Source organism: Melanostigma gelatinosum (genome assembly GCF_949748355.1).
Source record: "Melanostigma gelatinosum genome assembly, chromosome: 1".
Classification (NCBI taxonomy): domain Eukaryota; kingdom Metazoa; phylum Chordata; class Actinopteri; order Perciformes; family Zoarcidae; genus Melanostigma; species Melanostigma gelatinosum.
In genome coordinates this window covers 10,824,547-10,879,019 of record NC_136634.1, presented here as the reverse complement: position 1 = coordinate 10,879,019, position 54,473 = coordinate 10,824,547, and the positions used below count along the sequence as shown (strand labels likewise).

At 44.2% G+C, this 54,473-nt stretch overlaps 2 protein-coding genes across 3 annotated transcripts; one reads left to right on the top strand and one right to left on the bottom strand.

Moving 5' to 3' along the window:
• Window positions 1-10,225: 10,225 nt before the first annotated feature.
• Window positions 10,226-30,263, top strand: otud7a (OTU deubiquitinase 7A). Of its 2 annotated transcripts, XM_079289140.1 has the most exons (12): window positions 10,226-10,317; window positions 12,876-13,029; window positions 15,388-15,573; window positions 15,688-15,906; window positions 17,815-17,916; window positions 18,423-18,550; window positions 19,577-19,689; window positions 21,052-21,179; window positions 21,260-21,409; window positions 26,356-26,470; window positions 27,533-27,617; window positions 27,895-30,263. In XM_079289140.1, exons 2-12 carry the CDS (start codon window positions 12,945-12,947, stop codon window positions 29,452-29,454), a joined length of 2,871 nt encoding a protein of 956 aa, XP_079145266.1. In that variant the 5' UTR covers window positions 10,226-10,317; window positions 12,876-12,944; the 3' UTR covers window positions 29,455-30,263. The 2 variants fall into 2 exon arrangements, with proteins under 2 accessions (XP_079145266.1, XP_079145267.1); XM_079289141.1 differs by lacking the exon at window positions 10,226-10,317 and having other exon boundaries at window positions 12,942-13,029; window positions 19,598-19,689.
• An 11,808-nt stretch (window positions 30,264-42,071) lies between these two features.
• klf13 (Kruppel like factor 13) lies at window positions 42,072-54,081 on the bottom strand (the record flags this gene model as incomplete). Its single annotated transcript, XM_079269889.1, has 2 exons — window positions 42,072-42,952; window positions 53,604-54,081. 2 exons carry the CDS (start codon window positions 54,079-54,081, stop codon window positions 42,633-42,635), a joined length of 798 nt encoding a protein of 265 aa, XP_079126015.1. The 3' UTR covers window positions 42,072-42,632.
• Window positions 54,082-54,473: the final 392 nt, after the last annotated feature.

Below are 54,473 nucleotides of genomic sequence, written 5' to 3'. Positions count from 1 at the left end.
CCGGACAATAGCCTGATGTCACCTTTTGTATCTCGTGCCTAAATGAGGAAATCTAAACGCCAATATGTGAATTTCACTTTTTTGATTGCAATATGACAGAAAGGGTTATTGTAATCACAATGTACTGCCCCTGAAGACACCATAGAGGTGGCTTTTATGGCTATTATGACATAATACTATTATAATAATGTGCAATTATGGCTATTACTATGGCTATTACGGTGTAGCAGAGATATTGTCTGTTGAGGTTCCAGTCAACCCGGAGGTTTTGCAAAAGATGATGTTTCTGTCGAATATTTTCATGACAACCGAGTTTGTTGTTTTGAGTTGAGTTGGCACATAAACATTTTTACAGTTGCACATATTAAACTCTCATTACCGATGCGAAGACGTTGTGATCAAGACTGGGAGAGTCCTCGGCGTGTGTGTTTATGGACAAACAGAGCTTTTTTCCTTCATTCTTTTATCCAAATGTGACACATTTAGCAACAGGAGTTGGATGTTACATTTTGCCAAGAAGATATCCTCTGTGACAGACATAGGCCTAGCTTGTGTACGTGTACACGTGTGTGTGTGTGTCCGCACCACCTAATTGCATTTGTGTTGCTTAGCGTCTGGTTCTGAGTCTGGCAGCAGGCTGGCGGCTGGAGACGTCTGTCATTGTGACATTCTCCCCAAAAGGCCCAATGGGCACAGCCATCCCGTGTCCGGCCACGAATCAGCAAGGGAGCAGTTCCTAAATCAAACAGAACACTGTTGCACAGGATACCCTCGGTGACTCGATTTAGATTCACCCAGGCCCACAGCGTAGGTCATCTCCATTCATTCAGAAAAACAGGTCAGGCCTCTCTGCAAAACCCAGCTGCATATGTTGGAAATTCAGTGTATCTCCATTTTGTCTCGCAGTTTATTTCCGTTGAAGGAAGTGTAAAAAGGGAAATGCAGGTTAGATGCCACCCTGAGAACAGAGGAGCAATAGCGCTCTTGTTCAGCTTGCCTTTTACGTCATTCATTTTCTTAAGTGGAGAAAAGAAATGCTCTGCTGTTTGTCACTGTCACTGGCCTTTCTTTGATCTTTCCCTTTCTCATCTGTAGTCATATTTCGCCACTCTTCGTGGTCTCCTTTCTGGTGAGAGGATGAAGTAAAGATGTCTGAGATGACTCAAGAGGGTCAAGAAGTACAGTAGCCTATTTTTGTACACCATATTTATCTTACGAAGGTTTCCAGGGAACTTTATTTTGACGTCACCCGTTTTAAACAGTAATGCATTTGCACATATTGTACGGATGTATATTTATTTCACAGGAATATGTGGTGGCTTTATGCTCTGATTATTTACCCTGCAGTTTCTTTCCTCCCACTGCTCCATACCTCTCCCACACTCTCATAAGCCTATTGGCGACCCCAACCCACCTAGGGTACTGTGGGGTCTGCACCCAGAGTGACGTCACTTGATTTAAAGATTGGGTTATTGGAAATGTTTAGGAGAAAATTGACTGATTATTTGTTATAGGAATAAATCAGATATTTTTTAAACAAATCCTCATTCACATTTATGCAACCCACTTGTATCACATGATGCTTCTGGACATAGAATGCACAGGTACGTCATTCTCAGCTTGAGAACTCTGCAACTGATTTTTGAACCTTTAATGTAAGAGTTCAGTTTCGACTGATTTAGCGGCGCCCAAAGGTACGATGCTAGTTAGAGGCAGCAAACGTTCCTTGAGAAATAGCTATAGTGGTGGACTCCGCCACTAACAATGACATGTTTTTGGGGTTTGGTTTGCTGGTTAGTTTGTGTGTCAGCAGGACTACAGAAAAACTACTGGCCTGATTTTCATGAAACTTGGTGGAAGGGTGTAGCATGGGCCAAGGAACAACCCATTACATTTTAGAGCATATACACATTTTTATACAATTCTAATGTTGGAAATATATCCTGACATATATAGTGGTTGTGCTTGCATATTATGAAAGACTGGATTATTGGCCTTGGCGGAGGTCTGAGCTCTCAGAGTGCCCCTCTAGTTATAGCATGTAATTGAATGGCTATTGCTGGAAGATTTACGACCATGAATAGTGTCAGAAGTGCGAGATGATTTCATAGAAATTTGAAAACTCTAAAATCTGGTTTGGGGACTGAATAGGGTTGAGAAGCCCAGCACAGCTATAAGAAGTTAAACTTGAACGCTGCACCCGGTCATGTAATAATAAATGTAAGGTTTTAAATAATAGAAATCCTCGTAGGCCGTTTCAGATCAGTTAATAATTCAAACAGACTGTCTCTGTTGGTTCTTAAACCCTTTGAACTATAAAAGGGAAACATACATGTCAGTTACTGATACAGGTCCGACACATCTTTCCTTCACAATGTACCCATACCTGCTGAATGCTCTTTCTGTGGGTGTACTTCAGGCCAGTTTGGAGATCTAACATCAGATAAAGTTACTAAGTCCAAAATATTTGATAATTTATGTCTTTTGCCTCTTTTGGGGGCACAAAGTCCATCTTGGCCTTCGGTAATGGGAGTAAATAGTTTTGCAGCTTCCATTAACTGTTGACTGGCTCTGGTCAAGTATCCTTTTGACAGAAACAGTTTGGTTGTTGAAGCACTGCAGTTAAGTTCAGGGTCATATGAAGCTTCCTTCTCCATGCAGGTTTACAAGCGTGGATGCACACAAACAGTCAAAAACAAAGGCAGTGACACCTGTGTTGGACCTTAATTGACCTCAATACTGAAATTCAGAAACTGTGTAGCATCTTCCTGAACTTCACAGGGAGGACAGAGCGTACCACTATAGGAGGCCTTTTTAACAATACTAAAGGCATAATTATAATTATTAATCCACCTCTTAGTGACTGCACTCACCTACAATAAGTATCCTTAATACCTGCCTTATCTCTTTACTATGTAGACCTCCAGTGGGTCTTGGTACATTGATAAAGGACACCCCAGAAAGCAGTTGCTGACTGAAGGAAGCAACAAACCCATTCAGTATTTGTGGTAATTGGTAACTCGAACAAAAGTGATGAAAGATCATCATAGCGTTCGTGTGGTTCATCCAGAAAGATCCTTTTTGTTTTTTATTCAGGGACCTACTGGTTTATAGGTTTTCATGTCTTTTTCTTCAGATACTAAATTGAGAACAAGGTTATGATATTGCCCTCTCCACCTACATGAGTGTACCCACACATACAGTCAATCCAACACTCTACAGATATGGTGAGATGTGGAGTCTGAGATATAACGGGTGTCAAAACTATCTCTCTCTGCGTTTCCTTTCTTATTGGATGTGTGCAGATAATAATCATTGTAGGGCATCAAAGCCGCCCGGTGATTGAAGCAGAGTTTCAGCTGAATACAATTACTGTAGTTCCTTGATATTTATGTACATCTCAGATGCTTGTTTCAAAAAAAAAAAGCTACTGCAGGAGGTGATCTAGCGAACCTGACATTGTGCACTGCTTTGCAGTAAATGCTGTTTTACTGTTTTTTCCATGGTCCCAAAATGAAATAATCAGGTTGACAAGAGAACATGAAGTGTGTGTGTGTGTGTGGATTCAGAGGATACATCATTATAATCTACTGTATACATCTTTTCGACTTATAAATATACATGTACGGTAACATTCCAACCCCTCAGATAGAGCGTATCGATCCACTATCACACATATATCTCCAGGCCACATTTGAGCTGGCGAGGAGAAAGCAAAATATTCTGTGTGTTCAACACTGGAGAGGACGCCCTCCCTCAGCACAAACTCAAATAGGACATACCAGCTGGTTTCAGTTGGTCTGTTTATCTCACGTGGGATTAGAAGATACGCACTCAGATAGCGAGCAGTTCTTGTATGCAACCTCCTATGCTTCCGTGCTTGACACGGCCTTTTTCATCCGTGTCATTAATACACCTCACACGAGCTGCTGAGTGTACTTTATATCCACAGCGTGGTCATTTCTGTCTTCTTCAGATCAACAGAAACGCAGGAACCTTCCTCTTTGGTAAGGCTTTGGTCTACTCACAGCTGTCTGCTCGTGGCATTCTGTCGGAAAAAGGGCCCAGTCGGGAGAAGAGGTATTGGCTGCTGTGGTAGGGGGGCTGGAGGGCGGGCTGACATTTTAAGGGGCTACGATCTTGTTCTGCTCCCCTCAGCAACCAGCTCTTTGTTTGGTGGCACGCTGCACAGACAGCCGAGCTGCAGCTCTGTTAGAACTGAAGGTCTGGCTTCACTGTAAGGTCAGACAGAAGAAATAGTCAGTTGCTATGTTACATGGATGCATTGCTTGTAGTGTCAATAATGAGCGTTGCTTTCAGGATATACGATGTGCATCCTGTCGCTTTTTTGCGTCTGTAGATAATAGAAATCACAGGTGAAGTCGTAAAATCTTCATTTTGTTGGCAAATTCATAGCGCGTGCTTCTAAACTTCCTCAAGAATTCTGAAAGGTTTTTCTAGGAACACTCATGTCCCTCAGGTGCACAGTGCTGTGCTTACGCTGTCCAACAGCAGCATTAATTGAAATGTGCCTCAAATATTAATGCAATGATGCATTTCGTTCAAATTGACAGCAACTCTCCCCCTCCGTGCATATGCTGTGCTGGCAGTGTGCAGCACAGCAATGAGATGCAAAGTGACATTATTGCTTCCAGCAGCATCTTTCTTGCAGCATGTGAGGGGCCGCTGCACAGACGTCTGGCTTTTCTTTAAGTTTAGAGAAGGATTAAGAAGGAAAAGTTTTTTTTGGTGTTAGTGTCAGTGCTTGTGCATGGATGGCTTGATTACAGACTTTGGAGTGTCCCACTCTCTTTGTGCCTTACGTTGGTGTTTGTCTCTTCACAGTCTTGCATTTCTCGCTGTTGGTCTCTCCATCTTCTTGCCACTGGAAGCGGCGGCTCAGCATTGATTTCTTCGGGTGTCAGGTCACAGCAAATAAATGCCATCTGTAAAGGCAGGGGAAGTCCCACTCGTGAGTAGAGCATAATGGATGGATAAGGAGTGATTCGGCACACTCTCAGGTGGAGACAGACGTAGATGGAGCTCTCAGGAATCAAAATGGCTTAATTTGATGAGCTGGTGCAGGGTGAAGAGCTCTCGCTTGAACATGTCGTCCCAGGCACTGATTGAAACACGTCATGCATACACACAGGGCCCGCCTATAATATCGTCTAGATGGCGGCGTATAAGCGTGTACATGCGCACGTCTGCTGCCCTGAGCACTGGTGAGGCACATGCACAATCACCACAAGTACAAGCTTGCCATTGTGGCTGCAGGAGGAGGAGGGACAGAGATTGAGGCTGACTGACGGACTGATAGGAAGGCTGAATAGCAAGTGGAGCTTCCGGTCTGCATTGAAATTCACTGATTGAATCTCGTGCTGTCAAGCAAGGACTTTGAAATTGTTGAAGTGCTTAGTTTGTAGTTTGGTGAGACATTATAATATCCCATTACATGAATGTTCCATGCCACTTAAGTGTGCTGTGTTATGAAGCAAGCTCATGGATTGTGTTGGTTATTCGGTACTGATGCAAGGTGGAAATGATCTGTTTCCGTTGAATTGTGCTCATTTCCTCCAACATGCAATTACCCCAAGTCTAATGTAACGAGTGTATCGAATCTCTGTATTTCTTTCAGTTTCTGCCTTTATTTATTCGATGACATCAACAGAGCAACAACACTGTTTTGAATATGTCTGGTTTTAGTGTTTCCATCTCGTTGTATATTAACAGAGCAAATAGCAATTGTTTTAGGAAAAAACTGACATTTTTCTTCTCACCATAACTGAGAGGGTGGCTTGACATTTTGCTGTGCACAGGCTTGTGAATAAGTACTGGGTAAGAATGAACGCCATCTTTTATTAACTATCTTCTGTGTTTTGGCAGCCCTTTGTTGCAGCACTTGCTCTGTTGGCTCTGAGATTGGTAAACACACAGAGGGCAGAATGAGTAGTGAACATGCAATGGTTAGTGTTTTTGCATACACACACACACACACACACTCATGCGCTCTAGAGATGGGGATCATAGGGTGTTTATCTACCAGTGTTGAACACAGCAGTTTAAGCCAGTTGGTGCTTGGCCCTGCTAACTGCAGCTCGGCTCACACACTAGTGATGAAGCCACAATTGGCTCGACCGAGCCGTATGTCCAAGCCAGAACGTACGATTTTGTTCTCTGCCTGGAAGAATCCAAAATATTCCCTCCAGCAGAGAAGAGATCACACTTACTTGAGGTTTGAGTAACTTCATTTGTGTTTTACCAACAAGCCCACGTCTTTTGTCCAACCCTTGCTGGACAGGTCTCTTGCCACTATTTTGTTGATTAGGCTCATGTTTCAGGTCCCAACGGCTTTTTTGACTCTCGAATCTCTGGAGTAGTGCCACCTACTAAGCTGTGAAGGGAGCTAGTCCTCCACAAGAAGGATGCATTGAATCAGTGACTGAGATGTCTCATTTATATGTTGTCTGCTTTTCAACACCACTAATCAACTTAAATGCTTATATTTATAAAATATCTTGCATTTTGTTCAGTGCAACAGGACCGTGTGCCTCGATGCAATGCTATTTCCACAGGTACAGTGTTTATTAGGACATTTTCAATTTACTTAAAGAAGAATTTTGTGTTGGGATATCAGGCGCTTGGATGTGCTCATATCTAGACGTTTTTTACTTTCAACAATCATACAGAAGTAATTTCACCGTAGAAGAAGAGATACCACAGATGCCAATTCCTCCATTGACAGTAGCCTGAAACGACCAGAACAGCGTGTCAAATAGCGTAATATTGTGACAGCATACTGCATGCATGTAAGCTCTCTTTTGGAAGCTGTGCTTTTTGGGATCGTGGAAGGCATTCTGTCAAATAGAGGAAATCAGAAGTCTAAGTAAAAACAGACAAAGGCAGGTTATAGACCAAAATAAAGACTCTTGGAATTCATCGAACATAAATTAATATGATGTGTGTGTGTAAAGTTTTTTTGTTACTGTTTTTCCTTAACAGCATCAGTGTTTGTACTGTACTCTGACATAAACTCACATTTGCAAAATATAATAGCCATAAAATAGAAGCTGCCTTTTAAAGCGAGAATGTATGGTATACCCTGCTGTTAACATTGGTGTGCACGTATAGGATGTGCTGCTGGACCACATGGCAGTTACGGAGGAGTGTTTGTACAGTATGTTCACCTCCCACCTGCTTTGTATCTGCCTTGCATGTGGGCGATCATGGCTCACGATGGAGACAATTATCTCATCTATAACTCATCCGGTTACTGTAATGCAATTACGTATATATACATAAATACAAAAATAGCACATTTGCATTTAAAACGTTGTGGAAAAGAAAATCTGTATCAAATGGCAAATGAGCGTGTGACGATGGAATGCAACTGTGCATCATTTGTCATCGTCTGTGCGACATTCAGAAGTATTCTCGGAGTAAAGGCTCCAAGTTTCCATTGTTGGGTCTTGTAGAGCCACTTGCCGTGAGACTTTTCACACTTTCTAATCAGCCAACTGGTTTAAAGTAGTGAGTCTTCAAATAGCGTTCAACATAAAAAAGGAAGTAGTGGGTGGAGAGTTGTTATGCAGCATTAGCATGCATAGTGTAGGGTGGCTTTGCATTTAATTATTTTTGAGGCAGAGTCAAAAACAGCTGTGTCTGTCGGCTTTTTTTATTGTTTCACAAGAGATCGGTGAGAGAAGGTTAATTGGATTGAAACAGCCTGCAGCAGAATTCACAGAGGTAGGTTCATTGTCTTGTGGTGGTTGTACGACTTGATTGACAGTTGCTAGTGATTGATTTGGTAAAGTGGGAATAGTTGCATACCCAAAACACAGATACTACATTTTAAATGTCGAAGCATCAGCAATGTACGGCTCTCAGTGGGGTTCATCCAACAGCTCCCCCGGGGGGCCTCATTTATAACAGTCGGTCCAGCTTTCATGCTTGCATCCAAATTACAGCTGTTATTTATGAAAAATGTATTTGAGCTGGCATGTAGGTGATTCGTTTATGTCATGTCTGACGGGCCCTTGTAAATACGGAGGGACTGCGGGCAGAATGCTCGTGGGTCAGCGGACCATAGGAGGCAAAAGACGCAGTGTGTTTGAGTGCTGTTGTTAGATACTACACGACTTGACTCTGCTAAGTTACTATTACGCCTGCTGCTCAGCTGTGTGAGACCGAAAGCAGAAACATCCGAGAGAAAATGAGGCCGTAGCTGATGGTTGCAAGGCCACACGTTTTCCTCGCGGTCTAAAACTGTAAAAGTGTTGACGCCACAAGATCAAAGATGCAGCCTGCAGTGAACATCGTGTGTTCACTTCTGACACAAAGTTAGTAGCGTTCACACTCCGACCAGTTACCAGGTATGGAAACACACAGTGTGTACTCTCAATATTGTAATTGAGCAGCATTTTCTAGTACAAAATTACTTTTGGTAAACTCTAAAATTGGTTATTCTCCTTTTACTCACAGGTTTTTGTTACAAAGTATTTTCTCTCAGGTGTAATAGTCGTCATTGAGTAATAGTCTTGCATTAAAAACTTCACTTGAGTAAATTTACAGCGGTATTGCTGATAAAATGTACTTTTTATTATGTTGTTGGATAGTTACTAGTTTAATCTATAACAATGCTACATATTTTGAATGCAGATCACATGTTTGACGTGTAAAATCTGAATCTGAAAAGTAACTAGTAACTGCGGCTGTCAGATCAATGTAGTGGATTAAAAAGTACAAGTTTCCCCACTGAAATGTGGTGAAGTAAAAGTATAAAGTGATGGAAATGCGCATAGATAAGTACAAGTACTTCAGGATTGTTTTGCTTTCTTTTTGACTTTTAGGAAAATCAAAATTTCAACGCAAGTCATGTGACTTTTATTCGAGGACAACACTCGTCAAGTAACTTCTGCTCAGGTGGAATATTCTGGTGTTATTTCCTGCCATGCTAATTACATTTGAAATAGTCATCACTAACATGTCGGCCTAGCGCCGATGGTTGAAGTAGTGATAGTGTATAACTATGTAACTACTATTATATAACTCATGGATAACAGTCAGCCTCAAATTTGCACAAACATCTGCTCAACTTGCTGTCATTTTAAAGTGAGGAACTGCTCTGATTTCAAAGGTGACATCGTGCTGTGGTTAACGTTGCTGTGATAGATTGTACACATAAACAGAGGACACATACAGTATATGGACATTTTTACTGTTGGTGTGAATTATACATGGCACTGAAGGATATTTCAGTCCCACTTAGGAGGGCTTTGACGCTAACTCCTCGGCAGTGTTCTGTTGAAAGGGTGAAGAGAGGCGTCAGGTAGTGGCAGAATATCCTCTGTTGCTCTGTGTGGCTGCTCTCGCACTCTTCTCTCTCGGGTTTCCATGTGCGTTCGTCTCCACACACACTGATAATCTCATCTCTCTGCCGGCTGTATCACGCAGGATCATCCTGGATCACAGCGACTCGTACAGTGACCTCCTCCGCATTTACTGGCATCAGCGCGTTTGCGTTTCGTTACGTGAAAAGCAAAGATCGTGAGGCAAGCGCTGCACTTTCTTTACTGCGTCAGTGTTGGTGTCACATAAACATCTGCACCTTACTTTGAGAAGCTGAAAATGTGATTACGCCTTCAGAAGGTGCGGCCTTAGAAGAAACGGTGCTGCTTTTAAGTGCAGCTGCTGCCTAAACTTCAGGCTGTGTTCAGCTGTTTTAAGGAAATGTTCACGAAGAAGAAATTCGGCAGCTTTATAGGGCTCTTAGAACAGCTGACTGGTGTAGTTACACATATCGCAAGGCAGATTAAAACCCTGTTCTAAAAGCACTCAAGCAATGACATCAATGATGTAATTTCACATTTTAGTAAAAAGATTAGTCTTTCATTTTCAATCGATGATTAAATGTTGGCTGTTCCAGAGCAATGCTCTACTGATGAATAGTCAGTAGACCAAGTGGTTTCTAAATGACACATGATGAAAGTAATGGCTTGAGGGGTAATTTTTTAATTAGCATATCAACGCTGATGCAGTCGCAGGTGTGTGTGTCCGTCGGGTGTGTTACAGCAGCTTCAAATTGAGCTCAGTCGATCAGAACTAAGGGCCATAACTTTCTGTTTCAGGGTGATAACTTTCCATATGTGTGTGTGTGTGTGTGTGTGTGTGTGTGTGTGTTTCAGGGTTCTCTGCCTCCCCGGTGTCTTCCTCTCCTCTGCGGCCTCTGAAGCCATGGACTAGAGCTGCGTCTGGTCCTGTGACAGTCCCACAGGTCATCAGATGGCGTTTCAACAACCCTCAGCAAAAATACAGAAAGTATGTGTCATAACTAACAGAAAGCAGTTGAATCACAGTCATCCACATTGTAGCAGACAGCTGCTGAATAACACTGAATGGATAAGGCTGGAGGTATTCAATATTTCTCTAATTAACAACAAATGACAAGACCAAAACCAACAATGAGTTGATCCTGTTAGTGCTATCTGTGTATGCGAGGACTAATTTATAAATCCGGTGCACAGACCTCCATTTTTGACTAAATACACACAAATGAGCCACACTGCTGCACTTGGTAACATGTTCCTTCATTAAGATGGAACAGGCACTGTGGTCTATTCCCACATGTACATTGTCCTGGTCAGTCTTATTCTGAAGTAAATGCAGCAATACCAAAGTGCAAAAATACTCTACAATCTTAATCAGGAAAGTAACTATAGCTGTCAAATAAATGTAGTGCACACAAGATGTACTATAAAAAGTACAAGTACCTCTCTGTACATAAGTACAGTACCTGAGTATTGTTCTTTACATTTCACCACTGCACCTGGTGCCATAAATATTCACGACTAGTACACCAAATGTGTCTTACTCCACCATTGAAGATTTACTCGTATTTGAGTAACATTTTCAGAGAATACTTTGCCCAGTTGTCCTTTTATAAAAATAAAATATGACTAAATGTAAAGTTATAACAAATAGTCGTGGGCCTGAGCATCGCAGCAGAGTCTGAACGTTTTAATAGATGGTTCTGGTCTTTTCATGGCATTTGTCAAGAATAAGACAAATATGACAAGCACCAATCCTTTAAAGTAGATATTTTTCTAGTTCACTGTGCTGCTATAATGCCGTTTGTAGAAGCCGGATACATCATGTGTGTGACAAATATGCAAATTATGATTAAAGGGACGCTGGACATTCCCAGGCTGTACGTCAGATAGAAAAACATGCATTGGGGTGTTTCTGAGTCATAACTACCTCCCACAAGGAAAGCGATCTGAATCAGGCTGTTCTTCAGGGAAATGATGAGGTCATGAGCTATTCCTGTGACTCGCTTCACCTATTATTCTGTACTCAGTGATGACCTCTAGTGTCATTATGTGCACATATGTTTGTTTCTTTGTCTTTTGAATTTCCTGTAAGAAGTGTGACATTTCGTTGTCATAAACATTTATTTGATTTCTAAGAAGGAAGTGCCAATAACGAGAGAACTATCTTCTCCTCCAGCGATACATTCGAGGTCCCCTTTGATCTGATAACACAATGCGAAGCAATCCCAATCTCATGATCTCTGACAAACCTTTGGTTGTGACCGCTCCAGCACATGCAACACGATGGATGTGCAAGTGGCTGACAGTAAGTAGGTCAGATAAACTGCAGCTTCAGTGCGGCTTTGACTCGTTAATAATGCATATGATAAAGACTAACGTTGCTGCGTCTCGAACAAAGATATTTTCTCTCTGATGCCAATAATCAAGAAGCGCTCAGCTGTCTGTTGTTTCTTTTTTTTTGTCGCGAGCTTTTCATTTTCATGTGATGATAATACTGACCGAGAGTTTCTGAGATTGTTCTGTCACGGTCAGTTAAAGATGTGCTGCGATGTCCTATCCACTGATGCTCATCCGTCTCCGAAGCAGGAAACAACTGAAATGTTTTTTTTTTGCATCGGCTGCATTTCCGGATCAGAGCGTCTGTGCCGAAACTGAGCCGAAAACCTGATGGACGCTCGTCTGTCATGTGGCACACTGAGAGCTGGAGCAGTTGCTTACAGCTCAGCGATGTGGGCAGAGCATCAGAATGTCTGCAGCATGCTCTCACTCCTCTTTAGGTCAAAGCCACAGACCTGAGCAGCCTTCAAACCTCCGGTCTGCACACACAGAGGCCCCGGTGTCAGAGCTGCAAACCTGTGGGTGTTTGTTTCTTCACTGACAACGCTCTGAACTCCGTTCCTCGGTCACCCACACGGCCTCCGGAGGAATGGAAGCTATGCATGGGCTCATTCGTTCCATGGGCCGAGGGAGGGAACACTTGTGCATCTTAGAAGTGATATTTAAGATCTAACAAAGGAACGCTTGTTGATCATTAGAGCCGCGCTGTTAACCTGCTCTCTAGCTAGCATCATACTAAATAACATCACACTGAATCGCTCCACGAACAGTTGCTAAGCATCCGTCCTTGCTGTCCAGCTCACGTGGTTCAAGATACTGGATGATACCCAGAAACCCCTGGTTGGCACTCAGTGGCAGGAAGAGGGTTAGTTTGTGTTAGTTTTACGTCACGGGCGGTGGGCCAAAAGCTCTGGAGAGAGGCAGGTGTGTCCTGGATACAACCTCTGGTCGTATTGTTGATATTATATCCGTGCTGTTGGATTTTATGTTATGACTGTTAGCAAGAGCTGGGAGGAGTTCTGGGAGTGGAGTGTTGTTCGCAGTACTATGTACTTTCAGCTCAAAGCATTACACCTCAGTACAAGCAGGCCGAGACTGCTGGCCGGGATAAGGATTAGAGCGAGGGTCCGCCCAGTCTCTGGTTTGGAGTGATGGGTTTTTAAGAGTGTTGCAGAAATGGATTGACTGTAAAATGGTGTCTTTTTCCAGATGACAACGTGAAGGCTGGCGTCCACCAAGGCCACCGCTGCACATTGGGCAGCGCACACACATGATCACATGACTCTGGACATGGACGCGGTCCTGTCAGACTTTGTTCGCTCCACGGGGGCAGAACCGGGTCTGGCAAGAGACCTGCTGGAAGGTAAGAGACCCAAACCGTCCCGCACCTCCGAGATTGGAGGCTATCAAGCAAACTGTTATGTGTAAAAGACTCAATGTGTGGGAATTTGTGTTTTGATCAGCTGCTCCCCTGTTGTGCCGCAGTTGCACTCAAGCGGGCAGAGGAGAGGGAAGAACAGAAGAGGAGAGGAAATGAGGGGAAAGGAAAAGAAAGGAAACAAAGGAGGGGAGGAGAGGAGTTGGGCCAGCCTGCTGATTTAGAGGCCAGTGTGACGGTTTTACGAGTGCACTCCCCAGGGAGAGCTTTGTGCCCATTCATTGGAACTCATTGAGGAGCAGAGTGCTACTGGCACTTGTATAGCTTACATACAGGGCCACTTTGGTGGAAAGAACCAGGAGAGAAAAAGTGCACATGGCAACAGAAAGCTGGTTGATGGTCAGTTGAATTGGCCTTCTTGAGACAGTCAAGTGAGGTTTGTGTTTTTATTTCCGATTTTTGCAGCAATCTCAGGCGATTTCGCATTGCACTCAAGCATCTGTTCAAACTGCAGTAAAGAAATGCTGAACTCTTAATTTAGATCCAGTTTTGTCTGCTTTACAGGAATAAAAGCATGCGCCACACAAATCAGACTTCCATTAGGGGATGAAATCCTTGTAGAGTGCGTCCTGGAATTTTTTATTTTTTTTGTCTCTGCGTGTTTATTATGCAGCTGGTAGTCTGATAAAAGAATTAAAGTGTTCGGTATCTGTCTCTCCCTCCCCTTCAGTCATGTTTCTTTTTCTGATTCGGATTTGGCACAATGCCACAGGGACACTAACAAGACACCAAACAAGACACAGCACTCAGACAAGACAGACGTGGGCCTGGATGTCCTATTTCAGGACCTGCTGCTTTCCTCTGGTGTTAGCTTAGCTCTCCAGACCTGCATCAATCAGCTGTGACCCCTTTGGTCTGAGTCATATGACAGCACAACATGTGGTGCTTCCACCTAGAGGCTGGTTTATGTACTGAAGAATATGTTTGGACCTTTGTGGATACATTTATTGACAACCAGGACATTTTCTATGTTCTGGGGTTTTTCATTTTTAGAATAGGAAAAAGGGTAAACAAACTAAATTAGGAGATTTCGTTTCATTAAAATAATCAGATAGTTCGTAAAGCTTGCTCATAAAGATGGACTTCTTTTGCCCTCAAATCCACCTATGCACCTGGTTTAATTCACAGTCCTTAAATGAGAAAAAGGAGTTTAGTAAAGCTGCTGTGTTTCTAATAGATAGGGATGATGCATGTTCACACTGCAGATGAATTCATCAGCATTCCTTTTGCTGACGGCAGCCATTAAACATGAAGGAGCTGAAACAATGCCTTCCATGCCACAGTAATATAAGGCTAATGTAGAAGCATTTAATGCATCTGGTGGCTAACTTACTGGACCTTAAGTTGTATTCCTGGATCTGTGCAGCTCAATAAAGCAGAAGCCGTTTTGCATTGATCGTCGTGAGAGACGGGGTTTAGTGGTGCCAGGTTTCATGTTCAGACTGCCGAGAATCATCATGTCTAGAAGTGAGGAAGAAGACAACTTCCTCCAGGTCTCTTACGAAGGGAGTCCATTAATGGACGCTGTCTCACAAACATGCTCAGGTTACATGCAGGAACCCTCTGGATGTTTGCAGTTGCAGGCATTGATGTGAGTTGTATAGACTGCAGATAGTTCTTGTGGCGTCATGAGAAGGCACACTGTTTTATAATAAGACTGAGGCTCGACTTGTTTCTCTCAAACCTGGAAGGGATCTCTATTAGAGACAACACCCAGAGGACAGGAAGTGTGTGTGTGTGTGTGTGTGCGCGCTCATGGCGTGCATGTGTTACCAGTGTGTGGGTCCCTCCTGCACATCAGGATATTGCTGTCACTCTGTTAAATGATCCGTCTTCCTTCAGCGTCTTCTTCTTATGATGTAGCATGTTTTACTCAGACACATATTGCTCCATATGGGCTATATATACCATTATTGTTGGGGCTCATTATTTAATATTTGTAAAAAGACAGTAATCTGCAGATGCATAGCCCTTTTGCATTTCACCCCATTTCTTTCTTCCCTTTGTGCTTCGGAGTTATTCACCATGAGTTAACCCTTTTTACTGTAAACTGCAGCGAAAAGTGTCCCGTTGCACCAAAAAAAACAACTTTTTGATGCGTGGGAACATAATATTTGGTAAACCACTCTAATTGTTCAGAAATTCAAGATATCTTGGACTAAATATCTAAAAAATATATATCAATATGATACCCTTCAATAATCGTACACAATATTCATTCTTGCTATTTTGAATCAGTGTTGACGTGCAATCGACCTTTTGACCTTTGTTTGTGTCCCGCAGGTAAAAATTGGGACCTCAGTGCTGCTCTGAATGATTATGAGGAGCTCAGGCAGGTCCACACTGCCAACCTGCCGCAGGTCTTCAACGAGGGCCGCTACTACAAGCAGCCAGAGACACGTGACACGCCCACCCATGTCAGCAAGATCGACAGGCCATGTGCACAGAAGCAGGAGGACAATGCACAAGGTACGAGGGCTCCCTCAACACCATGTCGCCACCACCAATGACCCCCGCCAGTTTTGTCTTTTCTTCACTCGCTTCCCACTCGTCCATGCAATTCTCGCTTCGTCTCCCCTCTAGAGAAGCGTCTGTCCCGCGGGATCTCCCACGCCAGCTCTGCTATCGTCTCGCTGGCGCGGCTGCAGGTGGCCAGTGAGTGTACCAGCGAGCAGTTCCCTCTTGAGATGCCCATCTACACATTCCAGCTACCAGATCTCAGCGTGTACAGCGAGGATTTCAGGAGCTTCATAGAGAGAGACCTGATCGAGCAGTCCACCATGATGGCTCTGGAGCAGGCCGGTGAGTAATACAGCATATCATATTATACAATACATTCTGGTATAGTGATTCTCCTACGACTGATTTGAGATATGTAACAGAATCGTGTGCATGTTCTTGATTTAGATTACACTGAAATGCAGGTAGCAATGAGAAAATACCATTGAAAGTCAGTAATCGACAGTAGACAGAGACGTGGAGGGTGAGACTGAGAGTAGAGATACAGAGCAGCATCATCTGGAAGCAAGACGACAACAACTCATTCAAAGCATCCCGGATCCCAAAGGATTCATCTCCCTGCTTCAGTTTTGAACTAACGGAGAGAAAGTAGTTCGTGAAGTTTCAAATCTTCCTGCAGATTTTCTCACAGAGACTCTAAAGCCTTTCTCACCTATTTCTGTTATAATTCTGGGAAGAGTCGTCCAAAAAGAAGATCAGGACAGTTAAATATATTGACTTTCATATTTCTATATTTCATAAACAAGTGAATAAGAGATAATCTGTCTGGTACTGTGAATACATTTTCAACAGTCCAGCCAGAAAATCTATAAATGCTATAAAATATGTATCTCTGCAAATAAAAAGATGTGAAATAAATTACAACAACCAGCTTAGTGTTAGCCTCCCTTTATGGGTGGCTGAATATCAACCAGCACATGAATCATTCATGGGTATAACATCATGAACCAAACTGGGATGTAACAGTCGTCCCAAGTTTTAAGAAAATTAATTTCATATCTAACACGTGAAATGCAAAACATCTGCATTTTGAGCCCATCCACACTGAGGGGTGAATCATTCAGAGCGTCTTCTGTGTTTACTGTTGTTAAATAAATGATGCAGTCAGATCACCCCAGGCTCAGAGCGATGAAGCTGCCTGCAGTAAAGCAGTGTGCCGTGCCCGGGGCTGTGAAGCAGTCGTCTCTGCCTCAGGGATGCTGGCAGGGCGGTGATGGAGCCGAAAATGGAGATACTGTGAAAGTCAGGCTGAGGAGGAAGATACTCCTGAGTGGGTTTTTGAAAGACTGCTGGGTATTTGAGGGTGTGTGCAAAGCATATGGCCTTTGCTAATCATTGCCTTCAAAGCTCAGCTAATGAAGCTAATTATGCCTGTTGGCTAATTGTTCTCATTGGGCCATCACTGGTACCTGCTCCAGTAGTGTGAGACTGGAGGACATTAAGTTCACAGTTCATTTGAGTAACAAGGTGACAAACTGTTGTGACGGCCAATCGAAGGCTGCTGTAAATATCTGTGGCGCATTCCTGACAGAGATGATTTTTACAGAATCTGAAAGGACCATTACATCCATCCCATGTCTAAAATAATATCATCAGGATATAAACTACACTCAAAATGACACTAATTTCATGTTATTTCATTTTTATAAATAAATTAACCCTTAACAATGTAATAAATAATTAAAAAAGCTATAGAGCTTTTTATGGACCTGAGACTCTTTTATTTATTTATCCATTGTATTGCTCTTGCTATATCTATAATATACTTGCTATAAACCTAAGATGTTTTCTATTGTTGATAAATTAGCACGTTTCTGTTCATTCATTTGATCACCTATGGCCGCTGTTACGTCCCCAGTCGCCCGTGGAACAAACATCTCTCTTGGAATTGCCTCTCCCAAAGTTGTTTCTGTTTTTCTTATGTGCTGCGACTTCTTCTTTGTAGATTGTATTCTCCTCTCCGTAGAGATGCTGGGCTGGGTTAGGAATAAATGTTGCTTTGGCCCTGTAAAGCCCAATTAGATATTATATTGGAAACGTACAAATGCATTTTTTGTCTCTGCATTTCAATTTGAGTAAATTAAGAGAACGTTGACTTGAAAATGGATTGAAACTAAAAGGCATTTGCTCCCTTCTGTTTCTCAGTTTTGTGCAGAATTCATGGTCTTATACTGTTGTACGTGTGTGCAGGTCGTCTGAACTGGTGGTCCACCATGTGCACTAGCTGTAAGAAGCTGCTTCCTCTGGCCACCACAGGGGACGGGAACTGCCTCCTGCATGCTGCCTCTTTAGGTGAGCTACTCATGTACACTGGAGTATATCTAACACATGACATTACCATATCATCCATAACAACTATGCAAGACGCTGTCTATTAACAGCGTCAGTGCTGCTGAATCCAGAGGAGGGAGTGGGAAAGGAGGATTGGAAGAGCAAAGGTAGCAAGGCAGGGAGGGAGGGAGATAAGTGACCTATACATAGCGGGAAACTGTCAGCTGCAGGGTTCAGTGGATTCACAGTTTATTCAGGTCCCTGCTGAAGGAGGATGTTGACTTCCCAGTGTGAGGACTACTGGAGCAGGAGCTGTCAATGTTCGAGGCACCAGAGCTAATGCAATTTACACTGACAGTCGGACAACTAAGGCCCTTTGATGAGTGATGAAAGACATTTTTAGACAGGAAGTTAAAGAGCTGAGGTTTTCTCACAATGATTCTATAGTTTGGTGCAATGGCTGTGTTATCGTTTTATGTCCTCAATCTTAACAAGCAGTAACGGAGTCTTGAATCTGTGTCAATCAGGGATGTGGGGCTTCCATGACAGAGACCTGATGCTGAGGAAATCCCTGTATACCATGATGAAGAGCGGTGCGGAGAGAGACGCTCTGAAGAGGAGGTGGAGGTGGCAGCAAACCCAACAGAACAAGGAGGTTGGAAGAGTAAATGCATCACATCCACTTTCACGAATGATAGCATGAATACATCCATAAGAGCAAGCGAAGGGATGAGCCACATGTAACCCTTGCTGGGTCGCACATTTGGATTTTTTCTGCGAGGAAAATAGTCTTTTGATGATACCAAGTGTGCATTAGTAGCAGTGTTAATACTGTCAAATCCTCTGCACTTCCTCTCCCTTCTCTTGATGTTCATGGATTGAAGAAGTATTTTAGAAAAATGGTGTCACCAAAGATAGCTCAGGCAAAGAAGTAGTCCAGATGCTCATATTTTAAAAATGCCTTCGGGTGTTCTGGTGGCCCACTGATCTAAACAGTAAACGCAGCGTCCTGGTTTGTTGCATGTCATCCACCTTTCTCTAATTACGCATAATCCCTGTCTGGTTTTTTTTCATCTTTCATCCATTAACAGCAAAAATATGACAAAAGAGATGTACCGGTAGATGCATAAAGCTTCTGGAGATAACTTTGTAGATTAATTATGATAAATAATGATAAGGAGGGGTGTAACGGTACGCGTATTCGTATTGAACCATGAGGCTCACGGTTCGGTACACATGATGAACCGAATACGTTTGAATAAAAAAAACAACCTTAAAAACCTTTATTTAACCAGGTAGTCCCATTGAGATTAAAAATCTCTTTTGCAAGATGTAAGTAACAATACAAGATGTAAGCAAGATGTAAGTAACAATACTACATAACATTAAGGAGCAGTTTTTGTTTTTTATGCGTATGTGTTGCTAAGAAGACACCCCAGAAGATGAGTCACTCAGGTATAGTTCCATCATTGTTCAAAGTCAAAGAATAACTTCATGATGTTAGTTGTAATGAATAAATATATTTTAAAATCAAGTACATTTCTCTGGCATTTATAGTTTTCTACTGTACCGAAACGTACCGAACCGTGAATTTTGTGAACCGTTACACCCCTAATGATAAGGATTGTGTGGGTGATTTATTAGAAATTCTGTGTGTGTGTGTGTGTGTGTGTTGGTGCAGTCGGGGCTGGTGTACACTGAGGAGGAGTGGGAGAGAGAGTGGAACGAGCTGCTGAAGTTGGCCTCCAGTGAGCCTCGCACTCACCTCAGCAAAAACGGCAACGCCAGTGGAGGGTAAGCCGTTTGACTCACATTTATCCCCATTTTACTCCCAAAGACACAACGCTTATTACATCCCTTCAACCAGAATCCAGCAGTGTTCGCTCCGTCGTCATTGTGTAAGATGGAGAGTGGAACAACACGGAGCAGCCGTAGTGAGTGTTGCACAGCTCTCGTCCCACATCACACATCACACTCTCCTGCTGTGTTTTAATGGCTTGTACGTTGGAACACCGCAGGAGGCCCACAATTAAAACAAAAGTGACCTTCTCACTTCGATGGATTTGTCAGGGAAACTCATTGTTCCCACGAGTACTTTTAAATTGACTCCTTGATTTAATAACATTTGTTGACGCTGTAGTGTGAGACTGTGCCATCTACTGGCTGCCATCAGTATTAATCATTTGTCCCCCCCCCCCCCCCCCCCCCCCACCCGATGCATAAACAAGTGTATGAGTGGGTTTATCATAGGCTACAGAGGCAGATCTGAAACTAACTGTAGTTTCCTCCTCCTACGCACAGAAACCTTGTGGTTTGTCTCTCGTTTCCATTTTCACTGAAAGTATCACTCATTCTCTCTCTCATGTACACGATGGGCATAGCAGCTATTTTGATAGAGAAAAAAACAACGATGATGGAAATAAAAAAAAACTCACCAAGGTGTCGAAATGTAATTCACTTGCATAACATGTGATCTAAGCAGGTTGTGGTTGTCTGCGCTCAGCGCTGACTTCAAAGATAAATGCAAAAAAAACTCATGAGAAAACATGCAACGGCTGTTTCCATGTGACAGCAGCATCTGAAAACTATAACTGCGTTAATTAGCTGTCCTCGCCCGCATTGACAGTACAAATCACTGAAAATATCCCACAATTTACTCATTTACTCTGGTGGTTTTAACCTCTCACTGAGTTAGACTGATACAGTAATCAGGTCAGGGACGTTTGATGGTCCTAGTGTGAGATGAGCCCCTAAATAGGATGAGTGGGATTCACATATTAAGAGGCTCTTTATTAGAGTGAATTTGGCAGCGTGGCTATTTGTATGGCTGACAACTTAATTGTTGCACATCATCTGGTTCCCTGGTGGTCGCATGCCTGATAGCTCTGCCTCTGCTTTTTCTCTCGGCCTCACCCTCTCTCCCTCTTTATCTCTCCTGCTCTCTTTCATTCAATCTCATGTACGAATAGATGGATCTTTGTACAAGTCTGTTCAAGGTAGCCAGAGGGCAAAATGGATCAGGTTAGATCACGCAGGCACATGACATTTACTGTTTTTGGCAGATGTTTTTGCATCCGTCGATTCCAAGTCAGGAAATTGTCATCGTATCCCATGATCCCACTGTGTTACATGGTTGTTGTTGGTTTTATGTTGCAGGGTGGATAACTCTGAGGATCCGGTCTATGAGAGTCTGGAGGAGTTCCATGTGTTTGTGCTGGCCCACGTGTTACGCAGGCCAATTGTAGTGGTGGCTGACACCATGCTCAGAGACTCAGGAGGAGAAGGTAGGCTGACCGCATCTTGCGTTGATCTTCCACACTACAGTAGGACAAGCAATGTACTGACACTAGATGTGGTGTTCCAGCGTTTGCTCCCATCCCGTTTGGAGGGCTCTATCTGCCTCTGGAGGTTCCTCCGAGCCGCTGCCACTGCTCCCCTCTGGTCCTAGCCTACGATCAGGCTCACTTCTCCGCACTGGTGTCCATGGAGCAGAGAGACCAGCAGCGAGAGCAAGGTAAGCAACTGTGCATCATCGCAAAACCACTTACATGATGTTCACGGAAAAATCTGGAGGCATACGCAGATTGGAATGTGGGATGTGAACCTTTTCTTGACCTCCTGTTCTTCAAAAATCCCAAGTGTCACCTGCTGTAATGTGCATTAGTGAGGCAGTCTCTGGTTTAACATTAAGTGGGATTGCAAGAATGAGGGCGAGTGGTCCGCCTGTCCTGCTGGAGGTGAATAATGTATGAGCCAGCAGTCTAATTACCTGCGCTCCATTATTAAAGCAGGCCAGTCGACAGCAGGAACCAGGGAGTGGCCAACGTGGAGGGGAAGTGGACAGCAGGCCACTTCTTCTGACTTACTGAGCACTGATCCAATCATTCAATTGTATGTTGTTGTGTATCTACGTCTCTCTCTCAGAGGTCACTGTTTGAATTTAGAGAGTTACAGTAGGTCTGTTTACGGTTTGCCTCTTTCACGGGGCTCTGTGATACGGTGCTGCGTAGAGCATATTGCTTGTGTTATGTCGTGGCGAGGGGGTGTGGATTTTCCATTTCGTGTGTGTGGCTCTTGTTTTTGTCTTGTTTTGCTCCCACTCCGGACGTGTTGCTTATTCTCGAGGTCTGAGTGATCTTCACATGGAATTCCTTTCATTGACAAATAGAGTGGATCTCCTTGACAACCGGTCTTGGTCGTCACGGCACTCTTCTTTATCTGACTCAGTGGGTGGAACTCACTTGTCGCTTGCATGGGCTGCCGGCCAACTCCGTCCCTCTGCCTCTTTTTCTCACTCTCAAACACAGATACTCTTACGCAAACTGCTTCTCTCTTCCTCTCTCTGTCTTCCTCCTTCTCTTGTGCTTTTCTGAGCATGTACGTTTCCTATTCTCGGCATGTAAACACCAACCTAGCTATTACGTCTGGGTACGACCACTGCAGACTGAGCAGACAGACATGATTACTAACATGCAATCCCTGCCCTGAAGTCATTCCCTTTTAATGCCAGCAGCACGTCAGGGATGAAAGGCAGCCTACTCCACAGCACACCCACTTTTATTTATTTGGGCGTTTTAGTGTTGCAGAGGTGGGTTCTCTGGTTTGTCCACCAGATGGCGCATGTGTCCAAAGAAGCGGCTGTAGCTCAACCACTACACCACTGCATGACTCTACTTTTTCATTCTGGTACACTGTGTCCTGTGATAGGAATCAGAGTGCGTTTTGTCTGCATTCTCTCTCTCTCGCTCCAAGATGTTATGAAAACATTTGCATGCTTAGCTTGGTGCATTTGTATGTCACGTGATGAATCATATTTCACAGCAATGACACAAATCTGTGCTGCTCCTGGCATGTTTCCCTGCATTTGTCATGTATGTAAGAGGTGTAGTTGTATTGTTTTGTATGATATTTATAAGTAATGTGTGTTTTTGAATTTTAAGAAATGGTACAATGCTGGCAGACAGGCAAGAGGGCCAGACAGACAGACCTAATCTTCCACTGCCAATTAGGACAGAGCAGCACCAGCCGGCCCTTAAGCCCTCACCACATCACCACATATGGGCAGGGTCCCGTGTTGGGGCCTCAACAAGCCGATCCTCTCTGCTTACAGTCAGGCCAGTGTGCGGACGTCTCAGGTAGAGGGTTGGTCTCAGTTTCCCCCAGCACAGTGAAGAGCATCTGAGAAGCTGTTGGCCCGGTGTGTGTTCAGGTGCCAGAGGCTGGGTTAGAATACTGGCTCTTTCTTCAGCCGTCTGTACGGAAGGTTATAACGAAGGCCTCCCTCAGTAACCCGATTCTAACAATCACGCTACTGACCCTTTCATGGGCAGCTTGCATGAAAAACGATCAACGGATCAAAACTTTATTTTATTTCATTTTTCTCCCTCTGGGCACATCCCAACCGCACAGTCAAGTTTTGTTTTTCTGAGTGAGGCAGTCAGGTGAACCCAGAGCTTTCTATGTGTTTTCTATCAGCCCACTGCTGCTCACCTGCTGTGTGATAATGACTAGCTCCTCAGTAGACGTTGTTGGCAAAGTCTTTTATCAGCTTGTTTGTGCTCCTGTGGTTAAACGATGTGTGAGTCGAACTGGACCTCTAAAAAACGGTGGAGCTATTTCCAGCTCTGGTCCCAGTACCAAAACACTTCCAGGTTTTCTTTGGCATCCCATCGTCAACCCCCTAACACCCATCTGAATGAAGTAAATGGCCGTCTTTTACACAAAGACCACCTACATAACAGTAACAGTGTAACCATCCAAAGGCTGAGTGACCAAAGTCAAGGATTCAAATTTGTGCATTTTCCAGACAGCACAAGTTGTTCATGAATTGCAAACAGAGGAAACATTGGCTCACTGTTCTTGCTGTGAATAAAAGCTTGGAATGGGTGAGTTTGTCCTCTGAAGGGGGTAAACGAGGAGAGAGAATCCTCTGCTTTCCTGCTCTCATGACACAAGGCATGATATATGTTTAAATTTTGTGCAAACTAAAAAAAGCAATCAAATCACGTGAATGCATGCTTAGAAAGGTTATCTACCTCATTCCCAACAGCTGTTTCCTCACAGGTTACACCCAAGTCCCCCTCCGATTTCAAAGATGCAAGCTGAGCAAGGCGAGGCAGGCTGACAGCTATATTGCTGAGTACACAGCTCGCATAGCGCGGAGGGCGATGATGTCATCCATGCATAAGCTCTGGGAATCGGTCATTCAAGGACAACAAAACAAGGCTGCCAACAGGGATAGTAAATACATTACAGCACACTTTAGTCCCCTAGAGCTCCATTGGCAGTTGTTGAATCTCTGAAATCTGGACCGGACCCAAGTGGGAACAACAGCACACACAGCAGTTTGGAATGGCGTGAAAAGAGGACAGCTGCATCGTGGGAGCCAGGACGCCACCTCACGGACCTCCGCTGCCTGCTGCATGACCCTGAGTGGGAACTGAGTGGGAGCTGAGTGGGAGCTGGTTAACTGCGTTCTGTCTGTCCGTGTGTGTTTCTGATTATGACTGAATTCTTCTGGGCAAGAGTGTTCTAGGAAAGACCCTTCTTTAAGAACACTACTCTTTTTTTCCCCCCAGCAATGCCACGGCTCTCATTACTGTTTGTCTCTGTGGTTACAGGCATTAGTCATGCTCTTTTATTTTTTGGAAGATGGTGTAAAATGCTTCGCAATTTACAGGTATGACGCGAAGGCAACCTTGATATTTAAGGAAAGGTCTGTGGGCGAGTTTGTCAGCACTGCTATTCGTGATGTATTTACTCAGCTGTTGGAATTTGTTTGCGTAGCGACTAATGGTGTCACAAACCAATAAGTGATCATGTTTTGCAGTGTTAAATTTCCTAGCATGGGTGTGGCCGCACTAATTCTGTTTCAAAAACTTAAGGCATCATCACTATGCATGTATCAACACTATTTTGACACATGCATGATTTATAGTGTACTTTGCACCTATGCATCGGCACTCAGGAAGACACACAAGTGGGGAAGAGTGAGCGTTTGACCTGCAGTTTCATCAGGGACACGGGAGGGGCCGTTGCTGCGTCTGTGTCCGCATGAAGCCTGCAGAGCAGAGCAGCCCAATGGCAGTGGAAGAATTGATAAGGCGGGGAGGAGACTGTATCTTCCATCTGGGGCTGACAGTGAAGGCTGGAATGTCCTCTGCCTGAACAGCCTGCCTCTCTCTGCTGTCATGCGGACAACAGCCCCCACACTAGGCAGCCTGAGGAGAGCTGTCATGTGGGCTAGCGGGGTCTAGCTGGTCCTCCTCACACTCTTGTTTTGAAAGGCAGCCATGCACTCACACACAAACACATGCACGCCCGCACTGTGCACATAATATAAGCACGCTTCCCACGAGAGGAAGCTCGGGTGGGTGTCTGTTTTATGTGCTCTGTCCAGTGTTATAATGTTGAAAATATCTTCCTGCTTGTAAGTAGCTGATCATATCAGCGGGGTATGAATGAAATTATTTCAGCACTCGTTCAATTTTTCAGCAGTCCTGTGTCTGATTGCACTCTATTACTAAACTAAATCATCCTGTACAGCCCCGAACAGCTGCAGAGCTACTCGGTTCAATGTGAATCCAAGCAGCGGCCTCATGGTGCCAAACTCAGACTACCAAATCCTTTCATTTAACTTAGGGATGCTTTCAGTTTGTCACAACCTGGGTCCTACTTTGGTAGTTTTGCCCATCACTCCTTTTGGTAATGATAACACTGCACTGACCCAAGTACCTGCAAAGGTCTGTCTCTAAAAAGAAAACGCACAAGGCCGACACCAAGGTCAGCCAAATTGATGTGGTAGAGAAAACAAAGAAAAATGGTAAAATGATGACCCACGCTGTGTGTTGTAAATTAATCACAGTTTACAGACTGACTTCCTACTTCAACTTTGACCTAACATGCTTCCTATAGTTGTGCACGCACACTGTTTCTGTGAATCAAAGGATTATGACCAACATTTAAAGTATACTCTGTTTGGATTTACCGCCAAATAAAGTGTCTCAGATAATCTGACTGAACTGTTTATTTTTTGCCTTGCCCCATTGGACTTTGCTGTAGCAATGTCACTGTGTTTCCAGATCTGAGTGTCATCTCGAGATATTGCAGTGTTATCATTGCAGATCGTAAAGATTCCCATGAAAATAAGACCCAATGTGAGAATTAATAATTCATTCTTGACCTTCTCTGTCTGGATGAGTCAGCATGAGTGACACTCACTGGTCACGGTTACCTCTCTGCCTAAAAAATGTATGTCAGATAGAATGCACCCACAGTATACTTTACCCCATGCTGACAGACATCTGGGATAATTAACATGGCATTATTCTAGTGAGTCAGTATGGTGTCACGTTAGCGCTGACACCACGGTGGCCTTGTGAGAGAATGGGTGGCGTGCAACATAGACTCCGGTGGTAAAGCTAGACCAAACTAACCTTCTGATAATCTCATCTCTTCCAGCTGTTATCCCTCTGACTGACTCGGAGCACAAGCTGCTGGCACTCCATTTTGCCGTGGACCCTGGCAGGGACTGGGAGTGGGGGAGGGACGACAATGATAATACCAAGCTAGCCAAGTAAGTCCTGGAGAGCATATCGCAGGGTGTTGATGCTTATCAACAAAGAACACAGTGGCGCTGACTACGAAAGACCCACGGAGGGTGAAAAACTGCAGGCCAGGACAGTTCTGTTAGTCTACCCACAGGGCTGTATGTGGAGGATTTAACTCTCATTATGGCCTCCGAGCTCAGGTCACTTTAAAGAGTGACCAGAGAGAGAACAAATTGTGAGATACGTCAGTCATCCATCGGGTTTTCCAGGAATGGCCTCACTAAAGCAGCAGCACACGAACAAAGAGTTTATGTAAGGGTTTTCTGTTTCACATTCCTGCCAGGCAGGGGGTCAGCTTAGCATTTAAAGGAAGAGTTAACCCCAAAAATACATTTGCTGTGAGTGGCCTACTTTTAGAGATGGCGCCAAAGAGATTTCTGCCCTCTTTCGGGTATATTGGGACGAGATGTCGCTCGGCTTGTGGTGCTCAAAGCGCCAAAAAATACATTTGGAAAAACTACAGCAATGTCTCTTTCCAGACATCGTGACCCGGTTACTCAAGATAATACACGGACCCAGTTTCATGTTGGAACTATTTTCTGTCAACCGAACTACACCTGTCAACCGTAGTGGATTATGTTGAGGGACCGGGTCACGTTTCTACAGAGAGATATTGCTGTTTTCAAATGTATTGTTTTGGCACTTTGAGCACCACAAGCTGTAATATAGTCACATTGGAGAGAAGGCAAACATCTCTACAGCCAATATCTCCAAAACTAGGCATCTCTGACCAAAACAATATCGATTGATAAATAGCACTACAGGTAAATATGTATTTCTGATTTTGGGGTGAACTGTCCCTTTAACAAGCTTCAATGCAGATATACATGGAAAGAATGTTCAAGCTTCTAATAACACCTCTTTATATTACCCGTAATGCATTGCAAGCATTCAAAGTTTTCTTAAATTCAATAACAAACTCAGATCCGTTAATATGCTATATATGCCATTGGGTTCTAGTAAAAATAAAATGTCAACTGTGTTACATCACTGCTAGTTGTTAATTGTGGTCACATGTTCTCCCACAGTCTCATCTTGTCTCTGGAGGCCAAACTCAACCTGCTGCACAACTACATGAATGTAACATGGATCCGAATTCCATCTGAAACGAGGGTAACGTTTTCTCACACGTGTTTGCGGTTCATTTAGCCCGAGAGAGATTTCAGATTCCAGATGTTCTTGAAACCACATACTGTTCAATCAATCAGTTTTATCTGCTGTCAGAGTCCCAGGAATTACTCTGTTTTTTCTGATGATGTACTTTTTAAAATATTTTTGGGGGAATATGTCTGGAATAGATTGGGAGTCCCTGCGAAATTTCCCTGAGACCTCATTGCTATGTTCTGTGTTTTATTCATTGCTGTATGCTTTTGTGTGTATTCCTGTGCAGGCTCCCCTCGCTCAGCCAGAGTCTCCCACAGCCTCTGCAGGTGAGGATGTCCAGTCTCTTGCTGAGTCTATGGACTCTGACCGCGAGTCTGTCGGCAGCAACTCTAACGTCAACAACGGCAAGCCCAGCAAGGAGAAGGACAAAGACAAGCAGCGCAAGGACAAAGACAAGAGCCGGGCTGATTCTGTAGCCAACAAACTAGGTAGCTTCAGCAAAACCTTGGGAATCAAGCTGAAGAAGAACATGGGAGGTCTGGGTGGCCTTGTGCACGGAAAAATGAACAAATCTAACTCTGGCTCAGGTCGTAGTGGGGAGAATGGAGGGGAAAAGACAAAGAAAAAGGAGTCTAAGACAACCAAAGGGAGCAAGGAGGAGTCGGGCCAGTCAGCCAGCTCCACTTCCTCTGAGAAGACCACTAGTCCATCCCCTACAGACAGAGACGGACCCTCCAGCTCCTCCCCCCCCGGGAGACAGGACAGTGCAGCGAGAGACAAGACCCTGGAAAACTGGAAATACAGCACCGATGTCAAGCTCAGCCTCAACATCCTGCGGGCTGCCATGCAGGGGGAGCGCAAGTTCATTTTTGCAGGCCTCCTGCTCACCAGCCATCGACACCAGTTCCACGAGGAGATGATCAGCTACTACCTGACCAACGCCCAGGAGCGCTTCAGCCAGGAACAGGAGCAGAAGAGGAAGGAGGCCGAGAAGAAGCCGCCTGCCACTAACGAGGTGGCCGTGAAGAAGCCCGAGCATGAGAGTGTCTTCCAGAGGGAGAGATCGGACAGCTCGCCACCGGAGAGCTGCTCTCCCGTCCTGCCCCACCACACCCACACCTACAACCACAACTCCCAGCCCCCACTGGGTCTCAAGATGCCGGGCAGGAACAGTCCCACTCCTGCAGCCCCTCTCATCTCTGTCCCAGTCTCTCCTCTCACCCCGCCAACAGCCTCCCACCATGTCCCCCACCCAGCCCCAGCCCCCGCGCCTTACTCCTCCCCCAGTATTGGTGCTAAGAGACCTGGGCCCGTTCCTGTGTCTGCCCATTACAGCCATACACCGCCCATCCAGCGGCACAGCGTGATTCACTTACAAGATGTCAAAATGCAATCCTCCATCTTCCAAGATGACCCCTATAAGCCTGTGGTGGGCACCCTAAAGACATGCGCCACCTACCCCCAGCAGAACCGCACACTCTCATCCCAGAGTTACAGCCCCGCTCGCCTGTCCGGGGTCCGCACTGTTAACACCATAGAGACCCTGTCCTACAACATGCCTGGCGAACACAAGTCTCACACCTACACCAATGGATTCAACGCGGGGGACATTCAGGACTGCTTGGAGTTTGCTGATGAGGACAACTCGTCTCACACCTGGCTCAACCAAGAGAAAACCAAAGGGCGGAGCTCTGGAAGCCCTTTGTACTGCTTTCAGCAGCGCCGCTGCAAGAGGGAGAACTGCTCCTTCTATGGCAGGTCAGAGACGGACAACTACTGCTCCTACTGCTACAGAGAGGAGCTGAAACGCAAGGAGAGGGAGAGCAAAGTGCAGAGGCCCGCATAGCCATCACAGCCACATCACAGCCACATCACAGCCACTTCAGCCACTTCAGCCACTTGTCAGCAAGGCCGCAGGAGACGTGAGGGAACGACACCATCTGCACTCTGCATTTAGAATCACATGATGGCAAACATTTTCCTATTTTGTTGAAGAATGCTCTTGTATTCCTGTCACCCCTCCCTTGTTAGTGAAGAGTATTACTTTGTGATCGGGGAAGCAGAACTTGAAACAGTGAGCAGCTTTGGCCAGAAATTGTGTTTTTTTTAGGTTTATTTTGTCTCATTGAAGTTAGTCTTTTACTTGTTTTAGAGTAAAAGTCATCTCTCTGTGATATAACGTTGTGTATGTGAGGGAAAGTTCTTTATTTTTTAAAGTACAAAAAGATTTGCATCTCATCAGGCGGGAACATTTTAGCTCTTTTAATCAGTTTGAATGCAATACCTCCGCTTGGTTCTTCAAACATTTGTAGTTGTTTTGCAATCAAAAGAAATTCAATGGGAGATTAATATTAGACTTTAAAGCAATAAATTGGTGATTTTTGCTACACCCTCTCCCAATTTTTGTCTATGCACCAATAATATAGTTACTGTAGGTTAACTGTGTCTTGTAAATTGTAAAGGATTGTCACGGTGTGCTTTTGTAAACAAATTTGAACTACAGGAATTAAAATGTGTAAGAATTATAGATTGTAATCTTGGATTAGGATGAAAATGTAAAACTCTCACTTGTGAAGTGTACCTTTGTTCTTGCCACAGTACAAAGGTTTCCTGTGTCAGAATTGGACTCAAGATAATGTGTAAGATATCATTTCACATTTGTACCCGAAGTCGACCTCCTTAAGGCCACGAGCACTGCCAAACTGGCTTCCTTAAAAAAGATTACAATTCAAATTTTTCAAAATGTTTTCTGTGGCAAACACCGAACAGTGTGCATACTAGGATGAATTGCTTCTGAAATATGCAGTGTTTATGGTGTGTTTCTCTGAGTCGCCTGTTAACTACTCTATTCGGTTAATGTGTTAGATGAGAAGAATTGTGGGTAGTGAGAGCAGGCCGATGCGTATTTGTCTGAAGTGTGATTACGTGTCTCTTCCCCTCCACACAAACAACACAATGTGCAATCATGCTATTAGCACTATGTGGTGACCTGCAGTATAGATGTGTCACTGGTCCAGTGTGAGACTGTCTGTTCTTCTTCCATGTCTAGAGGCCGTTTAAAAGAAGCACCTGCTGCTAAGAGCACCTCAAGCCTTTGTGATCATCAGTGCTTTAACCAATCAGTGGGTTTGTAAAACCCCGGGCCTCCAAGTGCTTTCTGCTCATTCGACATGACTACTGTAACGACGCAGTGTTTGTGTTGCTGTTTGTTCTGGTGATGCTTGGTTAATGTACCATGCTGTCCTTACCTAAGTGTGTCCTGGCCAAGGATGTCCACTGCTCCCTGGGTTTGCTTCCGTCTCTCTCCTGTACACACTGCAGTGTTGCTCCTCTTTGTTTCTACGTGACAAGTTCATGGACTCTCACCATGTTAGGACTGTAAGATATGATTTTGTATTCCTTTAAGAGTTTTACACTACTTTAAATTATTGATTTGCACATTAGGTACAGATGTAAATATGAAAAAAAATAGTTTATTGTTACAAACATGGTGTGTCTGCGTCATTTTTGTATTTCCTCAAGGCGGTTATCATCAGGAAATCTAGAGATTATAGATTTAACTTTTAGGCTGATGATTTTCTAAATCAATATTCAATCACGTTACCATTGAGATCATGTTGTTTAGGTTTCTCTTGATCCACATACGTTACAATACCCATTCTTTGAGTATTTATTAGCTTTTATCCTCTCTTCCTTTTTCTAGTGAGGCTTAACAGCAGACGATAACTGGTTAAATGACTGTATTAGGGTACCAGGACTAATCAAAACTGAATATGGTTATGTTGTTTTAAACAACAATCACTGAGGATGATTATTTGATCCCTGAAAAGTACAATTGGCGTTAGCATAGCTTAGCAGCATCTTTAAAGGGGTACTCCACTTTTAACATTGCACTGCTATAATGTTGATGGACTTGTGAGAGACTTTGTCTAAATTGATGCAACAAAGACTGAAATATGCAGATTTTTCTGTTGCAAATGTGGGTCAAGCGCCAAACAGACTGGATCCTACAATAGTTTCCCAGTTTGATTCAACAGTTTCTATTGTAAAACCCTTCTGGCTGGTCTTTTAAACTCCATGCCCCAACTTTGTAACACAGACTTTAAAGTCTTTAAAGACTTTAAAGTCCCAAAGCTGAAGCTGAGTTCACATCACCAGGGTTAACTTCTCAGACTTGACAAAGCTTCTCCAGAGCCTCAGGAGACATTATACAACTGCAAAGTACTTCCAACGAACTGCTCTTCATGTGTAAAATCAGTGCCGTGGCCCTTTAAGAGACTATTTGTCTCTAAAATAGGACACTTTCTATGGTTATTTGAAAAAGGTAATTCATCTTTTTGAATGAGTCAAACAAAACAGAATGAGGGGAATATTTCCACCAAAATCCTTCTGAGGTTACAGCGTTGAGATTCTTGGGAGTGAACTGACAAGTAGGGCAGCACTCCAGACTTGGAGCTCTAACTCTGCTTTATTCCTCCAGAGATGCCTCGATATTGGCATTAGGGTCGATGCCACGCAGCGAAGGAGGCTTTCCAAAAGCAGCAGAAAGTCAGCAAGTGCATTCATGTGAGAGTGTCCTCCAACCCTGCCATGGGTAAATCTGGTGATGGCTTCCTGTATGCGAGCAAATATCAAGACAAATGGTATCAAACACTCAGTGACTCAAATGACTCGGAGGAAATTCAAAGAAATGGCAAATTATTTATTTACCTTTGTAGATATGTATGGATTCATTTAATTGCAGCTTAATTAAATCTTTAAATGCAGAGAAAAGCAGCTTGTGAGAATAACAGAGTGAGAAGGGATTCATTGTAACACTTTAAAAGCTGTGACCAAAGGCTTCCAGTCACATTATCATCATTGGATATACACAAGCAGTCATGGTTAAGTAAATATAGAGTGTCTTTAGGGTTGTTTTTAAACTTTCTAGCTGGCAGCATGGCTCTAGTGATGTCAGTCAGTTGCTCCACCACTATTGAATATATCCTCATAGAATTTTGTACATTCATGGTTCCCAGAGGATGTATCCAGTATACTTTGATGATCCTCTGAATTTCTCTGCAGCCACGAGGTTTATTTTATTTTATTTTATTGGTTTATTTGAACGGGACAGTGCACATTAATAAAAACATTTCTGCAAATGTGCCAGAGTTAGCCAAAAGGCTATTTTTCATCTATAGTCCCAACAATGTAGTTCACATTGGTGGTGTTGATTGAAATGTCTCCAACAACAATTGGATGGATTGCCATGAAATTTGATGCAGACAATACTTTCCCCCTAATTATTAATTTGTAAAAACGTTGGCGTTCCCCTAACTTTACCTCCTCCTAACTCTCTTTGTTTTATGAATGGATGATGGCAAGACGAACGACATTCCCATCAGCCTCAGCTGTACTTGTGTTCAGTGCAAGTGGCAGCATGCTTAAATGCTCACCTAAGCTGAGAAACAAGGTGCAATTGTTTAAATGTTAGCATTGAACTCAAAGCAACACTGTGCCAAAGTACAGCCTCAAGGAGCCTCGAGCATGGCTGTATACTGTAAGGTCTCGTTAAACTATTAGGCACCCACAGATTGTAATAAGTGAGGAGCGAAACGGTGACCTGTACAGTAAATATAAGTTCAGGCATCAAATCAGTCCCTGTCTCTGTCAGAACTCTCAAATGCAAATGTAGAAAGGAAGAAAATATTTTTCGATAAAAGAGTATGAGGTAAAGTTAGCCTTTGCTTTTTTCAAGAATCCACAGTCTGTATTGTAGCAGCTGGCTGAGTTGGTGGAGTGAGAGTGAGGAGACCGTTGGTTCGTGGGCAGTAGCCTGTAATGTGTGGGATGAATTGCATACTTCTGACTGAGAGATAGTCTCGTGACTGGGCTGAGACAACAATGTGGGTTATACTCAGGACCTCTCCAGCGGTTTCCCCCGCGCTTCAGGTCACATCTGTGGACTGCGGCTGCTAATAATATGGAATGACTTGTTAGGTTTTGAAGATGACTTACATCTCCACGTGATGTCTAATGTTCGTCACACAATGGCACATGAGGGGTCCTTTTCTTCCCAGCAATGTATCCCCGAGCTCTTGAATCCTGCGTCCTCCATAACAAGTGCTGAATGCGACAGAGTGCATTGTCTTCTTTCTTGGATCCCCTTTTCTCAGAATTCCCTTTGACTTATGAGGGACCTCCCTTTGCTTTTCAAAGCAACAAAGGGCTCTATGAGGCATACAGCAGTCGTTTGGCAGGCCTCTCATCCTCTCAACACAGCCTCCATGTTTTGTTAAATTCACTCAACTCATTTAAAACTAAAACACCAGGATATAGTAATTCTGAATTGCCTATTATTTCCCTTTCAGATGCATCTGTCTCCTTCCTCACATAATAAGAACCCATTGGAGGCCTCAACGCAACACAATAGTTCATAAATATTGATTTTTATGATAAGCAGTTGTCCCATTAAGACAGTGAAAATAAAAAGTGGGTGTATGAATTGAATATTTAGATCCTCTTTGCACAATTCTGGTTTACTAGACTGCAAGGCTCTACCTGACAGCATTTACAGGGCTGTTGTGTTTTAAGCAGGTTGATGCCTTTGATGCCTCCGCTGCGGAGAGTGGTAATGCCAACCCCCCCCCCCCCCACACACACACACACACACACACACACACTCCCATTGCTAAGCCTTGTTCTCAGCCAGTGCCAGCCTCCAATATCTGAGCTCATCCCACCCGCTCTGCAGGATCTAGCGCCAGCCCCGCCATGCACTGCACTCGCGAGTGGGTGGCATCACATGGCCTGTCAGCCTGCCTTCTGGGGCTTGGCATGGAGGAAGAGGGACGTACACACACACACACACACACACAGGCCTCTGTGCGATTAAGACCACTACTGCTACTGCTGCCACTGCTGACCACATCTCTCCCTCCTTTTCTGTGGATTCATTCTACTGAGTCTCAAAGTCAGCGATGCCCACACACCTCCGTGGAGCATAGACCCTTTCCAGGCCACAAAGTCTCCCACGCTCTAGACTTTGAGTGTGTCTAGCTTGGGTGCACCAATCAGCAGCGGGTAACACCAAACACCCACCCCCTCATCCTCATCTTCCATCTCTCACACGATGTACTGTGCCTTTCCTTAGACAATGCATTTGAAATAACTTGAGGGTTGAGGTTCTCGCCACCCTGTAAATCACTGAGTTAATTCTGCGTGCAGAACTTCACCTGGAGACCGGGTGCTCGGGAGTCGATAATCCAAAGAAAAGGTGTGATTGAAGAGATAAATCAGTCAAACTGAAACTACCTCGGCCCCACATCCTGTCTGCAGGGTGATACCAGCCGAGATGAGCTGTCACTGCTTATATAACTCTGTGTACTTTGCCCCGCTTCTGCAGCAATATAACTCACTACAAAGGAGAGAATGTGTCATCCTGAGAGTAAACACGTGATTCAAAGACGTGCAACCCAGAGAGTGCCTCAACCGCACAACCACCAAAACATGAGATCTTTCTCGTAATACAACAAGATGCGTGTGAATGAGCTCAGTCGGTGGTTTGCTGAGGGTCCAGAGGCTCCACTTTCACACAGAGGAAAGATACAAGACGTGTATATTTTGAAGCCCTATTTTCCTTGACAACAGCTCCCTGCCAACATTCAATGCTTAAAACAATCAAAAAAGAATGAGTTAAATATAAACACACGAAAACGGCCCTCATGTTGCCACACAAATATGAAAGACAAGCTCTGGGAACATGCCGGCTGTGATGGCACACCAAGTTGTGTGGTGGTGCCAGGGGTGGCAGCTTGTGTGTTCGTGTAGCGTGGTGTGCTGGTAGCTCCAACCTGCGTGTTGGTGGGGGTTTTGCAGAGCAGCACATGCAGATGGAGTGAGAAACTGCTTTTCGTGTGTCAGACGGGTTTAAACGTGTACTTTGCTCAGTGGGAAGCTACAGTTGACAGTGAATCATCCATTTCTCTGTATTTGCAAGTGCACTTGGTAAGTACAGGAAACCTCGCACGATATATCAGTCTATCGGGCCTGAAATACAATAGGGAAGCATATGGTGCCCCCAGCATTTGGTGCCCCGCCCATTGTTGATACCCCAGCAGTTACTGTAAATATTTGCATGGGTGAGATGAGGGAACAAGGTGTACTTCCTGTTGCAAGAAAAATACTGAAGCACATGGCACACTTGTGAGGAAACTCTGTCTAACTGAGTAATATCACTCCACCCATTTACACAGTTCTCTGCTGTAACTCTGCTCTAATGTTTAAAATACTTTCGATCAATACAAGAAATTCCTTGGGTGGAGTCTGATACAAATCTGACTTACCGGTAAATAAAAACACACTCTTTCTGTTAAAATTAAAATGTTAAATTTGTAAACAACGATACACACTCTTCACTTCACGCTTCACTTGGTATGACCGTTAGCTTATGGTGGCTAATGTTAGCTTATGCAACAGACAACTGTGTCACTTCCCTGACTTAAAGGAACAGTTTAACATTTTTGGATTCACTTTCTTGCTGAGAATTAGATGGGAACATGGATACATCACTCTCATATCTAAACAGTAAATATAACGTTAAGGCTACAGCTGATTAACTTACATTAAGACTGGAAACAGGGGGAATCAGCTAGCATGTCCAAAGCTAACAAAATCTGCCCACCAGTACCTCTGAAGTCATATTTTGAAACAGAAAAGGAAATGAGTACAAAACAACATTTTAGCTGCTTATTTTATGAATTTATTTCCAAATGTAAACTTCACTATATCATGCATACAAGTTATGACAACATACATTATTCAACAATCTGTTATTTTTCATATTTGCATAGGACATGGTCACAATATATTGTCTAACATGTAGAAAATAATGCCATAAAAAGGTACAGCAGAGCAGCTAAGACCAGCACATTAAATGTGTGTAGAATCCGAGGAACTGTACAACTGTAATACTTGTATGTAGTGATTTTGGTTTGCTGAGAGAGAGAAAAAACAAAATGACACCTGAAGGTTAGAGTGAGGTCATAAGAAAATGTACTGGCCGTAGCTGAGTCGAGAGTTATTTACAGATTAGATTATACTGGTGCTGAAAGGGGAAGCAGCACCATGGAGTCACTACAACAGGCAACTGATGGTGATGGGCATAGGACAAACACACAGAGGTATCGAGAGAGAGACGTTACACTGAGGAGGTACACTGAGGACAAACAGGTACAGGAACCAGAACCAACAGGCTGGTGGGTGGCTCTCTCTCTTTGTAATTAAAGGGAGGTCATTCACAGCACGCTGTGCTGCATCACCTGGAACAGACGAATCCTTTAAGGGCAAACATATTCAAAGCTTGAACAAAAGACTTTTTTTGTCAGCATGCATTTCTACAGTAAAGAGCAAATGCCGCACAGACAGATGTGGTCTACTCCTCTGCATGGTCCTTCTCACTCAGTCTCTTTTGTTTCTCGTCTTTTTACTGAGTCAGAATTAGTTTGCTCGTAAGATTTAAAAGGTTTTTGTTCATTCAAGTGATTTTCAAAAAAAGAAAGAAAAAAAGAAAACAAAGCTTGCTTATTTGAGATGTAGAAAAGGGTCCGTATCAAGCACAACATCCATTAATCAACACCTACGGCATATAAAGTTCAACCCAAATGTCCAAACTGGGTTGGGTTCAAAGTTACTGCCACATTCATCTTTCGCTTCATAGCCTTTGGTAACAACTTGTAACTGTGGAGCCTTTGATGAGCTGCGAGAACTCAAAGCTCCTTCTCACTCTGAAGAACCTCTCTCTCCTATCGTGCCTCTTAAAACACGATATCCCGAGCTTCAGGGCTTTGTCACGAGGGAGGACATGCATCAGTATGTCCTTGTCTTTTAAATATTACATATCAGAATACTTAACTAAAATATTGCATGTGTGTTGTTCATTCAAATTGGCTAAGCCTATAGAGCCGGCAGAGTAGAAAGGAGAGACTAAACCACTGGGAAATGTTGACAATGACAAACGTACCTTGTGCACAACTCACAACGTGTAAAGCCTCACAGTCAAGACAGACTTCGATTCATAACCTACAAAAACGCATCGGGTCCATGGAAGCAGCACATTTATAGCAAATGCAATTTTCAATCCTTTGGAATGGTTGGGCGTTCGTCATCATTAAGATTGTTTATGTCAAAACAGATACCTGCAATAAGCCATTATACATTGCTAGAATATTGTACAGCCAAAAAAAGAAAGTACAAATTAAATAACAAGAACCGAATGAAGACAAAGTTACACAATCAAAATGTTTACATGAAGCAGAAAGGAAGTATTTAACTTAGAGCACTTGCATATCAAATATGCAGAGTTGCTTCTTTAAATCCTGTACATCACGTAAAAACATGTCACACTTTATAAAACTGTACAAGTTTGTTAAATGTCTGATAGTAGCTAGATTTTTTTACCCTCAACTTGTGTATCTTCATGAAGTTACCGCGATAGTTTTGGCACACAATTGCATCGATCATGCTTGTACACTGAGACCATCATGGAGACGAGACAATCTGATCGGTGATATATTCATGTGATTAATGGGATTTTTAAAAATAAGATTCATGTTAGTTCTTTACATACTAGGCAGCAACCAATTCACTTTAATATAATTTTACAATTAGCAGAAAAAAATATTAACTGGTACACCGTCAGCATCTTGTGCAAACCTTGTATTTCCATCTTGTTCTTGTTTGAAGTCATTTCTTTTCTTTGACAGATGTCCAAAGCTGTAATGTGGGATTACAATCATAATGTAGGAGATTAAAAAATGCTGAAGTGAAGTTTCAAAGTCAATTACAGCTGACATCATCCCTCATGTAGAACATGTTTAAACTAAGATAAATACATGGAGCTCAGTAGAGGAGGGGTGTTTTAAATATCTGTGTAACATAAAATAATAAAAATAAGGTTTTATTATTTCCTGGAAATATTACGTTTAGAATCTACAAGGATGTGCAAGACCCCGACAACATGGGATGATAATATAAAATTTAGCCCAGTGTTTTTTTGTTTGTTGTTTTTTTAGTTTTACAGAAAAAAAGTCTCTTTCTTCATTCCAGTAGGGACAAATAAAACCACCAATTATTTGTGCTACTCACCAAGCAAACGTAAGCTACATGATGGATGTCTTGAAAAGATATGAAGGTACAACAAAAGTCAAATATTTCAAGAGGTATGATTTTTGAAAAATATATACAAGCATTTTATATGAGACAAATAAAACGATAATACAAAATCATGACCACACTGCTAACTCACAATGCTGTGGTCTCTATTCGTATGGAAAACTTTAAAAATAATCAAAATAATAAAGAAAATGAGTCACTGTCTGAAATTGTCGAACATAGAAGTCAGGAAAGTTCGACACCCCAAAACAATTCGTTTTCTGACTTGGAGGAATTTTTGGAGAACAGGCTAAATGGAATAACCTGCATCCTGACATCAACAGAGTATTAAGTGTTTCTGATAAAAGGGATAACTGTATCATTTTTAACAAAATACGGTGCCTTTAAACAGCCCGACAAAAACAGTCAACCTTACGCTGTGATATATACGAAAGAGATGCTGAAATGACCTGAAGACAATGGAAAATCTAGAAAACAAACCCTAAATAAATCAGACTACACGCCGTTCTCCAGAGAGGTTAATAATTATTTGACAACAAAAGCAAGTACAGTAAAAATGGACATGTACAAAACTGTGTTCAATGGCCTTTTGTGTTGAATTATTCAAGTAGATTCGGTACAGTGAGAATAAAAGTTATGAGACACTCATGCCTGTGGAGGCCTATATGTGACTGGTGCAGTCTGGATGGATGGATAGACTGGGATGTGTACACTGTCACAGTCGGTTTATTTTCAGGTGGAAGGAGCTTCCTGCCTACTGTAAGTCCACTGACACTAAAGGGTCAAAGGTGTTTAAAGGGGCATTTCACTGAAAAAGCGCCAGAGTGCCCAGTGCTTACTAAGGCACATAGCAGGACAGTAGGATGTTATGTAGACATAATAGGCAGGAGCTGGGCCCCGCGAGGAGGCGTTCCTGTGTTTCCAGTGTGGGCGGACACTGACCAGCAGTGAGCACCAAGCACCCAGGAACACTGGGGGGAGTGCGCTGGCAGACTTTTCTGTGCAGCAACTGATGTTACAACAAAATCCACAAACTGTCCCATGTATCTGCTTTGCGGATGTCGACCCTGAGGTAAATGTACAAATGATGGATTAAGAAAGGGATTCATGAAACCTGCTTGAGGGTGAGCTACTCAGATTTTCTTTTTTTTTTTGCAAGAGAAAGTTACACCACAAACCAAGTCAAAAATTGACTCCAACAACAACAAAAAATAAAAGTCATCAATAGATGCCACACAAAGCTGCTCAACAGCCATTTGAAGAGATTGTTTTTTGAAAATCAAAGTTGTTGTTTTTCCAGAAATGGTAAATGTAAAACCCTCTCAGTGCTTCTTTCACAAAGAGCTGCTGATCAGTGGCATTCAAAGTGTCATTTTACAGCCGGGAAGCTATTTTAACATTAAAGAGGGTCGTTGTTTTGTTTTGTTTTTTTAAAACATGTGGTGTTTTTCGGAAACTACTGCATTTGATCCAAATAAGGGATGTTTTCTTTCTGGAGGATGTGACAGAGCTGATTCTTCACAACTTTATAGAGCGATGGCTGCTGTGGAGAACGAGGGACAAGGCCGGCCATTCATGAACTTACACCTGCCAGATCGCCTCAAAAACCCCTCTACGCTTCCAAGGCGCAGTTGTTAACATGCATATAGTGTGAAGCGCTGGACTGCAGGGCGAGAGTCGGCGCTGGTAGAATGAAGCTAGCACATGCATCAACCGTCTGGAGGGCTCTGACAGGACCAAATACATGGATGCAACCATTTCCGGCCATAGTGCTGAAGCATTAAAAGAAAATGTAGGCATAACGCAGACTGGCTGGGCTGCAGCAGTTTTGATAGTGGTTCCCGCGTCCATGGAAGGTTTACTGTGCCTTTTGCCTGACTTATTGAGGCATGTCTGTCTAGAAACACAAGTCAGCTTTCTCACGGGACATGTGAGCTTCGCAGGGAGGATGACGTGAGGCCGGCGAGCACTGCACTTTGCTGATGTGTTCGTTTTGGTTCAAATGTTTTTACAACAGTTTAAAAAAGCCCCCTTGTTGCGAGAGAGAAGTTTGAAAGCAGCTGTTTTAGAGCTCCGGTTTATCACTATGAATTTGGAGCGACATTTCCCTTGGCGTTGTGAGATTTGACTCTCCAGCAGTAGTAGAGTATTTCTCCCTGTGCTTAGGGTGGAGTTTGGTACGTCCCACCGACACTGCTCGCGTTGTCTAGGTAGTACTGTTGTTCGTACACTTCTCTCTCTACTCTTATCCTACAGGATGGACGAACACGCTAATTACAGCCATTTTTCTGCTCACGGTTTCTACAGTTGGAGGGAAGAAGAAGGAAGAAGGAGGAGGAGATGGGGGTGTCTGCGAATGGGTGTCTCCTCCTCTGTGCTGCTCAGTTTATGATAAACCTCTCCTCTTTTATCAGGACCTGCCCTCTGCCTATTCCAGAGAGCTGCTTTGTGCATTCTGTGCTCCACCAATGTCGCAGCCCAGCACAGCCAAGCTCTGCCCAACACTCTGGCCTACATTTGAACCCCCTTATGCAATTTGGCAGATTTGGAGGTTCGACAGGACAGGTAGAGCCAGATGGGCGAGGGAGCACGCCCCAGGTGTTGCATGTTAGAACTCCTGCTGCGGGCTGTGAATAGCTTCTTGTGGGATGCAGCTGTTTCCTCAAGGGAGGCCACAAAAGGCAGAATCACGAGGAGGGAAGTGAGCAGGCTGTCTGGTTCTACCTGTGATACTGCCAACCACCAGCCACAGGCCTCAATGAAGGGCAGCTTACAAGACTGAATAGAAAGATTTCATTCACTCTTGTCTTTGGTACTTTTTCCTATGTGCTTCAGAGAGGGATAGACATTGTTTCAACTAAAGTCGTCTTTGTGTGAAATACTGGATGATGATATAGCACATCAAAAAAAAAAAAAAAAAACACGAACAGCTGCTTTAAAACTTAACTGTCTCTATTTAAAGGCTACAAAGTTTCTTAAACTGAGTAAAACTGTTCACCCAATATAACCCTGATCCTCCCACCATGCAGATTTACACAGTATATACTGCACACCGCTGTTTAATGGCAACTGAATGTCGACGTTGCAGTGGAGGAACAGAGGTATTTTGTTTACTGAGGTGAAGGTTTGGGGATTGTCTTGTTAACACACAGCAATTGCATTGCATATGAACCCCCCCCCCCCTCCCTCCCCCTCCCCCAGAGCACGAGGACATGAGTTCTGTGTACGATTGACCGTATGACCGAAGGGCTAGTTTTCCTGTCAAAAAAACAAAAACAAAGAGTGCAAAATTGTGTTGAGTGTAAGGCTGCCATATATGTACTGTATGTTTCTCTTCACCGTGTTCATTCTTTCAAGCTAACAAGGCCATCCCTGAGCAGGGCGTAAAAGTCAACCCCCTGTTGAATTTCAGAGTAAAGTGATGAGTATATTGTGCAGTCAATGTGAGTACTGTGAAGTACTGTGGTATTACAGAAATAGCAACTGTCTTCAATCCTGAGGTGTGTGTGTGTACCCCTTCTCCTCACCCGTTCAAAGAAAACCCCATTTTGATATGACTTGTCAGGGTGTTTCTTTTCTTCTAAACCTTGTTTAGCTGACTGAGAACATACATTGGACAACTAGCCATGATCAGAATCTAAAAAAATACAGACATATGGTACAGAATGTAAATATTGCCGGCTGGGAAAGGCATTACCTTCTTTTAGGATCACACAAGTAATTGCACTACAATAAGCAGTTATGTACAGTATGGTACACCACAGCAAGCGCAGGAATAGCAAAGGAGGGTTGCTGACAACTGTGCAACACAAGTGTTAGGACAAAAACACAGGCCTCGCAGGTCAGAGGCAGAAAGTGCGACTGGGTTTAAGTTTAAGGCGAGTTGGCTGGGCTGAGGGCGGGGCTGAGGGCGGGGCTGAGGGTGGGGCTGGAGGCATCCGAGCGGCTGTAGTCGCTGAGGGAGCTGGGACGTGTGGTGCTGCCGCCATGGGGCCTCTTCAGCATGCCGGGCTGGAAATCTGAGTGGCGTCGTGCGTGCTTCATGAGGTGGTCGCTGCGCATGAAGCGCTTGTCGCAAAGCGGGCACCCAAACTTCTTCTCCCCCGTGTGGGTGCGGTAGTGGCGTGCCAGCTCATCTGACCGGGCGAACTTCTTACTGCAGTCGGGCCAAGTACATGGGAATGGCCGTTCTCCTGTAACACACAGATGGAAGGAGAGACTCCCGTGTTGGATCACACAAGAAGATAGCAACATGGCATTCAGAACAACAACCCTTTATTTTAGCTCATGTAGTTTCATCATTTAGCCTGCTTATTGCTGACCATTTCCCACACATTCTGCACAATCTTACCCCGTGTTTTATATGTTTTAGCCCCTATAGAGTAGACCTTCTTCAAATACACCACACCTTTGTTACAGACCATTCCGTCAGCATTTTACAGTTATCCTTAAGTGCTTTAGGTCGTAGGTTACAATGACAGTAACTTACAGTATATACAATAAACCAAGTATAAAGTATTGATGGTGTCAGTGAGTGTAACATGAAACTCAGCGATGCACCCTGGTGCTCACAATGATCCAAAATGCTCAGCACAGTGAGAGTAGTGGCTCATTATGACGTGTGTACATGTTAACAAGTCAAGCAGCCTGCTGTACACAGCTCACAGACATTTTTCAAGCCTGCTGAACAAGACTGTGTTGTTTTCTGTGCATAGTAGACTGAGTCACCAAGGGATAGTGATCACAAGGTCATTGCTAGGTCTGGTAGGTCAGTAGAGCGAAAGGAAATCAAAACCACCCAAGAGATCTTCAAAATGTTAAAGAATGTGAGATAAAAAAAGGCTGTGGTGAGAGTAAAAATTGGAACTGTGCTGGAGGAGCTGACACAGTTTAATTATCTAAGCTCCAGATGCTAATCACACTCACAATGGTTACCCAGCCCATTTTCTAACATGCAACTATCTGTGACTCTGCACATGGGAAATTACACCCTTCCCCCCTCAATCAGGCAATAAAAGTGGGCTTTGACACAAAGCTACTTAAAGCCAGATGGTACTATATATCTTGTGGTTTCCTTCCCTTCTGATGTGGAAACAGTGTGCGTGGAGCCTGAATGCAGCGCTCTGCGTCCCCTGGCCAACATGAATAACACTGTATTCCATTTAGTTCCATTTCAGTGACTTTCTGCCTGACAATAGCAACATCCAGCGTTCTAATTTTACCGGCGTGACCTTGCAGTACTCTTGCGAAGGGCGGTGCTTCGCACTTTTTTTATGTTACGGCACTTTCCTGAGAATAAGGACAGTCAATCATCACGTGTGCAATCCCATGCTGGGGATTGGAGGCGTGAAGAGGAATCGACGGTGAGATGCATGAATGTTCATAAGAGGCACAAGTACATGAGAGCAGGCCTGCCAAACACTTCTTTTGTTCTGTGGTTTGCCTCAGGGCCACAATGGAAACAGTGCTGTTCAGCATCAAACAGACATATGCTACCTGATGCCTCAAAGTCTCAAAAACAAGAACTCGGTGCACTACTAGTCTCGGCCCCCCCCCCCCCCCCCCATACTGCATGGGTACAAAACATGCAGACAGACAGAGCAAGTTCAGACAGCCCAAGTTCAGACAGCCCAGTCTGTGTTCCTGCCTCTGACGCCTCACCTCAGCTCCAGACAAAACTCAGTCAGCCCTGCCCACTACAGTTACTGCCGGCTTAGTGTATGTAAACTCTGTACCTGACATAAATACATTTGCATAAACACACACTGCACACAGCCTTGTCTCCTTTCCCCCAAAAACATCCACACTGTTCTCACTCTGCTGCAAAGGTTAACACACAAAGAGTCAATCCATCTGCCCTGCATTAGTTACAATTCATAAAAACAAGGAGGTGCTGGTTGTTTGACCCTATTTACACATCCTGGACTAAAGCGAGAAGAAAAGGAAGCAATTTAACTTCGAAGACACTAATCTCATTGAAGAGACTCATGGTAGTCTGATTTCATACCTTATTAGCAAGAGAAGCAGCCGGTGCTGCCACCTGGCACTGCAACATGAGTTATTGGCTAAAAAGTGGCGCTAAGCTCTGCGGGCTGCTTAAGGCTCAATAACCAGTGTAACGGATCCAACTACATTAATATTTAACCAGACACCAGAGAGCTAGGCTGAGATATCCAGTCTGACTGCCCTGATACAGTAATGCAGTCATAGTGAAAGCATCAGGTATCGAACAGCAACTCACAGGCACGCATCAAATTATTTAGAGCTCATTGACTTCTTAGGAAATTCCAAATGAACAGATACGCTGCCCATTTTCACCACCCACTAAATTGCTTTTGGCATTTAGGTCAACGATATGAATATGTATCAAAATTCCTGCTGCTTCATTGTCAGCCTTGAGAGGTTCACTAGCATGAAGAAAAAACATGCAATGCCCCAATTAATTGTGCTTCTTTCATAACATGAGGATTGGGATTTCCATGAGGGAAGTAAAAAACCATTTTCTGGTAACAATGAGGTTTAGGGAAAAGACGCTTTGAACCCGAGTTGAAATGATGACAGGGGTTATTACCCTCAGTGGTAGGAGGATGTCTCTCTCTAAGATATTCTAATACACTGCAGATATTACTCAGCATCTCTGTTGAAGGAAGAATGCTGCAAACCGCCCCCCTCACCCTGCTCCTATTCCCATCATGAAGTGTTGTCACAGCAGGGCACAGTGGCGATCGTGACACCAGGCCCCACCGATTGGTCATCCCGTCTCTGGCAGCGTCCATGTCCAGGGTGTGTGTTCTTCAGAATGTGTCAGTTGCAGAGGGTGAGGGGTGGGGGGGGGTAATGAAGGAAGCTTTTCCCTAACGAACACAGTGACCCAGTCACCCGCAAAGTGAGTTACATCATGCACACAAACTGTATCTCTACTAAGCACTAGTGTCCCCCCTCCAAGGCGATGCGATTATGTCACAGGTACTCTTGTTATATAACGGTTCCCTCCGAGGCCACTGGGTCAGTAAATAAACAGCTCATCTCTGCTCCTCTCACATCCGTCTCTCATTCATATCGAAGAGTCTTTTGGCTCCTCGGTTTCTGCAGAAATGGTTCAGAGAAATGGAATCTGAGTTCGTCTCCCTGTTGTAAGGGATGCTGTCTGCAAAGGCGAGATCAAATCTCTTTTTGACGTGAGCAGCGCGGCGCAGGAACTCAACTCGGTCACCTGCTCCAACAGCAGCTACCAGCATTTCAAACGAGAGCAGATGACATTCCTGGTCCTCAGGCATGGGCCAAACTCACACCGTGTACAGCGCAAACCTTCACGTGAGCCTGCCATGAGAGAGCGAGAGTAAATAGCTCTGCAGGGTGAGAAGGGGAACAAATACAGTTCCTGTGGATACATACAAGATCACCTTGAAGTTGACTTTGCTCTGCCTGCACGGTGAGAACCCGAGCAGGAAATATCGTTTACAGAGCTCAGAACAAAAACAAGGGCCACACTAAACCCGCGTGGACTTTTGCCAGCAAACCGCTCGAGCGGTGAAAGTAAAACTGGAGTCAGACTGTAGATCACACAGCTCATTAGAGTTGGAGCTACCTCACTTCAGCGTTAGCTTAGTGGCACAGTCAGCTTGGCAGCATGAAATGAGAGGGACACCACTAACTCCAGAGGTAGGGCTCAGCACAGTCCTGTAATTTGGTTGCATGTTTACGACAGACTGACCTGTATCCAACCAGGGGCCAGCAGACAACCATCCGTGGGATTTGGGGTAACCCTAAAATGACTGCGTCGCTCATCAGCATAAACCACTGAAGCAGACAGGGTTAGCCCAACCGAACCCAACCTCTCCGTCTACACTCACCGTCACATGCCAACATGATCTGAACACTAACGTGTGTGCAGAACAATGAATATACATTATGGCTTTTGCAGCTCCTCTTTTCATTGCTCGTGCAGCGGTATACGCAGGCTTCGCTTGTGCAAATATAACAACAAAGCTTTACAAAGTTCTGTGGACTGTGGAGATTTAAAAAAAGACACTACTTGATTTGAAACACATCTGAGATCAGAACTGTTTACATGGCTGCTTGTCTAAGAAAAATTAACTCAGTGGGAAAGGAGTCAAATTGCAAAGAAAATCACGATATCAAAACATGTTTTTTTCCCGACGCTCCATTCAGAGTTTGTTGCAAACAAGAATAAGTAGTTACTGCAGGAGAAATAGAGGAGCCGTGGGTGCTTGTGATGAGGACCGTCTCAAGTTTGGAAAGAAGCTCAGAAAACAGGGAGGATTTGATCTATTATCATCTTTTGCCTTTATTGAGAGGGACCTTGCTTGCCGTTGAATAGCATGCCGCCCCTTGTGGGCCTATGGCGATCAGGTTGTGAACAATAGCAGCAGCCTAGAGCTCCCAGCAGGAAAGGCACTCCTGTAATGCATTTCAATCAGACAGGCGTACTAACCGTAACTCACTCCCCTTGTTCTGCACTGAACAGGGCTATTGACATTCAGCCGGAGACACGCAGCTGGGTCGGGTGTGAGCGTCTGATTCCTGCACACACTTAGCCATCCATCACTTCATCCCTTTAACTCTTTAAGGGAAAGGTACAGGGGTAGCCCGCCTGCATTGACCAGCTCATCACATTTGCCTCAATTAGTTAGAGTGGGCACTCTCTTTCAGCTTTGACTGCATGCTAAAACAACCTGCAGCCTTGACGAGTTACAGGTAGTCCCCTTATCATTTAAACCCCGGTTAACCAAGGACATGCAAACAGCTGCAGCCATTAATGGGTGTTTACAGTTGGTCCGCAGAAGCAGGTGGGAGTAGGGGATGCCCCATCATCCGCGACTCTCACTCACGCAGGACAATGCCAGCTCATTCCACTGATGGAGTCTGACACTATAGCTCAAACGTGATAGACACCCTTACCAACCAGCATCAAACAAAGAGCCAAAGCCCCGCCAGATCGTGAGAGGCCTCGCCACACTGCGATAGAAGGAGATACAGGCTGGAGATAGTGCCAGCTATCCAATGTTATACCTGACACAAGTAGGAGAGAGAAAATGCTTATGCCCTCCTTCCCCCAAGACTCCACAAAATACTCCTCATCTCGTGCCGAGGGCCACACCCTTGTGTCGTGGTCTGCCACAGTCTGATTAATCACGCAGAGAAAGGGGACGCACCTTACATACCGTAGGGAACATAACAGCCCAACTGGAGACAAAACACTCCCTCTTACATTAGCGCCACAGCCTTTCCTCTCTTATCCCAGATGATCGGAACACAACGCGGTGGATACGGTCAGAGTCTAGCTCTCAGATGGGACCCTGTGAGTGCCGGGCTGACAGGGGTGTTCTCTGCTGCAGAGGTCACAGCCCTTCCAACGTTAATCAGATTAGATGCAGCTGAATAAATGACCTACATCAATGGAGGGCATTGACAGTGAATATCCCGGTATCTTCCCCCACCCCCACCCTGCCGCACTGTATATTCCCCGTCTTTGTACTGCAGATCCCTGCCTCGCATGCGAGATGTGGTTTGTGAATAGGAGAGGTGAAAAAAAAAATGCACAGTGTTCCACAGGTCTGTATCCCTCTTTTCCTGCCGCTGGTAATCGACACCACACCACAAGCCGTGGCAGGGGCTCGGCCTCACAACACAAAACGCTTCAGCACCTATTTTGCTTTGCAGGCTGGAGAAGATGGGAGGGGCTGGTGGGGGAATAGACAGAGCAGCTTTTATAGAACTACTCCAGAGCTGACTAAAGAATACATGAGTCCTGTGGGCCACTGAACGCAACAAAGCCAGGGAACTGCCTGGCAGAGACCTGTCAGTATTAGGAGTATCCACCATGCATGCTTCACTGTTTAATCAGTTCAATGAGATTTACATTCCAACATTTGTGAGGAACTATCCTACTGAGCTTCATGTGTCCATATAGGATAGCTTATGGGACAGCACGTGCACCACCACAAGACTCAGAGATGTCTTTCATTGAGCAGGAACGCTGCACCAAAGGATTAGAGCAGGCAAGATGGTGGCTCCAGTTTGGTTTATTTCCATCCCGAGGACAAAGTAGATTTAACTAATGCCTTGTTTCCATTGGATACATACTGTAGTGCTACACGTTGCCTTCACGGGCCGACCAGATTTCTTCCACGAGGAGAACATCTTATCTTACGGCAGAAGAAAACGCATCACGAAATTCATAACAAGACTACGAGTCTACAGTAGCAGCTCTGTGGGGATGTACTTAGGCTCAATTGTACATTGAGCTAAATGCTAATGTCAGCACGCTAACATACTCACAATGACAATGTTAATGTCAGTGTTTAGCAGGTAAAGCTTACCACACTTATCACCTTAGTAAAACGGGTTAGCATGCTATCATTTGCTAGCTACCACTAAACAAAAAGTATGATTGAGGTTGATGGGAATGTTGTTGGTTTTGCAGGTATATGGTCATAACCCAAAGTACTGGACAAATTACAATTTTGACATCAAACAAAATTGTCAACCTCATCGTGGCATAATAGGAAAATCAGGAGATCACCGTCATCCAGGAACCTTATATGTCTGAACCCAGTTTTGGAGACGATGCACCTGTTCGGCGTTGAGACTAGACCAGTGAAAACTGACCTGCTAGTGGGTCAAGAGGAAAAGTCAGGGGATCACCAAAGGCATTGAGGTTCATCCTCTGTGGACCATGAACATCTGTACAAAAACAACATGGCAATCTATGAAATAGTTAAGGTATTTCAGTCCAGGCCACAGTGGTGGATTGACTGGTTAAGTCACCAGAATGGGGACAAATGGAAACGGTGAGCATATCCTGACAGAGGGGTCATCGATTTAATACACGTCAGGAGAAATACGGCTCAACTGGGTGGGATGGTGGAAATCCTGCGGTGTGGCAGGTAGAGAGACTGACCTCTTGTGCCTCAGTAGAGTTTACACCTAATGCTGTGCCAAGGTCAGGCTCAAGCAAGAGCAGGAAAACCCCATCTCCGCCCTGCTACCTCATCACTGCCACCAGCCGCACAGGAACACTGTGCACTCTGTGTAGCAGTGTAGCCAGATATAAAACCACTGGCGGAGATGCAGTATATATAATCAGAGACTCCTGCTTCTTTTTCCAGGTGGAATTTGGGATACTTTCACGTTTAAAAAAAAAGTGTCATTAACCAGTTATTTGGCTGAAAATAGAAAGTGTGCATGAACATAACTGGGTCTACATGGCAGTGGAACTGTGCTGCCAGGTGGTGCCACTTATTTTTTAGGACAGACAGAAGAGGGATTTACAGTATTAGAGTCACCCCCAGCGGAACACAAAAGAAGTCCAGACAAAACGCCAAACCGACTGTAAATTATGTCATTAGGCTCTTTGTCTATGTGAAATATTGACCCTTTTCATCCCGGTGACTCAAATAGTTTTCGAATAGCTCCGGGACACTGACAAGATGGCCTTTTGTGAGGTCCAGCTGTGGGAGGCACAGCAGAGGGCCCCGGCTGCTCGTTCTGAAGAAGACTTGTAATGAGCTTGTCAGGGGCTATCTCTCCTTCTGAGATGGTCGTCTGCATGACACGACCAGAGCAGGGTAATGAGGCTTCACAGAGAACACCATGTACTTCATGACCACAGGACACCTCTCGGGAAAGTGGGTCTTCGTCATTGAGTCGGTTATGCGTCTTAAGACAAAAAGTCGACTGAAAAGAATCCAGCTGGTGCTGTGAAAAGTCTTCAGAAAGAATAAGGAGCAGTTTCATGTATATGACATTCATTCGTTCAATTTAAAACTGAGCTGATCTGTGTTAAATGACGGTGTTTTTGCACACTGGAAGATAAATGTGTCGGAGAAAAGCCCCTCCCTCCCACACCAGGAGACCAGACAAAAGCTGTCTGGTAACCTTTGTGCCCTGAACTGTGGAGATCCGTCGCCATCAAACTCAATGCAGTATAATGAGCGATTTAAATTCAGCGTGTTCCCCCATGTCTGCATCCTGATGTCCCTCTTACACTGTGAACAAACTTTAATGAACCCACTTAAGGAGACTCTAAACCGGGAGCTGTTTGATAACTTAAAAAGAGATTGCTCAGGATAATCCACAGGTCTTATTCATTTTTTTATCGAATGAAAATTGTTCACAACAAGGTCTGTGAGCTGCACTGTGTATCAATTCATAAAAAACACATTGTTGTTGAGTTTGTTTTTTAAATGATGATTTGAGCACTTTTGCTCACCGTAGCTCATTATACTGGAGCGGCAAATGAAGCTGAAACTATCTTCATGTCTAAGGTGATTCAGGAGTGCTGACCCTTAGAAAGGTTTCAGTCGTTCACAAAAGAGATCATATGCAATATACTGATTCAGAATTTAAACGAACATTTTCCTTAATGGCAAGATCATAAAATAAACTAAAAAATAATTTTTGTGTGGCTTGAAATGAAATGAATGAAGTCTTTCATGAGACTAGCGAGTGAAGTTCATTTTGAGCTGTAACTGGATTGATTTTCTTATGTGCTGTAGACATTGCATAATAAATACAATATAGCTCAGGTTTCAGCTCCTCTTACACTCTGACAAATCACACACACACACACACACACACACACACACACAAAAAGCTTTGGGCATTGAAGAAGTTGGGGCTAGGGCACCTTGTGCCTGGCTCTTTGTTTAGAGTCAATAACAGTGTTTCCCCCCCCTCAATTAGAAAGCAGTGTTTGGCCGGGACTGACTGGGCTGGAATCCATTCTCTCCTGACTCTGCTAGTAGGGGCTGAAGGGAAGCTCACTGCTAGAGTCTGGCTTTTTGAAAACACTGCAAGGTTGGCTGAGGCTGCCCGGGCTACCTCAGATGACCATATTCTGGGACTATCCAATCGAATAAGCAGGAAGAGCAGGCGAAAAGAAAAGCTCAAGAGGCAAAGAGACTAGGGCTGGGCTCATACAGAGGGGGGGGGGCGAACCTGCTCTAAAAACACATGGTCGGGGCTGAGGGAAAGCACAGTGAGCACCGGAGGCTGGCTCTCACAGAGAGCTGCTGCACGTTTGGCTGAGACGAGGAAGCTGAACTGAGATGACTCACGTTCTGTCACTGTCCAATTTAAATGAGCAGAAACCTTCTCTGAAAATGACAGCACACGAACCAATCACAAAACCAGATACAGGCGTGAATCCCAAAAGACAGGAAGGACTTAAAGGGGAACGAGACATGGGCAGGGATGATAGACAGTAATAAGACTGCACTAAAACACACAGTGTAGAGACACGGGCATTGTATGCCCTCTATGTAAAAATACTGAAGTATTATGGACCCCCATTTATCTACGTACACAAATCAAATCAGTGTCTCATTCCTGTATTGGACAAATCCACGAGAAAAATCCCCATATAGCAGGCGTGTCCTATGGCGTGTACTTACAGCTTTATTGTGCAATGTTTTTTTGTATCACATATGGCATCCATATGTGATCCAAAGGATATTACATCTGGTGATATGAGGACACAAAGCCAGGCAGGGGAGGACATTCTGATACAAAGGCAGGTGAGGAGAGAGGCACAGGCAATGAGACAAGAATCTAGCCATGTAAGGATGGGTCACTGATTTTTAATATTCAGACAAATAAGGAGAATTGTGCAAAAAAAAAAAAAAGGGGGCTCGATGTCAAAAAGGTCCCAGCATATTTTTAATAATGTGGAATTCAATTTCTATATGAGTTAAATATGGGTCAAGTTGTTGACAAGAGGGTGTTTCTTGTGTGCATCAGAGAGAAGTGTTTGGTTTCTGGGCTGTCAGGCTGATGTATGCGCGTGTGTGTGTTTGTTTGTTTGTTTGTGTGCGTGTGTTTGTGTGAGAAGAATGGGGGACAGCGGCGGGAAGGAGGGAGTGTGAGCTGCAGTCTACAGAGCAGAGAGAAGGAGGCTCCTCAGTCGAGGCTCAGCTAGCTGAGTCTGTTGCTGGCCAGATCAGCTGGCAGTCTGTCTAGCGGGGGTGTGGCACATCACAACAAAGGGCTTTGGGCAGACAGGCGACTGCACAGCTCTTATCAACCCCCTCAATTTGAGTCGATCCACATCTTTCCCCCCCCCCGCTCAGTAGCCTATCCTGCGGAATGCAAAGAGCAAATACGGAGCTATAGTCCTTCAGGAAAGTCAAACGTAGCAGACTGCTGATGTGGAGCGCCTTTGGGAGCCCTTCACTCTGCAGGGTGACGGTACACTCACTGGATCTGTCTTGAAAACTTTTTTTGCATGCCCATGTTTGTGCATACTTGGCTTATTCTGTGCGCATTGTTGTTTGTCTTTCTCGTGTCGCCAAAGTTGGCTGTAGTGAATGCGCGCAGAAGAAAACGGGAAACCTGATCTGTGTAATTTAGTTCTGCGTTTGCACTGCAGCTTCGGTTTGTACATAGTGTCCAACGCAGGAAGGAGGGGGGTTGCAAGAGGAAAGCAGTGACAAAGCTCAGAGACTTGAGTGGGAGTGGCACTATTTTCGACTCCCTCCCTCTCCCGAAATGAAAGGACATTACGCAAAGTTCAAACAACTTAAAAAACAACAACAATCCAATTATTAAACTATTACGCACCAATTATGGCTTTTATTCTAGGCTACTGTGTTTGTGTCGATTATTCCAATTTAGGGTGGATCTGTGAATGTTCAGCCGATACACATAAGGACACACAGTCAGTCAGTCACCCGCCTCTGTAGCCTACAAATCGGGCTGAATGTAAGAGAAACCACGCTTCTTATCAGTATTCTCAGTAGTAATGATCCATTCTCATATAGGCAAGGGAACTACAATAAGTCATGTGCACAGCAACAAACAATTGCATCCAATGAAACTGACCTGTATGTGTCCTTAGATGAGCTTTGAGGTGGGATGATTTGCCATAAACTTTTTCACAACCTGAATAGTGGCATTTGTGCTTTTTCTGAGGTGATTCTTGCTCAATTCGACCTCGCGATCTTTTGCCTCTTTGTTTGAGGGAAGGATCGGAGATGGTGGTAGGTGTGGCAGAGTTTCCATCATCTATGAGGTTCGGCATGCTCTCATCCTTGATTTTTGCCTGCTCGGCAACATTGTTGGGAGTCTGCTGGTTAAAATCCGCCAGAATCCGCGCCACAACAAAAAGAGAGGAGTTGTCTTTCATTAAAGGTTCTTTCATGTCCTCTCCGTTCTTAGAGGAGGACGGGGTTTCTGGTTTAATCTCCCTATTCCCTTTGGGAGCGTGAACAATTGCACGACTGGACATTGAAACAAGGCACTCCGCTGCAAAGTGATCCATTTTGTCTTTGAAACAGCCCCCTCTGCTTCTTAATGACATTCAAAAAACGATGGCGTGAGAAAAAAAGCAACTTGTTCCGTGGTTCCCTTTGTGTGGTGGTGTGTAGGAGGTCGTTCTCATCAGAGAGAACTGACTTTATGATCTTACCCGGCTTTCCAATGTTGTCAACATCCTGTGAGAGAAACGCCTCGAATAAAAACGCAGCCAAGCAACCTCAGAGGAAAAACATTTTTTTTAGAAACGCGAAGTCTTTGATCAGTGCGACGGAGCTGGTGACAGGACCTCTGCAAACTTGGATGCGTGAACTCCCATCGCGGCTTCAAACACTCTCCAGCACAGTGAACGTGTCTCCCGAGCGCCTGTTCCTGCTGGTTGTATCCATGCTGGGGGCGTGTCGACCGGTAGCGCGCGGCAGCATCGTCAGCCCAGCC

What these genes read in the sequence shown, in the direction of transcription:
- otud7a (XM_079289140.1), top strand. Translation starts at nt 12,945, where the DNA reads ATGACTCTGGACATGGACGCGGTCCTGTCAGACTTTGTTCGCTCCACG. An exon ending in GATGGCTCTGGAGCAGGCCG is followed by an intron (nt 15,907 to 17,814) that starts GTGAGTAATACA and finishes ACGTGTGTGCAG; the next exon opens with GTCGTCTGAACTGGTGGTCC. An exon ending in GATAATACCAAGCTAGCCAA is followed by an intron (nt 26,471 to 27,532) that starts GTAAGTCCTGGA and finishes GTTCTCCCACAG; the next exon opens with TCTCATCTTGTCTCTGGAGG.